At 42.5% G+C, this 62,008-nt stretch overlaps 1 protein-coding gene across 1 annotated transcript; it reads left to right on the forward strand.

Moving 5' to 3' along the window:
- Positions 1-1,348: 1,348 nt before the first annotated feature.
- Positions 1,349-54,628, forward strand: LOC115142785 (puratrophin-1-like). The gene is made up of 26 exons (XM_065001632.1): positions 1,349-1,670; positions 24,307-24,504; positions 25,293-26,788; positions 28,064-28,224; positions 28,383-28,506; position 28,578; positions 31,567-31,659; positions 32,296-32,382; positions 32,708-32,824; positions 33,002-33,100; positions 33,187-33,335; positions 33,828-33,966; positions 34,185-34,307; positions 35,166-35,258; positions 35,787-36,145; positions 36,424-36,659; positions 39,205-39,455; positions 40,084-40,173; positions 42,146-42,370; positions 45,841-46,011; positions 46,582-46,759; positions 47,948-48,064; positions 48,196-48,468; positions 51,900-52,135; positions 52,526-52,576; positions 52,780-54,628. Exons 1-25 carry the CDS (start codon positions 1,668-1,670, stop codon positions 52,562-52,564), a joined length of 5,058 nt encoding a protein of 1,685 aa, XP_064857704.1. The 5' UTR covers positions 1,349-1,667; the 3' UTR covers positions 52,565-52,576; positions 52,780-54,628.
- Positions 54,629-62,008: the final 7,380 nt, after the last annotated feature.

Raw genomic sequence — 62,008 nt, forward strand, 5'->3', positions numbered from 1 at the left:
ACAGTAGCCTCCATCATTCTTAAATGGAAGAAATTTGGAACCACCAAGAATCTCCCTAGAGTTGGCCACCTGGCCAAACTGAGGAATTGGGGCACCATCCCTACTGTGAAGCATGGTGGTGGCAGCATCATGCTGTGAAGCATGGTGGTGGCAGCATCATGCTGTGAGGATTTTTTCAGTGCCAGGGACTTGGAGACTAGTCATGATTGAGGGAAAGATGGACGGAACAAAGTACAGAGAGATCCTTGGTTAAAACCTGCTCCAGAGCGATCAGGACCTCAGACAACGCAGGAGTGGCTTCGGGACAAGTCTCTGAATGTCCTTGAGTGGCCCAGCCAGAGCCCAGACTTGAACCCGATCAAACATCTCTGGAGAGACCTGAAAATAGTTGCGCAGCAATGCCTCCCATCCAACTTGACAGAGCTTGAGTGGATCTGCAGAGAAGAATGGGAGAATCTCCCTAAATACTGGTGTGCTAAGCTTGTAGCGTCATACCCAAGAAGCATCGAGGATGTAATCGTTGCCCAAGGTGCTTCAACAAAGTACTGAAAATGGTCTGAATACTTATGTAAATGTGATATTTAATTTTTTAAATGTTTAATTCACAAACATTTCTAAAAACCTGTTTTGCTTTGTCATTAAAATGTATTGTGTGTAGATTGATGAGGGGAAAAAATTATGTAATACATTTTAGAATAAGGCTGTAACGTAACAAAATGTGGAAAAAGTCAAAGGGTCTGAATACTTTCCCGAATGGACTCTATAATGCACTACTTTTGTCCAGAGCCCTATGGGCCCTGGTCAAAAGTAGTGCACTACGTAGGGGATAGGGTGCCATTTGGGGTGCAAATATAGCCTGCAGCAGCCACTGGATGTCTTTGGTGAAGAGAGTAAAGAGAAGAGACTCTAAAGGGGACTAAGCTATGAAGCTATACCCTACCCAAGCCCTAATGATTCAAATAGAGAGAAGGGGTCCACTAGAAGGAGGGGTTGGATTTTTTTGTTCTCTCTGATGCTGGCTGTGTGGGGATAGAGTGTGTCTTGTAATTGTGTTGTGTCTGTGTGTGCCGACATTTGAATATTGATTTCATTTTAGATCTTAATACAGTATTCAAATGAATGTGTGTGGTGTCCCAGACACTCATTTAAATAATGTATTGAGATACAAATTTAAATAAAGTTTTCAAGTGTGTATGTGTGTATGTGTGAGCTTGTGTGAATCCCACACTGGTCTGAAGCTGCTGCTGCCTCTGGGGGAAAAAAAACCTGAAAAGCCTAGAGGGGATTTTCCTTCTGAAAGGCAAAGCTTTTCTCCTCCCCCTTCTCCAGCAGTCTTTCCCTCTCTCACGCTCCCACTTGCTCCAAAAAACACAGTGCTGCCAGAGAAGCTCAAGACTGGAGCCAGCGAAGCAACAGGAAGCAAGACACTTCATCGCTTGGAGCTCAACTTACTCAAACTTGCAGAAAGTCACTAAGGGATGGGAACTTTCCTACTTACTCGCAGACCACTAACTGTCATGTGGACCTACCTTCATCAATGGCATTATCTTGGCGATTAAGAAACATGAGAAGAAGACCGCTCTCACTAGAGTCAATTATCTGGACGGAATTATCAGGAGAAAATGTGAAGAAACATTCTGCAGGATAGAAGAGATACTGTCGGAAAGATGGTAACTAAATGATACTTTTTCTATTGAGCTGTCATGTGCTTTTGTCTCCGTTGTCTCATGTTACCTCTTCCAGGCCTGTGAGTCGCGGTGCTCCACTGACCTACTGAGTGAATAACTTACGGGTTTGTCTTTCTCAGTGGCTTCTCCCGTAATGCATAAATGGAGAGTATCTTGTATGGATTTCGTATTCAAAGCACACTGTCTGCAAACTTTGAGACACAAAGTACATTGCGGATTTGATAGATGAATAGCAAAGCAAGTTACCTATTGACTTTAAAATATATATATAATTTAAATCATTGTAGCTAGCAGTTCTACTGTAGCAAGTACTGCATTTTGATATAGCCTTGATAATGTTGATTAAACACATATTTATTTCAGATTAACGTTAACAGTCACTACAAGTATTGACCATTTTGCTCTCCTAAAAAAGTGACACATATTCAATATATTGTCCCTAAAGCACGGTTTATGTTGTTAGAGACACAGCGAACTGAACACAGCATCTCAAACCCTTCAAGTGTCCCTCCACTCGAGAGAAAAGAAGCTGCAGCAAAGAGTGTTCGTTTTGTTTGCAATGGCAATATGTCACTTTTTGGGCAACCCGAATTCAAAAAGAAATGTATGTCATTCTCATTGAAAGTATGTCTAAGAGGCGGTAGATCTGTTCTATGTGCGCTATTTCTATGCTCCCCGTTCTAAAGTTGAGTTTTTGAGTCTTTTACTTTCGGTTTTGTACACCAGCTTCAAACATCTAAAAATACAATATTTTTTGGGTATGATAAAGATATTTTCAAAGCGGTTTAGATTTGACAATGATTCTCTACACTATACTTGCTTATTTTGCCACATAAACTGAAATTAAGCAAACTTTTATGGAGCAATTTCTGCATAGTGCATCTTTAATCATCGTTGATGTGTCAATAATCATCTACAAGTTAATAGCAGGCTGCATTTCACACACCAAGTAGGATAGTGGGAAGACAGGCAGCACTTAATAAAATACATGGCCCTAGCTAGCAAAAAGACAGTGTTAGACAACAACAGAAAAATACACAAATCATACTAATCACTCCTGGAGATATCAGTTGTCCTCTAGCTATAGAATGAAGCACTCTTCCCTGTGTCTGATCACACTGCTCGGATCTGGGGAAAGGTACAAAAAAATGTCTGCAGCATTGAAGGTCTCCAAGAACACAGTAGCCTCCATAATTCTTAAGTGGAAAAAATCTGGAACCACCAAGACCCTTCCTAGAGCTGGCCCCCGTCCAAATTGAGCAATCGGAGGAGAAGGGCCTTGGTCAGGGAGGTGAACAAAAACCCGATGATCACTCTGACAGAGCTGAAGCGTTCCTCTGTGAAGATGGGAAAACCTTCCAGAAGGACAACCATATCTACTCTACTCCACCAATCAGGCGTTTATGGTAGAGTGGCCAGACAGAAGCCAAGTCTCAGTAAAAGGCAGACGACAGCCCGCTTGGAGTTTGCCAAATGGCACCTAAAGACTCTTAGACCATTAGAAACAAGAATCTATGGTCTGATGAATCCAAGATTGAACTCGTCGGCCTGACTGCCAAGCGTCATGTCTGGAGGAGACCTGGCACCATCCCTACGGTGGAGCATGGTGGTGGCAGCATCATGCTGTGGAGATGTTTTTCAGCGGCAGGGACTGGAAGTAGTCAGGATCAAGGGAAAGATGAATGGAGCAAAGTACAGAGAGATCCTTGATGAACACCTGCTCCAGAACACTCAGGACCTCAGACTGGGGTTAAGGTTCACCTTCCAACAGGACAATGACCATAAGCACACAGCCAAGACAACGCAGGAGTGGCTTAGGGGCAAATCTCTGAATGTCCTTGAGTGGCCCAGCCAGAGCCCGGACTTGAACCCGATCAAAAATTTCTGGAGAGACCTGAAAATAGTTGTGCAGCAACGCTCCCCATCCAACTTGACAGCGCTTGAAAGGATCTGCAGAGAAGAATGGGAGAAACTCCCCAAAAACTGTTGTGTCAATCTTGTAGCATACCCAAGAAGACTCAAGGCTGTAATTGCTGACAAAGATGCTTCAACAAAGTACTGAGTAAAGGGTATGAATACTTATGTAAATGTATTATTTAAGTTTTTATTCTTAAGACATTTGCAAAAAAAATCTAAAACCCTACTTTTTCTTCATCATTATGGGGTAATGTGCGTAGATTGATTAGGGGGGAATAAATTAAGGGGAAAAAAACAATTTAATGTAATGTAACAAAATGTGGAAAAAGTCAAGGGGTCTGAATACTTTCCGAATGCACTATATAAACGGGTTACCAACGTAATTAGAATAGTACAAATCAATGTTTTGTCATACCCTTGGTATACGGTCTGATATTACGGATTTCAGACAATCAGCATTCAGGGCCAGTTTATATTTAATGGGTTCTAACTTAAAATTCTTTATTAGTTTACAATTGTGAAATGTATGCTCCCTGCATATAAAAACCACAAAGACTGGATCGTAATTTCTATGACTCACATGGTGGATGAACACATTGCCTGTAGCCTACTGTACATGGTATATTTTTGTATGGAAAATGGATGTGAGGACTCTTTCTACAATATTCAAAACATATTGACACAATTGCAATCTTTAATTTGATGAAACACTGAATTTGGTCTTACTGCCATTAGCCGATAGAAATGAATTGAATAACAGATTCATACATGGAAAAACATCTTTCCATAGAGTGGTCAAACCGCTCAGACACCACAGACGTTTTCATGAGAAGACCGACTTTCGGGATGTCTCATGGTCTGACAAACACAGGTGTAGCTAGACCACCTTCCACCACAGAGGCAGATGTGGTGGATTGAAACGTAGCCCACGCAATGGGATTTTCTTATTATGCCAATTCGATTTTCCCTTGGGCACGGTATCGGCTCTAGGGGGATAATAGGCTATATATGGGTATTATGACATCTATTAAATAGCTGTTTAATATAATTAAACAATGTCAGTCATTACTTTATTCTTTAGACTTGAATTGTATTAATTGCAAACATTGTTCTTTCTAAAGTATGTCATTTTGAGAATCTATTTTTTTTACATCTCAAAATAAGACGCCACACTTTTCAGACAATTGGGTTCCAAAAGAGATATCAACCTGGCTAATAGACAAAAGATCATCTCTATTTTTTTGTAGCTTTCTTTATGCAGACCATCAACAGTAGCCAGCATATTGCTAGTATGGTCTCTACAATGAAGATGAACATTTGTAAATCACTTTCTCTTTAATAAATCATCTCAACGAGAAGATTGGTGGGCACTTCTTTTTGCTCGGGGCAGCTTTTGTGTGCTGTGTGAACGTAGCTATCAACTTCTGTACTGCTCAAGAAGTTGTGGTGTTTGAATGAACTGCCAATCGTATTGCTGAAATACGAAATGGCACAACGTTTCTGCATGTAGTCTCCAATGGTTTTCAAAGGCAGACTGCGACAGAGCAGCTAAATGTTTTAATGGTATGCAAAAATATGCGAAGAAGTTACTGGCACGGTCGGTGCTGCTGCTTTGAAACTGGGGAAAATGCTGTCTCGCCACACGTTTTCCGACGGCTCTGCGTAGTATGCCATTTTCGGGGACCACTTTTGGCTTGTGAACACTACTTTCACAACTACTGGCTAAAAAAGTATGCAAAAGTACTGGAGGATCTCTTAAAAACTCTAAATTCTGTTACCAAATCTGTAACAGAATTTCTAAAAATCTGTAACGGAATTACTGCAATTAGTAATGTATAGTCACAAACCACAGTTGGGTCACCTGCTTACAGTCCTCCCTTCCACTGGCATACTGGTATTAGGAAGATCAAACATGGTATGACAGCAAGATAATGAAACAAAAATTCAAGGAAGAAGAACATCTATCTCATCGTTGCAGTTACATCATAGGGGTCATTCATATTGGCACAGAAGACGTTAAACAGTTTTTTAACTTTATTTTTGAAACTGGCCAGAGAGGACGTTGTTTATATGGGCAGAGGCAACTCATTTCACTCTGAGGCTCCAGTATACAAGAAAGTACCTTTCCCAGCATTACTCCTGAACCTGTATAAGCACACATTAGCAACACCTGATCTGGTGCTGTGATTGTGTGCATCCCTAACACAGGTAAAGTAATCAGATAGATATCTTGACGCAGAACTTAGATACTAGATAGATATAGATACTCCTGTAAACCAAACCCAGTCTAATCTGAGACACCCTAGCCTCAACAGGCAGCCAGTTGAGTTCCTGAAAGCAGCTCCTGCCTATGTGAGTATGTGGACTCACCTTCAATACTACCCTGATCAGCTTATTCTTGGCTATCTGGAGCATTCTAGACAAAAATGTAGTCCTGGCATTAACCTTCCCTAGGACTTTAGTGGCCATGCTCACACCTCCCAAGCTTCCATTATGGATGCATCCCAGGTAAATAACAGAGGTTTTAGTAGTCAGCACCTCACCCCCTAACTCCACTGTGATATCAGAGGACCTACTCAATTTAAGTCTGAATCCAAAAAGAATTGCCTCAGTTTTACCTCAGTGCAGAGATAGCATATCTCCAAGCCATTTACTAATGTTAGTAAGCTCTGTGCTCAGTATGCTCTCCAACATAGTTTTACTTTTGTGAGACACCAGAAGTGTGGAGTCATCCGCATAAAGGAAAAGATGACAAGAACAGCATCTTTCATATCGTTAATATACAGTAAAAACAGTAGAGGCCCAAGCACGCTCCCCTGCGGAAAGCCACAACTCATTGGTTTTGCCTGAGACAGTGAACCATTAACCTCTACTACTTGCGCCCTACCTAATAAATATAACTTTACCCAGCCCAGAGGGATATTGCTTAACCCTAGCGCCTTCAGCTTGGAGATTAGGGGACAGTGCTTAACTGTATCAAAGGCCTTTTGTAGGTCAAGTAGTACCATTCCACAGAGATCTCCTTCATCAATCTGTTTCCTGATCTGTCAAGTGAAGTAGACATGACTCAGTGAAGTACGTTTTTCCAAAACCCGAAAATCATACATTAGACTTTGTTTGTTGACATATTCATAAATGCTTGTATAGATTCTAGAATCTCATGATTAAACCAAGGGCAAGATAGTCTAGACAACCCTCCCTTTCTCTCACCCTCCCTCCCTCTCTCTCTCCCTGCCTCTCTCTCCAGTTAATGTCACCTCTCCCGGCTCTTACTGACACTTACACATGAGCCACCTCTCTTTCCATTTACTGAAACCAGCATCCTTACCCACTGAGCAGCAACACCGGACATCCGTGGACGTTGAAAAGTAGTTGAAATTTGGTCAATCCAATTCAAAGTCCACAGACATCGTTTTTTGGTACGGTCCAGACTGGCTTAAATTTCAACGTCCACAGACATCGTTTTTTGGTACGGTCCAGACTGGCTTAAATTTCAACGTCCACAGACATCGTTTTTTGGTACGGTCCAGACTGGCTTAAATTTCAACGTCCACAGACTTTGATTTTTGGTACGGTCCAGACCATCCTTGATTTGGCACAAGCATAGACATCCATGATTGGTTTAGATTTAGTCCAGTCTATGTTTCACAAGTTTGGACAGCACAGTTCCATACAGTAGAGCACAGTAGAGTACATAAGAATACAGTACAGTCCTGTAGAATATAGATCAGTAGAACACGCTAGTATAATGTACTGTACTGAACTATACTCTACTTTCCTCTACTCTACTCTGCTGTGCTGTACTGTACTCTACTAATCTCTATTGTGCTGTACTTTATTGTCCAAACTTGTGAAACATGGACGTCTATGGTTGGTTCAGCTTTGTTAGGGTCCGGACCAACCAAATATGATATTTGGGGGAGGGGGGTGTGTGTGTGTGTAGAATAATAACCACATATTCAAAAGATATTCATAGCTGACACTGGTCACATAAACACATTTTTTTAACTGATTTTTAAAAATTAAAATGTCAGTTTAAATTGAACGGTTTGTTAAACTTTGAAATTAAGGGTTTTTGTTTGACATACATTTTTAAGTAAAAAATCAGAGTCTCGGCAAAATGCCATTACTGTGGAATTGCCCGTAAACATACATTTAGGAACTCTTTCTTCTGCATGTGCATTAAGTTCTCTGTAGATGACAACACAATATTTGATTTACTGAACCAAGCCTACTGGAGATACAGTATGTGATAACTACTTTATCCATGAAGGATGTTCCACAATATCATGGCACACTACCACAACAGGACACTCATACAGTACACACTAGTAGACTGTTATTGTAAGTAAGAATGTGTTCTTAATTGACTTGCCTAGTTAAATAAAGGTTAAATAAAATAAAATAAATGTTTTAAATACTGTACATTCCATTATGAATGGAGTCAATGTAAGTTTCCAAGATTCTCTACATAATGGCAAATGTGGCAATGATCCATATTTACAAATGCCACATTTCAGTACAGTAACACATGATAGGCTACATACAGTAGATCACATAATAGAAACAGACACACTGTGTGTGTGTGTGTGTGTGTGTGTGTGTGTGTGTTTCTGGATGCTGATTGGTCAGCAGACGTTTGAAGTGGTCATGGCATGTAAACAGCCACGCCTGAGCCATCTAAGCCTACAACTCCCTCCCCAGCCATTTGACAACTCATCGCATCTCAACAATGAGGCTGTTTGTGTTCACTTTGGCAGCCAAGAGTTCAGACTACTTCACTTCAGACCACAGGATGTATTCTATGTGTTGGCAGGGCTATGTGAAAAAATTACTAGCTGTGAAATCCTTCCCCGTCCTGGTTTCCTCAAAGCACACTTAAGGAGGTCTGAGGGAGGAAGGGAGCTTGGATCCTTTCTCCCAATGAGCTTTCAGAGGAGTTGAGGAAACAAGTATGGAGGAAGCAAGGACTTGACGGCTAGTTTTCCGATTCAGTCGAATAATCCCATCTCAGCAGCTACAGATAAAAGTGTACAGGATGGGCATTTAGTGTGTTATTGTAAAATTTGACTTTGAGATTTCTTTCTGTTTAGCCCGTTCAGATAACTGACATAGGGTAGGGCAGAGCACTGGTGTTAATGTAGTGGATGGCTAAGTAAGTGAGCATCACTTCTGCCTTCCTGAAAACTGAAGAACCGTTGCCCCAGACCCAGAAATACCCTGGCCGGGGTTGAAATCTCGATAGACCATGTTATATTCCAGATGTATATACTGTATTCTACTGTATTTTGGTCAATGCCACTGCGACATTGCTCATCCTAATATTTACAGTATATATTTCTTCATTCCATTCTTTTACTTTTAGATTTGTGTGTATGGATTAGATGCTAATGCACTGTTGGAGTTAGGAACACAAGCATTTAGCTACACCCGTAATAACATCGGCTAAATATGTGTATGTGACCAATACCATTTGATTTGATTAATACTCCACCACTGGTGCAGTGTATTAAGGGAAAGGGGGTTACCTAATCAGTTGTACAACTGAATGCATTCAACTGAAATGTGTCTTCTGCATTTAACCCATCCCCTCTGAATCGGGTTTACTGTCTCTAGTTCACTGTGGGTCAGGCCAGAGGAAGTCTAGACCGTTGTGATCTAGATTTACTGGCATCTATTCCGAGAAAGTATTAGTATGTGGCAATAACTTTTCTAAGAGTGAGTTTCTCGTGTGAAGTCCTTCCAGGGACCAAGTGAGAGTGTAACGAAGTGATTTCCTGCCTAGACTGAGCATCAAAGGTGTTATAGCAGTCTGTCTTTTCAGGAAGAGAATGATTGTAGGTCATTGTTGTCTTCTAAGCATACTGTGGTTTTTGCAATGGTGGGTCTTCTCCTTACTTTAGGTTAAAGTGATAGCTCATCCAAATTAGAATTTGACCTCAACTTATGAAAATGTAAGAAGTCATAAACAGAAGAAAAAAATCCATGCAACTTAGTAGTATACTTTATAGGGCCAGGACGATACCAGTATTGTGATAGTCGTTAGTATCGTGGTGAGGAAACAAAACACGAAGCTGATTTAACTTCTTTAAGAAAACAGCCCTAATGGAAACATACATCATTATGTTGTCATCCAGAGTCACATGTATTTATTTTCCAAGCTACAGCAGACAATATTTTACATCTAGGTTTTTTAAAGGACTCTGGTCTGCTTCGTGTTTACATTTTTGCCATAGAAAAAAACATTGTGATACTACTATTGTCCCGTGCCTAATACATTCAGAGATGATCAAATCAAATACATTTTTATTTGTCACATGCGCCGAATATAATCGGTGTAGACCTTACCGTGAAATGCTTACGTACAAGCTCTTAACCAACAATGCAGATCAAGAAATAGAGATAAGAAAATATTTACTAAATATGCAAACGTTTTCATTTTTTAAATAAAAAGTAACACTATAAAATAACAAGACTATATATATATATATATTTTATATTTCACCTTTATTTAACCAGGTAGGCCAATTGAGAACAAGTTCTCATTTACAACTGTGACCTGGCCAAGATAAAGCAAAGCAGTGCAACAAAAACAACAACACAGAGTTACACATAAACAAATGTACAGTCAATAACACAATAGAAACATCTATGTACAGTGTGTGCAAAGAGTAGGGAGGTAAAGGCAATAAATAGGCCATAGAGGCGATATAATTACAATTTAACACTGAAGTGATAGATGTGCAGATGATGGTGTGCAGTAGAGATACTGGGGTGCAAAAGTGCAGGAAGATCAATAACAATATGGAGATGAGGTAGTTGGGTGGGCTATTACAGATTGGCTGTGTAGAGGTACAGTGATCGGTAAACTGCTCTGGCAGCTGATGCTTAAAGTTAGAGAGCGAGATATACATATACATGTAAGACTCTAGCTTCAGTGATTTTTGCAATTAGTTCCAGTCATTGGCAGCAGAGAACTGGAAGGAAAGGCGGCCAAAGGAAGTGTTGGCTTTGGGGATGACCAGTGAAATATACCTGCTGGGGTGCGTGCTACGGGTGGGTGTTGCTATGGTGACCAATGAGCTGAGATAAGGTAGGGCTTTACCTAGCATAAAGATATACACAGGGTACCGATACAGAGTCAATGTACAGGTTAGTCGAGGTAATTTGTACATGTAGGTAGGAGTAAAGTGACTATGCATAGTTAATGAACAGGGAGTAGAGGCAGTTTAAAAAAGGGGGGGGGATCAATGCAAATATTCCAGGTAGTCATTTGATTAGCTGTTCAGCAGTCTTATATCTTGGGGATCTGAGGACCCATGCCAAATATTTTCAGTCTCCCGAGGGGGAAAAGGTGTTTTCGTGCCCTCTTCACGACTCTCTTGGTGTGTTTGGGCCATGAAAGTTTGTTGGTGATGTGGACACCAAGGAACTCTGAACCCGCTCCACTACATCAGTCATAAGTTAGCATGGTGTTATGGATCCCTATGTTTCTTGTGCTCCATGTCTTGCGATACTCCAGCTGTTGGAGCAACTCCATAGCTCGCCCACTGTTAGGAACTGTTGCTCTGGGAACTTTTTGTCCTCAGAGAGAACTTGGCATGAGAGCAGAGAGTCAGAAAAACACAGCAACTGTCAGTGCCATTCAAATCAAATCAAATCACATGTATTTATAAAGCCCTTTTTACATCAGCAGATGTCACAAAGTACTTAGACATTCGCTCACACAAACACACACACACACACACACACACACACACTACACCCCAGTGTCTTCACAACAACATTTACACACAGTAAATCATTCACTGTGATATCTGGAGTGCCTAGGGTAAATGGGACCACCCCTATTGGAGCTGCGTCCACTGCATTGGCCTACTGAACCTGGTGAACGGTAGTACTTTTACTGATGTTTTTCCCGAAAATCAAGCTCTGGGAATACTCGGAAGATGAGGAAATTGTATTGTTTTGTCATGCTAAGTGGGTCATCAGAGTTCAGCTGTAAGAAAAGTGCCAGAAAAAAATAGTTAAACATCTTAAAAGCTGCCAGCTGTTGCTCTCACACTAGGGACTTTTTCTTTGGGCCAAATTGCCCCATTTGAGGGTGAGGGTTGATTGTTTGCATGCCAAACCTGTGGTGAGCCCAGTGCAAATCCTGCCCCACTTCCTGGCAACCCTGCGTCCCATTTTACCCAGTTCCACAGGTGTGCATCTATGTCGGGCATTGGTGATGGTGTTGAGATGTAAGGAGCTCACTTGGAATGTTTTTTTTATCCTTACTTTCTTCCATGCAAACATAAAACAGACATGATTGAATAGATGAAAGCCAGGTTGAACGTTATATTACTTGCACCTACTGTACCATAGCATGACACTAAATTCAAGGACAGGAGAAAGGAAGGATGCCATTTCCACTATTCAGGATTCTGCATTTAAATCATAACCACTGCTGCTTTTGGCCAAAATATAACAGGGAATGCTCACCCAGAGGTGGCGCTCCTAGTGGCCGGTGACTTTAATGCAGGAAATCAAATCCGTTTTACATCATTTCTACCAGCATGTCACCTGTGCAACTGGAGGCAAAAAAAACTCTAGATACGTTTATTCCACAAACAGAGACACATAATACAAAGCTCTCCCTCACACTCAATTTGGCAAATCTGACCATAACTATACCCTCCTGATTCCTACTTACAAGCAGAAACTCTAACAGGAAGTACCAGTGATGCACTCAATACAGAAGTGGTCCGATGAAGCAGATGCTAGCTACAGGACTGTTTCGCTAGCACAGACTGGAATAAATTCCTGGATTCAGTGACCATACAGTGACTATACGTATATATCCCAACCAGAAGACATGGATTACAGGCAACATCCACACTGATGATTATAAAAAATAATGCTACGCCCTCCGACGAACCATTAAACATGTAAAGCATCAATACAGGACCAAGATCGAATCCTACTACACCGGCTCTGACGCTCGTAGGATTGCAAACTATCATGGATTACAACGAGAAACCCAACCGCGAGCAGTCCAGTGACGTGAGCCTACCAGATGAGCTAAATACCTTCAATCTTCACTTCGAGGCTAGCAACACTGAACCATGCATGAGAGCTCCAGCTGTTCCGAACGACTGTGTGATCACAGATGGCTCACTTCAACACCATCCTCCCAGACACCCTGGTCCCACTCTAATTTGCTTACTGCCCCAACAGAGCCACAGATGATGCCATCTTTATTGCACTCCACACTGCCCTTTCCCATTGTGAAAAAAGGAACGCCTACGTGAGAATGCTTTTCATTGACTACAACTCACCGTACAAGACTATATTGCACTCCAAGCTCACCACTAAGCTAAGGAACCTGTGCTGAGGAATATTTCTGTCTGTAATAAAGCCCTTCTGTAGGGAAAAACGAATGTGTGTGCCTGGCTCCCAAGTCTGTGCCCCTTCCCATTCATGTGAAATCCATAGATTAGGGCCTAATTATAATTTTTTTTTTTTTTTTTAAATGTAATCTTTATTTTACCAGGCAAGTCAGTTAAGAACAAATTCTTATTTACAATGGCCTACCCCGGCTAAACTGACGCTGGGCCAATTGTGCGCCACCCTATGGGACTCCCAATCATGGCTGGATGTGATACAGCCTAATTGACTGATTTACTTTTTGAACTGTAACTCAGTGAAATTGTTGAATGTTGCATTTAAATTTTTGTTCAGTTGTTAACCAGTAGCCACCCGGACTATCGGCATTGAACTTTTTGTTACTGCTGGTACTGTTTATTATCTATCCTGTTGCGAAGTCACTTTATCCCTACCTATATGTAAATATCTACCTCAATTACCTCGTAACCCTGCACATCAACTCGGTACTGGAACCCCATGTACAGTTGAAGTTGGAAGTTTACATACACCTTAGCCAAATACATTTAAACTCAGTTTTTCACAATTCCTGACATTTAATCCTAGTAAACATTCCCTGTCTTAGGTCAGTTAGGAACACCACTTTATTTTAAGAATGTGAAATGTCAGAATAATAGTAGAGAGAATGATTTATTTCAGCTTTCATTTCTTTCATCACATTCCCAGTGGGTCAGAAGTTTACATGCACTCAATTAGTATTTGGTAGCATAGCCTTTAAATTGTTTAACTTGGGTCAAACTTTTCAGGTAGCTTTCCACAAGCTTCCCACAATAAGTTGGGTGAATTTTGGCCCATTCCTCCTGACAGAGCTGGTGTAACTGAATCAGGTAACTGTAGGCCTCCTTGCTTGGACACGCTTTTTCAGTTCTGCCCATAAATGTTCTACAGTATGAGGTCAGGGCTTTGTGATGGCCACTCAAATACCTTGACTTTTTTTGTCCTTAAGCCATTTTTCCACAACTTTGAAAGTATGCTTGGGGTCATTGTCCTTTTGGAAGACCCATTTGCGACCAAGCTTTAACTTCCTGGCTGATGTCTTGAGATGTTGCTTCAATATATCCACATAATTTTCATCCCTCATGATGCCATCTATTTTGGGAAGTACACCAGTCCTTCCTGCAGCAAAGCACTCCCACAACATGATGCTGCCACCCCCGTGCTTCACGGTTGGGATGATGGTCTTCGGCTTGCAAGCCTCCCCCCTTTTCATCCACAGGTACACCTCCAATTGACTTAAATGATCTCAATTAGCTTATCAGAAGCTTCCAAAGCCATGACATAATTTTCTGGAATTTTCCAAGCTGTTTAAAAGCACAGTCAACTTAGTGTATGTACATTTCTGACCCACTGGAATTATGATACAGTGAGTTATAAGTGAAATAATCTGTCTGTAAACAATTGTTGGAAAAAATTACTTATGTCATGCACAAAGTAGATGTCCTAACCGACTTGCCAAAACTATAGTTTGTTAACAAAAACATTTGTGGAGTGGTTGAAAAATGAGTTGAACTTCTTAGTGATCCCTTCACGCGTCAATCCCGTTAACGGGATTTAACGCCAAATTAAAAAAACAGAAATACTCATAATAATAATTCATAAATCATACAAGTGTATTACATGGGTTTAAAGATGAACTTCTTGTTAATCCAGCCACAGTGTCAGATTTCAAAAAGGCTTTACGGTGAAAGCAAACCATGCTATTATCTGAGGACAGCACTCCATCAAACTTACACATGAAAATCATAATTCAACCCGCCAGGCACAACACAAAAGTCCGAAATAACATATAATTCATGCCTTACCTTTGAAGATCTCTTCTGTGGTCGTTATATATCCAAAATGTCCATTTATTTGACACGTATGATTCAGAAAATACACCGGTTCCAACTCGCGCAACATGAATAAACATTATCTAATTAGTTACCTGTAAATTTGATCCAAACATTTCAAACAACTTTCCTAATCCAACTTTAGGTATTTTTAAACTTAAGTAATCGATAAAATTTAAGATGGAATAAACTGTGTTCAATACCAGAGGAAGTAAGCATAGTAAGTAAGCAGAGAGCAGAATTTTTCTCTCTCTGCTAGTAAGTAAGCATTTCACTGTTAGTCACCACTGCTGTTTACGAAGCATGTAATATATAAAATATGATTTGATTAAAATTTCATACGAAGCAATCATCATGGTTTATGGTGCCATTTAATTACTCTAAGCCCATGGTCCTCATAGCCATGGCACACTACTCGCATATTTTCTGCATGACTAATGTTTACAGTACAGTAAAGGCCTATATATTTTTTTTCATCTGTAACTCAAGATTCAAATCATTTGTTTTTGAGTTGGAATCCCAGCACACCCACAGGGACCTTTTTAATGCTGGCCCTTCCGAGGACAAGGACAAACAAAACATCAGACACCCAATACACTGTTTATGTGGCCTCTTAATTTCCCTAACACAGCCTGAGAGTCTTACAGGCCTGTTAAAACTAGTATTATATAGGCCCTGCCAAATCCAATTGTAGGCACCACACAAGACTTCGCAAAACAAGATAGATAGATAGATGAATGGGTGGAAACATGCAGGGGGTCTTGTCTTGTTGGGGGACTTTTTTATTAGGTCGGTTCAGCATTAAAGGCTTTCAAATGGCTTGGTTCAATTGTGTGCCCCTTTGCCAAAGCCCTGAGCTGAGGTTTACAAGAGGGTCTCAGACAAAGACATGACTGTCCCACCAACCAACAGGAGTAACCCTCTCCTGAAGAAAGGAGGAGGGGATGAGATGCTGAAAACAGGGAAAGGGGTTGTTGCACGTCGGAAGCTGGAAATACAGGCCTTCTTATACCTTAAGGCAGTTTACATTTGTATATATTTTTTTATAAATGTACTGCACATTTATTATACATGTCTTCACTAAAACAAGTATCTTGCCCTACAGTATATAGAGCCCATTTATGTTGTGCGGTGGTTGAAAGTAGCTCTACTTGCTGACACGATGCGTGAGGTATACGGTACAATTTACACTATTAATCAATCAATCAACCAATCAATCAAATGTATTTATGAAGCCCTTTTTACATCAGCAGTTGTCACAATGTGCTTATACAGAAACACAGCCTAAAACAAAGCAACAAAAAATGTATCCTCACCTCCCCCTACACAAAAGTATGGGGTTATTGTGGGCAGTAGGGTTTGCATTCTGGTTTCCAATTTTAGGTGATTTGCTATTGTTACCGAGTTGCTCATACCATCACATTCCATTTAATCACAACTAATTTGATTTTAGAGTGCAGGTAGCATAGCAGTTAAGAGCGATAGGCCAGTAACCGACAGGTCGCTGGTTTGAATCCCTGAGGCACCTAGGTAAAACAAAAAAAATCGGTCAATGTACCCTTCAGCAAGGCACTTAACCCTAATTGCTCATGTATGTCGCTCTGGTTAAGAGTGTCTGCTAAATGACGAAAATGTAAAGCTGATCAAAGCCTGGTCCAAAGCTGGTCTAATTCAATGCTTCGCGTGTGGTCGGAGGCCAAATAGGCTGCTATCAGAGCCCCATCAGAGAGATGGCTCCTTTATGCAAATACCTGACCCATCTGCCAACAAACACAACGTGTTTTCCCTGGGAAGTGTATGTAAATGACCCCGGCCTCTTTAGCATGTGGCACTGGCAGTTTGTCAAAGTTAACAGGATACAAAATAACTCATAACACCACCTCATCCTCACTCCACTTGGCTTAGGGGCAGTCTGAACTAGGTCCAGCTGCGGAGCTACACTATCTATACACAAAAGTATGTGGACACCTGTTCAAATTGGTGGATTCTGCTATTTCAGCCACACCCGTTGCTACCAGGTGTGTACAATTGAGCACACTGCCATTAAATCTCCATAGACAAACATTGGCAGTAGAATGATCTTACTGAAGAGTTCAGTGACTTTCAACGTGGCATGCCACCTTTCCAACAAGTCAGTACATCAAATGTCTGCCCTACCAGAGCTGCCCCAGGTCAACTCTAAGTGCTGTTATTGTGAAGTGGAAACGTCTAGGAGCAACAACAGCATAATGCGCAGTGGTAGGCCACACAAGCTCACAGAACAGGACCGCCGAGTACTGAAGTGCATAGAGCATAAAAATCATCTGTCCTCGGTTGTAACACTCACTACGGAGTTCCAAACTGCCTCTGGAAGCAACGTCAGCACAATAATTGTTCGCCGCGAGCTTCATGAAATGGGTTTCCATGGTCGAGCAGCCGCACACAAGCCTAAGATTACCATGCGCAATGCCAAGCGTCGGCTAGAGTGGTGTGAAGCTCGCTGTCATTGGACTCTGAAGCAGTGGAAACGCATTCTCTGCAGTGATGAATCACGCTTCACCATCTGGTAGTCCAACAGACCAATCTGGGTTTGGCGGATGCCAGGAGAACGCTACTTGCCCAGATGCATAGTGCCAACTAGGTTCCCGAGTGGCGCAGCGGTCTAAGGCACCGCATCTCAGTGCTAGAGGCATCACTACAGACCCTGGTTTGATTCCAGGCTGTATCACAACTAGCTGTGATTGGGAGTCCCATAGGGCGGCGCACAATTGGCCCAGCGTCGTCCGGGTTAGAGTTTGGCCGGGGTAGACCGTCATTGCAAATAAGAATTTGTTCTTAATTGACTCGCCTAGTTAAATAAAGGTAAAAATAAATAAATATGTAAAGTTTGGTGGAGGAATAATGGTCTGGGGCTATTTTCCATGGTTCGGGCCAGGCCCCTCAGTTCCAGTGAAGGGACATCTTAACGCTACAGCATACAAACACATTCTAGACGATTTTGGGCTTCCAACTTTGTGGCAACAGTTTGGGGAGGCCGTTTCCTGTTTCAGCATGACAATGCCCCCATGCACAAAACCAGGGCCATACAAAAATGGTTTGTCGATTGGTGTAGAAGAACTTGAGTGACCTGCACAAAGCCCTGACCTCAACCCCATTGAACACCTTTGGGATGAATTGGAATGCCGACAGCGAGTCAGGCCTAATCGCCCTACATCAGTGCCCGACCTCACTAATGCTCCTGTGGCTGAATGGAATCAAGTCCCCTCAGCAATGTTCCAACATCAAGTGGAAAGCCTTCCCAGAAGAGTGGAGGCTGTTATAGCAGGAAAGGGGCGACCAACTCCATATTAATGCCCATAATTTTGGAATGAGATGTTCAAGATACTTTTGGTCATTTAGTGTATGTTTACTGTATCTCAAGTGGGTCCCACTCACCAGAATATATCACCAGCCAAGCCACCCATGAGGTGGAGTGAGTGAAGTTTGGAGCTGAAATGTCCAATGAGTTTAGCCTGTCTGGATTCAAATTGACCTTTGCAGTTTTTTTGTGTGTTTGCCATTTTAGCTAGGTGCCCTTGTACCTAGCTAAAATGAAAAGGGTGTGTTTTATGAGCATATCAAATTGGGTGTCAAATGAAAGCTAACTTTCAACCATTGACGTTCTAAAACATCTGGCACAAGTAAAGGCTTTGATTTCTGGATAAACAGATGGAAAAAGGGTCTTAGAAAAAGTCTTAAAAGATAATAGAAATATACTGAACAAAAATACATATGAAATATGAAATAAATAAGGATCTTCAGCAAATGCCTTTGTTCAAGGCACCATTATAACTAGGGCTTTAGAATGGGGAAAACTTGGATTAATGTTGGGGTGAAGTGAGCTTAAATCTTGCTGTAAGTCAGAGGGTGCATGGATGGACATGTCGAAAATGCACATTAGCAAGTCTTTATTCATAGAAAAAATATATTGAATACTCCATGTGGTCTATATTAAACGGCACTTCATTGAATATAACAGGCTTTTAAAATGTAAAATTGGTGCACAATTTCTACATAAAATGTCAAAGGGACGCAGAGGGCACTCGTTTCATGGAACGACCCGTTGGACTTTTGATTTTGCGTGTAACATCCTTTTCAACCTTTTCCCAAATTGCTTCCGTGTGTTTTGTTTCCACTATTCTCCACAGCTGGTCGAAAGTAACAGAAACCGGGGCATAACCACAGATGTGGCCTTGTTTTTAGTTCTTATTGCCATGACTATCTGAAACAGACATGTGTAGCCTAGCATATACGTTGTAAACACTGCCATCATGCATGACTTAAGCGCACAATGGTGTCCTTTTATACAGCCTTCTTTCCACAGGGACCTCTGATGGAGACCGTACATTTCTTCTTTCTCTCGCTCATACTTGTCCGCTTGAATCTGATCAGAACCTCACCCTTCCCCAGCTTGAAGTATACCAACTCAAATGAGGTGTATCTTGGAAGCACATGAAACACTCACAGAGGACAGAGCTCTAAGCATATCCAGAGCATGGCAAAGGCTTTCTGATGAGTTTATTTCACTACTCAAACAGAAACCTTGATATTTCCAAATGTCTGTTTTTTATTTCCCTCTTGAACTAAGAATGAAGATGTAGACTGAAATGTTTACATTTCAGAGGAATGTTTTGGTTTTGGGGACATTGTTCCTCCTTTGCAGCATTCAAATCACTTTTGTATGATGTGGATGTCTATGCCGAACATGAAGACACAACTAAAGGCTACAAAGCCCCCCAAATTAAAAATGTACTGTTTACTGCGCAGCAGTGGAGGCTGGTGACTTGTAAAAATGAGGAGGATGGTAGACTCTAACTTTAAATAATATTTATCTCAAAACTGTGACTCCTAAAAAAATTTGGGCAAACTCCGTCAGATTTGTCTAAAATCCTGAATTAATCAGGAATGAGCAGGGGCAGCTATACCATAGTGACTCCTTCTTAGTGCAACAAGACCACTCATGGTCTGTAAATTTCTCTACTTTTGATAGATTTAAACAAACAATATTGAAATCACCAAGGTCACAATCATAAACGGTCAACTCCATCTCCCTGATAGATTAAGAAAGGATGTTCATTTTGGTTCAAATAGGTTTCTTTTAAATAGGCTTTAGAGTCATAAAGCAACTGAGGGAAAAACTAAATTGCTACTTTGTAGCTCCGTAAAACATCAACTCCGTCAGATTTTTGTCTAACGTCAACTCCGTCAGGGTGCTGAAAGATCTGATAGAATGATTATTTATGTATATATTTATTACTATTATGAATAATTTTCTCTATTTTACAAATGTTAGTATTGAACTTTTCTTTTTAGAGGCAAAAATATGTCTGTTTTGAGTATTTGTTGTCAACTCCATCAGTGGCATGTCAACTCCGTCATTGATGGCTAACCCCCATAAGATCGATTTACTTGTAAATATTAAAAAATATATACTTTAATCACTGTTCTGCAACATTATATATCCTTAAACTATTGAGGTATTTTCTGTGCTGGTCAAAGGGATAATCTTTGCTTTATAAATGTTGTTTAATGTTCTGAATCTAGAAAAACATGCCAAAATGCTAACGGAATTAGCCCTGGAGCATAATATAACGCTATAAAATAAAAAATAAAAAAGTTTGGATATTATTATATATTTGAATAATCCCATTTTAGAATCAAACAATCAAGGCCTTTACACTTGTTGGACAATAGATTTAAGAATTTAATCCCTTTTATTATGTCTGACGGATTGGACATGAATCCAGTAAGTTGCGTTTTATGGAAAAAACAAAAACATTTGGAGGTTGTTCCTTTACGTGGTTTGATAGCTGATACTTTTGTCTATCAAAATACAGTTTATACTTCAAATGTTGTTATTATTAAGAAAAAATATTTGTGGAAAAAGCTGAGATTGTCCCATCTTTCAAGATCTTTTCAAGTTACTGGTCGACTATGGTATTTATCCAAACATGAGAGGGCTACTTACGCAGTGATTGAATGACATATGAGACATGAGTTGAGGTGTTCAGAGGCTTGACTTCAGTGCTGGACAGTGGTTGGGGTGTTCAGAGACTTGGCTTCAGTGCTGGACAGTGGTTGGGATGTTCAGAGGCTTGGCTTCAGTGCTGGACAGTGGTTGGGATGTTCAGAGGCTTGGCTTCAGTGCTGGACAGTGGTTGGAGTGTTCAGAGGCTTGGCTTCAGTGCTGGACAGTGGTTGGGGTGTTCAGAGGCTTGGCTTCAGTGCTGGACAGTGGTTGGGGTGTTCAGAGACTTGACTTCAGTGCTGGACAGTGGTTGGGGTGTTCAGAGGCTTGGCTTCAGTGCTGGACAGTGGTTGGGGTGTTCAGAGACTTGGCTTCAGTGCTGGACAGTGCTCATCACGGATGGATGGCGTTTGAGAAGAGCTCAACTCTTCCACTGAAGGCGGACAGGATTTGACTGGGAAGACAAAAAAACAATGACACAACACAGTTAGACAAAATAGCTAAGAATGAGTTAGTCCAAGCATGAAGTAAAATTAACTTGGTGTAATAATGTGATTGTGTTTGTGTATGTGTATGTGATTGACTTTACATGCACCATGTAGAGCCAGTGGATGAGAGGGCACATGTGACATGGCTTAAGTTCATGTCAGGAGAGAATTGACACTGGGAGTAGAGCGGTCAAATACAAATAGCAGATGCATTGAGTTACACATGTAGGAGGGCAGAGGACCAGGGACTTCAGTTCTTCAGAGGGCCTTGGGTAGGCCAGGAGGGCAGAGGACCAGGGGCTTCAGTTCTTCAGAGGGCCTTGGGTAGGCCAGGAGGGCAGAGGACCAGGTGCTTCAGTTCTTCAGAGGGCCTTGGGTAGGCCAGGAGGGCAGAGGACCAGGTGCTTCAGTTCTTCAGAGGGCCTTGGGTAGGCCAGGAGGGCAGAGAACCAGGGGCTTCAGTTCTTCAGAGGGCCTTGGGTAGGCCAGGAGGGTAGAGGACCAGGGGCTTCAGTTCTTCAGAGGGCCTTGGGTAGGCCAGGAGGGCAGAGGACCAGGGGCTTCAGTTCTTCAGAGGGCCTTGGGTAGGCCAGGAGGGCAGAGGACCAGGGGCTTCAGTTCTTCAGAGGGCCTTTGGTAGGCTAGGAGGGCAGAGGACCTGGGGCTTGAATCTCCCCATCACCATAAAACACTTGCAGCTCTGTTTTCAGACATGAAAAAAAATGTCAAAAGGTCTGCGATAGGCTTGTCAAAGCGTCATCTGGGAACTCTCTCTTGAATTAATCTAATACTACCATCTTACAACTCCAGGAATCACGTGGTGTCCAAGCTTTTGTACCCCTGTGCTATCTGAGACTTGATGTTATCGTGAATTGAGTCATGCAGTACATTGTAGGTGTACCTGCCGATGCTTTTCCTCTGTTCATGATCTCTGGAACCTCTGTCATGCTTGCTGCCTTCTCATATATGTCGCTGAAAAAAATATTTCATCAAAAGTGAAAATACAAATATCTTCCAGCTTTGCCTTGAACTCATCTGCACATGACACAGTATCATCATCCATGGTAGGGTGCTCTGTAATAGGGTGACGGTGTCCTTCCGTTGCTCACAATTATTCGCAACAGGGTTGACAATTCTAGAAGTGAAACTCCAATACGTTTGTGCATTTTTCGTCAAGCATGCACATCCAGCCTATTCAAGCAACATCACCCTCTTGGTTGACCCCCCCCCCCCCCCCCCAAAAAAAAAAGTGGTGAAGCCTCCAAGTGTCACAAGGAAAACCTTATCTTTGAGAATGCCTAGCAATGCACAAAGGTGGCCATTTAAGTCGGGAGCCATTACAGAAGCACCATCATAGGTTTGGGCAACAGGTTTCTCCCCATGAACTTAAACTCTGACATCTCATATTTCACTAAATCAAACACAGACTGCACATCTCGCCCACTTGACACATCAAAGTAGCCCAAAAAAAACAAAACATTCCTGAATAAAGAACCGATCGTCCACATACCTGATGATAATTGACCACTGCTAGTGACTGCTGATGTCTGTGGTTTCTCCATTTGCCGTGTGAGAAAAGGCACTGCGTCAACCTCTTTTTATCTCCCTTTTAATGGATGATGCGATGGAAGCTATCAAGTGATTCTGAATTGACTTTGACATCCCAGAGAAGACAGTAGAAAGGTCTATATGCTCAGTAATTAAAGCATCATAATATGCAACTCTGCAAGCTCCTTGTAGTTGCCCTGGTTAGCGGAACTTTCCCTCTCATCGTGCCCCCTAAAAGACAACTCTTGCATGCCCAAAAATGCAGTAGCGTCGATAAGACAACACCCATTTCTTACCTTTTCGCTGTGTTGCACAGATGGAATACGCAGACCTTTGTCCATTACATGATCAATGCAGCTTTTTTCCAGAAGCTTGAATCTGATGTGGGCATCTCTTTCTGTGTACTCCAGAGAATGAAAAGGGTTCTTCAACAACAACAATTCACTGTACTATTCACTATCTCAATCTATCCAACTCACCACACTTCTAAATCACACATGCGTAGTATTAGGTTCCTTCTCTGATCCTTTGATTGGATGTTAGTTCCTACTGCAAAAGCTTTGATTGGTTGGAGGACATCCTCCGGAAGTTGTCATAATTGAGGGGGTGAGGAGCACGAGCATCCTAGGTTTTGTATTGAAGTCAATGTAGCCAGAGGAGGACAGAAAATAGCTGTCCTCCGGCTACACCATGGTGCTGGCCTAGAGTGTGTTGTTGAGACTACTGTAGACCTTCATTGCAAAACAATGTGTTTTAATCAGGTATTTGGTGACGTGAATATATTTAGTATAGTTTTATCTAAAGAGGATACATTTGTATATTTTTTGGGAAAAATACATATAAAATCGGTCCTCCCTTTCCTCCTCTGAGGAACCTCCACTACCGTACAGTACTTCAAAGTTCAACATTTGTTGGTTGCAGATGCTAAAGTGATTTGCTTAGAGTCATTCCAAAGGGCCCAGTATAGGGGTAAAGGCCAAGAAGAATAGCTGTCCTGTGGCTTGACATTTACAGTGTTGATATTTTTGGACGTTCTGCGGTTATGTCTACTTTCTTCAAACAAAGTGGTGCTGTCAACACCAGTGGAAGTGAAAATTGACACGGACCTCTGAAGCTTCTCTCTCTCTCTCACACACACACACACACTCACACACTCACACACACACACACACACACACACACACACACACACACACACACACACACACACACTCATATTTGGGGATTTGCACTCTGGCAAACATACTTGCATTCCAATTTCTGCAATGAAAAAAAGGGTCAGGGTACAATGACATTATCATTCACTCTTTGTTCTCTTATCTTATATGAGAGTGAAATGAAATAAAAAGGGACTTGTGTGAACATGTTTGTTGATGTGGGAGGTGACTTGAAACAAAAAACACCTCCTCTGCCCCGTCCCTCAGAACCCAGAATCCCTGGACTCGTCCATCCAGAGTGCCCTGTCGGCTCTGTTCCCACCCTTTGAGGTCACAGCGCCCACCGTCCTCAGTCAGCTGTTTAGGACCATCGAGGAGCGTTTCCACGGTGACGCACTCCACTGCTTGCTGGACTTCCTCATCCCGTCCAAACACCTCTTGGAGAGTGTGCAGCAGGCGGCGTGTGTGAGTACACAGAAGCACTCACGCATGCGCACACACACACACGCACACACAGAATAGATGGAGCAACTTGAGTTCAGTAACAGTAAAACCGCATGGGGTTCACATTATGGTTCTAACTGTATTGAGAGAAAAAAAGACATCAACAAAAGGTTTACTTGTCTGTCGCGGGATATATCCAAGCTGTTGTTTATGCTTTATGAATTCTGTGGATCCTAGCCAGACATGCAACTGAGCTGACATCGCTCAGCAAAGGATCACATTTGATTGTTTCTCCTCAAAGTGTTTAATAGAAAAGAGAAAACACAGTCTAGGATTCCATTTGTCTTTGTTTGAGGCTGAAGAAAAGTTGGGGTTAGGCCAGAATCTGGGGTTCAGTTTTTCATAACCACAGCTCAGCAGTGCACATATGAAGATGAATTTGAGTTATTCATCCTTCCCTCATTGCATTCCAGTCTGTAAAATGCAATTTAAAGTAGAAGTAAGCCTGATTTGTTTTGGATTATAGTCTTCTCATGTCATATAATACATAGCTGAAGAACACCCCTAGTGGGAACCACAGGAATTTAAATGTTGGATAATTTAGCATTTTTTTCATCTAGTCCAGCATTAACCCACCTGATTAAATTCATCAAGGGAGTTGATGATTGGTTGAGATCATTTGAGCTGGTGCTGGGCTGGAACAAAAAAGTGCCATCCTTCTGCAGTACTGACGATGAGAAACTCTGACATAAGGGATCATAAATCCATGCAACTCACCCCCTCTCCAATCCCTCCCTCCCTCTCCCCAGGCTGCATACTCAGATGTGCTGTTCCGTTGTGAGGGCTGGCCCCTGTGCCTCCGTGACAGGACCGTGATCCAGCTGGCCCCCCTCAACCCTCTCCTGCTGCGCCCCGGAGACTTCTACCTGCAGGTGGAGCCCTTTGGCGAACAGGCAGCCCGCATTGTCCTCAAGAGTCTCCTGGAGGAGGGCTGCCACGAGGTGGAGGAGACCCCCATCCCCGACACCACTTACCCCTATATCTTTACCCTTGATTGGCTGAGGGAGGTGAACGACGGCCGCCATGGCACCCCGCTCTCCCACTGCCTGCTTTCCACCGACCAGGGAGTGATGAAGGTGCCCTGGGCGCAAGTGGCAATCCCCGAGTTTCTGGTCAAGCACAAGACCATGACTACATCAAGTGTTATCCGGGACGGTCCGTTTGAGTCACGAAAGTTGCAGATTCCATCCTCTTCCGACTCTACCGCTTCCGCCCTTTCTCTGGAGACCATGATCCTTCCTGCCAGGGACGGGATATCTGTGTCCTTGCGACTCATGGACGGTACCTCGAAACTAATCAAGGGTGACCATGAAAAATCTGTCACCAAACCGCATGCCAAACCACTAGTCAAGCCTGTGGGCTGGGTGTCGCCCAACACCTGGGACACCAGCTGGAACTACTGCGAGATTGAAGGTGACTATGTGGATTTAGTGGAGTTCTCCAAGGAGAAAGAGTCTCCTGCCGGATGCAGTAGGACTCCCAAACCTTCTAATCCTCCCCCTTTGTTCAAACCGGTCAGGCCCCCTCCTCCTATACCACTTGGGAGCAGCACACCCTGTGGGTGCACCCTCAGGTTTTCGGAGGAGCCTTGCACACCATGCAGCCAGAGGAGGCTAGGGCAGGAGCCTAGTGGGCATGAACTAAAGTGCAGGTATAGGGACTCTTACCTAGCAGCACTGCGCAACCCAGTTCCCTTTGAGAGGGGGAGCTTAGGACTGCTAGCTGCTCTGGAGGAGTCCGGCCCCTGCGGAGGGGAGGAGTCGGGCTTCAAGGGTCACGCCAGAGGTCTGGGTCAGGATCACTGGGAGTGCTGTAACCACTATAAGGAGCCTAGTGTAAGTCACGAGCCACACCAACATGGGCACTTTGCTAAGGAATCCCCAAACCTAAATCACATACCACACAAATTAAACAAACCTTCCTTAACTCACAAACCAGGAAAACATACTAAAGAACCTCAAGTCATTCATAAACTCTGCCAAGTGGAACCTCATTACCAGGAACTTCAAACAAACCACAAAGCCCATCAAACAGGACCTGACTCAATGCTAATGTTACCTCCGGGGGGCCATCACCAGGGCGTGGTTGATGCCTTTGACTGTGACTTCACCTCCAAGCCAGTTTGGAACCCGGAGGCAGTGAAAACCATTGGTAAACACAAGGCCAAGCCCAGGGCACTCTCCACTGTGTCCGAGACTGCCAGAGGAAGTCCTCTGGTCCACAAACTGAACAACAGGAGCCACAGTGACATCTGTCCAGAGATGACCCCCGTTTGTGTCCAGGAGGTGCAGTGTAAGAAAATCAATGCCTTCGGCCTGGTGTCCCCCAAGCTGGAGAGACGTCGGTCTGCAAAGAATGGTAAGAGGGACTACTGTTCCCTTTACACACTTTTGTGCTGACCTGAACCATACAGTGATGTCTTTGGTATTGCGACAACATTGCAACATAGACTAGTATTGTTGTACCCCATCCAGCTTACTGTCTTGTTTCATAAATAGTGCATGTTTCAAAGGGACACTGACACCATCTCTGTGTACACCAATTAATTTAAACTCAACCTCGGCCCCCTTTTTGCTGAAGGGAGTGTGCTGTGTCGAAGGGGGCACTTAGGCCAGTGGCTATTAGCTATGGTAGTAAACAAGACATTCATTTTATGGAGAGAGAGAGAATGGTGGTGAGGGAGGAGAAGGCACTGTTCCCTTTCCCTACACCCTCACACGAGGACTCATAAGGGCACTCAGAGGTCTAGCAGGGGGCTAGGGAAGAAAGAGAGGGGACTGTCCCCATTCCCTATTAAACCCTTCCTCCCTACACCCTCACAAGGGCCCTCCGAGGACTCAAGACTAATGGACTGGTGAGGGAGAGGGGGCACAGACGAGCCTTTGTTGGCTCTAGAAGAAGCCAATTAGGATGCTCGAAATCAAAGCCATGCTTAACAGCCTGGCAGTGTTTGGTTACATGGAGAGAGCATGTGCAATGTTTAAAGGCTTTACATAGTGCAACTGTGGCACGTAAGGTTAAGATTCGTATGAAAGACAGCCATTGAGATCTATGTCCCCCAAATAAATGCTCCCAATGCTAAAAGGTCAAATCTTGACCAGGAAGACTTTACAGTAGAGCGTTGTTCTTCAACCCTGGTTAGTGAGACATCTATTAATGCGTCACTGATGTCTCCTTCTGTGTTTATCATTTTAATCAACTTAATCAGTATTGTTCAAGACTGTGTGCAGGCTTTTGTTTTATCCCAGCACTAAAATACAGTATGTGATGATTAGTTGTTTGGTTGGATGTGATGTGTTGGGGTTAGGCTAGAACAGAAGTCTAAGCACAGTCTTGAACAACACAGATTAAGTTGATTAAAATGATACAAACACAGACGTAATCAGATACCTATTAGAGAAGAAGCAATAAATGACGTGAACACGTTCACTTTCTGGTTGGACAAATGTATCTGTCGTTTTTTTTTAGTTCAAGATCCCTCGCCTGGCAAAGTTGAAACGCAGGCTACTGCACCCTCCATCGGACCTGACACCAAACTCCAGAGTCCAAAGACCAAGCCCTCAGCGCCCCCAATCCTACCCCCCTCCCCCATACACAGAGCTCCTCCATATCCTCCCTCCCAAGAATCCATCTTCAGAAGTATCAGTGGCCTACTTCACCTGGGCTTCGTCAGTCTACCAGGTATTGTGTTTGTTCTGCATGACATCCAGTGTTACCCAGTGTTGTCCAATAAGAAACACAAATGTAGCTACGTTGTTCCCTTATGAATACGCCCCTGGTCCACACTTTTCTTTATCTAACCTCTCCATGACACCCTCTACTGTCCCCTCCACCCCCAGGTAGCAGAGACAGGGTGGGCAGGGCCGTGCTGGAGGTCCATGGGACCAGGCAGGCCTGGATGTCTCCTCTGCTGTCTGCCCAGGAGGTGTGTAAAGTGCTACTTTACCTCCACTCCATCCCCAGGTAATACCAATCGATCCCTAAACATCTTTGGTGGTAGTTCAAGGGAGTTTATTGTCTGTGATTTTGTATAGGGTGTAGGTGATCAACTGGTTTGGGCCCAGTTTCCCAAAAGCAATGTTTCTGAAGTTGACTATCAATACAAAGTTGCCAATGTCTTTGCAACTGTTTCAAACAAGCAAAGGATTTTTTTTTTTAAATGAATGAAAACTGAAATGACTGCATGAGTTCTGTTTTGCAAATTGTAGGCTGCACTGTCTGTTATTTTTGACTCGATACACACTGATCAAAAATATAAACACAACATTCAACAATTTCAAAGATTTGACTGAGTTACAGTTCACTGTTCCCCGGACGCCGAAGACGTGGAAGTCGATTAAGGCACCCCTTCACACCTCCTTGATTCAGAAGCGTTGGGTTAAATGCGGAAGACACATTTCAGTTGAATGCATTCAGTTTCCATATAAGGAAATCAGTCTTCTGAAATAAATGAATTATGCCCAACTCTATGGATTTCACATGACGGGGAACACAGATATGCATCTGTTGGTCACAAATACCTTTAATAAAAAAAGGTAGGGGCGTGGATATGAAAACCAGTCAGTATCTGGTGTGACAACCATTTGCCTCATGCAGCGTGACATCTCCTTCGCATAGAGTTGATCAGGCTGTTGATTGTGGCCGGTGGAATGTTGTCCCACTTGCTTCCCACACCCTGTCGTACACATTGATCCAGAGCATCCCAAACATGCTCAATAGGTTATATATCTATTGAGTATTCAGGCAATGGAAGAACTGGGACATTTTCAGCTTTCAGAAATTGTGTACAGATCCTTGCAACATGGGGCCATGCATTATCATGCTGAAACATGAGGTGATGGCGGCAGATGAATGGCACAACAATGGGCCTCAGGATCTCGTCACGGTTTCTCTGCGCATTCAAATTGCCATTGATAAAGTGCAATTGTGTTCGCTGTCCGTAGCTTATGCCTGCCCATACCATAATTCCACCATCACCATGGGGCGCTCTGTCACAACTTTGACATCAGCAAACCAATCGCCCCTACAACGCCGTACATGCTGTCTGTCATCTGCCTGGTACAGTTGAAACTGGGATTCATCTGATGAAGAGCACACTTCTCCAGCGTGCCAGTGTCCATCGAAGACGGTGGAGAATGGTATTGAAATGAACATTAAGTTCTCTGGCAACAGCTCTGGCGGACATTCCTGCAGTCGTCATGGCAATTGCACGCTGCCTCAAAACTTGAGACATCTGTGGCACTGTGTTTTGTGACAAAACTGCACATTTTAGAGTTGCCATTTATTGTACCCAGCACAAGGTGCACCTGTGTAATGATCATGCTGTTTAATCATTTTTTAAATATTATCTTGGAAAAGGAGAAATGCTCAATAACAAGGACCTAAATAAGCTTTTTGTGCGTATGGATAATTCTGGGATCTTTTATTTCAGCTCATGAAACTTGGGAACAACATTTTACATGCGTTCACATTTTGTTTCAGTATATTTCATAATGTGTAACAACATGTCTGCAATGATGTGCCAAATCTGTGATTTAATGCATTATTATTGGTTTAGCTTTAGAATAAGCTTCCACAATAGTTGCAGCGATATAAGCCTGGGCGATAATATCTCTCTAGGAGCTGATCCGTCGTCGGTATTGTGTAATAATTCTAATGTTAAGGTAAGATTTGATTGGAGAAAGCTGATCCGAGATCAGCAATGCTGTTGTTTTGATGATATCAGTATCAGCAACACATTTAGCCAAACATTCTTTCATTGTGGTGTTATGGGGAAACACGTTACATATTCAGACATTGTAGGGATGATGCATCGTTAAAACTCTCATAAGCCTAAATTCCATCGCTATCGGGAAACCGGGCCCTGTTCTGTCCACTCTTACCTTACTATAATTGTGAGTCGTGCATTTGTTTTGTGTGTCCTTGTAATACGTATTGTGAACACACTATGAAATGGAAGTAAATATTCTACATGGTTTGGAAGACATTTAGGTAACCCTCTCATCACTTTTTAATGCATGCCGTCAAAACATTTGACATGGATTTGTGGCTATATCTTTTCACCACAGGAGGGCAGTGAAATACCACCAATCTTATGTCTCATGCAACCCTACTATGCCCGTTTCGAATACATTGATCATGTATCCTTCCTTCCACCCTTCCTTGAACTTATCAGCAAAACTGACATGGTTTGTTGTGAAATTGTTCAATCATATCAGTGATTACTCCAATGGCAGAAGGAAGGAAGGAAGGAAGGAAGGAAGGAAGGAAGGAAGGAAGGAAGGAAGGAAGGAAGGAAGGAAGGAAGGAAGGAAGGAAGGAAGGAAGGAAGGAAGGAGGGAGGAAGGAAGGAAGGAAGGAAGCAGTTGTAAAGTATTTGAACAGGGCCATAGTCTCCCACTTCTTAAACTGATGAAGAAATAAAGACATGTCATCCACTGTGTTCTCAGTTAACCCTATAGCTTTACCCCCAGCTGACACTTGTCTCGCAGCCGGAGGTGTTTAAAAGCCAAACGTCCTCATAATACACATTTTACAATCTAATCTCTTTACACAGCTTCAATGGACACACATTGAATTTCAAGGTGACGGCTGTCTCGTTAAAACAGATTGTCCCTTTAACGTCGTTCCCGGAATGTTCCTCATTTAACTTTTTAAGAGGCATCCCGTCCTGACAAACCACAATAACTACACTATTGCCCGCAGGCCATAGGCTGACTGCCAACTATCTAGTATGCATGTCTTCTAAAGAACAGACAGAACCAACTGGTACCAACCTAAGATGGAGCAATTACAGTGAGGCATGTGTGTGTGGGGGGGAGGAGGGGGGGGGGGGGGCGACACTGTGTGTGCATGTAGTGCATGTGCGTGCATGAGACGGACAGACACAGTCAGTGGGAGAGGAGAGGTGAAACCACTAAAACCGCTCAAATAACACTTCGATCTGATGAGTGAGAATTCCAGGACAGTATGAACAACTTTTAAAATGTGCCACAACACGCTTCCCTGTTTTTTCTTTTCTAGAAAGAGGTCCGGGACCTGGGAATGACAGTGGTGATCAATGCCAGGAAGATGCACCCTCCCTCCCTCTTCTACAAAGCCCTAATGATGGTTCAGGTTAGGAAAATATGAGTCATCACATCTAAAGTCAACTATAAGTCAACTATTAAACCGCAATCCACCCATTTAGATTTGGAGATAGAGAGCGGATTGTGGTGTATCTAGTTACTCACCGTTCAAATGCAATATGGTGGCATGTCAAGCAGTTCATCAGTTCAGATCAGTTTAGTTCACATTATTGGCTTTTGCCAGATTTTTCTTGCATTCTCAAGCACTGAGGTAAAAAAGACTATCAACAAAGACAACATGGCATAGATGACAACAACAGGTCACACAACAGAGCCATACAACACAAGCTATTGCTCTGAGTAAAGTAAAGCATCGTTGCTGCAGTTTAATGATAGTTTGGGGATTGCTGTGTCCTGGGAAGTCCACAAGGAGATTTTGGTTGCTGCACGTGACTGACTTCACCAAATGTATCCTATAAGAATTCATAGGGATTTCTGTCCACTGCACAGTAGTCAATTATGTCATTGAGAAAACGATAGATCATTATATCATAGATATTTACCGACCATTTAAACACATATTGGGGACACATACACATGTGAATCCCGAGAGTGAAGAACACATTATGATGACCTTGCATGATGCCTTTGTCCTGACATGTTTCCTTATTGGTCGGCCCCAAAGGAACAAGCCCTGAATGCAGTCCATAGTGTGCTGATACTGGTGGATAAAGACACAAGCCCTCGCCCTGAAAGACACCCTGGGCTACAGGTCAGAAAGCACATACAGTACCAGTCAAAAGTTTGGACACAACTACTCATTCCAAGGTTTTTCTTTATTTTTACTATTTTCTACATTGTAGAATAATAGTGAAGACATCAAATATTTGAAATTACACATATGGCATTGTGTAGTAATGAAAAAACTGTTAAACAAATCAAAATATATTTTATATTTGAGATTCTTCAAAGTAGCCACCCTTTGCCTTGATGACAGCTTTGCACACTCTTGGCATTCTGTCAACCAGGTTCACGAGGTAGTTAAAGGTGCCTAGTTAAATAAAGGGAAAATAATAAAAATGCCTCCTGTCAATCAGATGGAAGTGTTGACCTCTCTGAAGGCCCTGCACAAGATGGTGGAGGGACAACAGCTGACCTCTGACCTAGGCGGGAACTTTCCCTACAGCCACACTGATTGGCTGCAGTTTCACCAGGTACAGTATAATATTTATAAATGGCTTTAGTGGGCAAGAAATCAGTTTGGAAGTGAACTTGGTCGCACTCGTGTAGCTGTTGTCTTTGCTATTCTGAAGCATCAATCAACAAAATCTATTGTATCGGCGTTGTTTTGGGATGAGTTGGGATCCTAAAATATTTTTCCTTTGTTTCAGAAACTGGTTTCCTTTGTGTCGGACTTGCAAGGGGCAGCCCATTTACTACATAGAGCAATCAAGAAAATTGATGGTAATCCAAAAACGGACACCGCCCAGGTAGCTCATTACAATTATAAATTAAAAGTCTATAGCATAATTTTTTCGGGGCTGATTTTTTTTACATTACGTTGTTTTTGGTTCAGGATGTTCAGCTATCTATTCAAGATCAGAAGACCTCAATGAAAGAGGTTCTGCAGGATGCCCGATTGGTCCCTTTACAGAGAGAAGGTGGGGCCATTCTGACCAGAATGAGGAGGGAGGAGTTTCGATTTACCAAGTCCGACGACTACAGGTACTGTTATTTATCTGATTCATAAATGGTTGTGATTAACTGTGTGTAGCACCCTTAGAGATGGAAAGAGAGCACACCTATCTTTGATCGCTTCTATGTCCCACCTACCCAGTCGACTACTTGCATTGCCCATTCTAAAACAGGCTTCTTGGCAAGTGAGCCCTCTATCCATCTCTATGGTAGCAACCATCTATGTCAGGGGTACTCAATTCTTACCCCTACGAGGTCCGGAGCCTGCTGGTTTTCTGTTGTACCTGATAATTAATTGCACACACCTGGTGTCACAGGTCTAAATCAGGTCCCTGAGTAGAGGGGAACAATTTTTAAAAAATGCAGTGGAACTGGCCCCGAGGTCCAGAGTCGAGTTTGAGGGATCTAGGTAATACCAAGGCAGCCTTTTTCTGCCAGAACACCACTGACCACACATAATCTATCAAGTTGGAGAGGTAAGGACTGGAGTGAATGTTTGACAACGTCCAACTCTCATTACAGGGATGCCTTGGACTCGGTGACGGTCCTATATAACCAGGTGGAGGAGAATGTTCACACCCTGGTGATGAAGTCCAATGAATCACTACAGTATCTGGACTTCCTGCTCAAACTCAGGGAGGCGGAGTCAAATCTTAACACGGTAGGTCAGGAGGTTCTAACCTTATAGAACATTCAGCTAGAAGTACTGTATGTTATGTAGTACATACTTTCTTCCTTGTCACTAAGGAACTGTGCCTGCTTGCTCTTGCTGAATCAAGCACACCTAACATTATTGAAAGAAAACGAATACTCTTTTCACCCCGGTCTGTTCGTATGCCTTATGATGTATGATTGCATATCTGAATTTGTACCTTGTAGGCCAAGGCATGGTTTGATACAGAAGGAGAGCAATGGCTGAAGTTCTCCAACTCCACTGAGGACACACTGGAGAGTGTGAACCAAGCCCTTCAGCGCTTTGACACCGTCCTCACTCAGGCCAAGGTACAGTTGGGTTGGGGGTTAGACTATAACATAAATAATACAAATACTGAGCTATATTGTATGTATATATTGTATTATTTTATAATACAATTGCTCAGATTAAGAGATTTTGTTCAACAAGTAATAATTTTCAAAAAAAAATGGGGTGATTGGCACCCCTGTTTTCAATGCCTTTCAATACCTCACATTGTGAGGATAAAGGCACTGAGCCTTTTTGTAAATGGTTTTATAATATTGGAGAACACATTAAGGATATTAGACCCTTCTTCCATACAAAAACCTTCCCGATCCTCGATATCTTTGATCTGCACTTTTCAATTCAAACCACAGGTTTTCAATGGGTTTCAAGTCCGGAGACATGCAAAATGTTGATTTTTGTGTTAAATTAACCATTTCTTTGGTGATTTTTATGTGTGCTTGGGGTTGCTGGAAGTTTCACTTGCAGCCAAGTTTCAGCCTCCTGACAGAGGCAACCAGGTTCTTGGCTAAAATGTCCTGGTACTGGGTAAAGTTCATGATGTCGTTGACCTTAACAAGGCCCAAGGACCAATGGAAGCAAAAGAGCCCAATTACATTAAAAAAATCTGGTATGAGGTTCTTTCCTGTTTATGCATCCTTATTTCGACACCAAACCCATCACTGGTGTGTGTAGCCATAGAGCTCTATTTTCATGTCATTTGACCATAGCACCGATTACACTCCAGGCATCTACATTTGTAGGATGACATGAAAATAGAGTTGTTTTGCCATGCACACCAGTGGTGGGTTTAGCGTTGAAATAAGGGTTCATGGGCAGAAAATAACCCTACTGTAAAATATGGTGGTGGAAATGTTGACATATTTTGTTGTTCATCATAGGAGAAGAAACAGGAGACCTTGACCCTGGTGATGGAGGTGGAGAAGATTCTGGGTTCCACCAACTCCAACCCCGAGACGGAGGTTTTTAGGACTGTGATGAACACGTTCAAATCTAATATGGCCGACTTTATGTTGCGCGCTGAGCAACGGCGTACCGAGCTTGACAACATGGTGCATGTCTACCGCTTCTGTGAAGAGGTTAGTTGAGGAAGACCCTGGTCCTGTCAAAATACTCAGAAAAATAGTCCATTACCTTCTTAATTCCATTTAAATTCCTCCCAATTGCCAGATATGTATCTGACTTTTATGGAGGAATGTCAACTAATTCGAATTGATATGAAATTGACTCTAACTCTGCTTCATTTCTCCAACCATACTTTGACCACCACTACCATGTTGTCTGTTATATCACGTATGAACTGAGGAACTGAAGGAAGGATTGATACATTTTTTAAATATACGGACAGGCCACTCCTTTAACCCCTAGCCACAACAGTCATCAATATTCCCATCAATCTTTTCAGAACCCTGACACCCCATCCAAGATACACACAAATAAAAACACTTCTAACTTCTCCAACACTTCTGAAATAACACTGATCTCTGTATTGTTTCCTCTAGGCTGCTGCCCTTGCCAAGGAATGCAAGCAATATCTTGAGCAACTAGAGACAGGGTGCTATCCTGCCAAAGCCTGTCTAAGCATGCTTAAGACCTACGAGGAGCGATTGGGTGACTGCTTCTCGTCCCGACACTTCCAGAAGATCAAAGCCTGCAGCGTGAAGAGCTCCAGGGGGATGAATTTGTGGAATGCGACCTGGGTCCAGTGCCAGGAAGTCAGCCAGTGGCTGGGGGAGAGGCTGCAGCAGGGGAATGCAGCCAACAAATACCAGCAGCAGCTCACAGCTGGTGGAGCTCAAGTGAAAGACAGGGTGTTGGAGACTTGGAAGGAGAGGAGAAAGAGGAGGAAGACAAGGAGGAGGTGGTTGTGGCCCCTTGCTCCCTAACCCAAGCCTCAAACTCCCCTCCAGGGGTGGCCGATATGGCCAATAACTCAGGGGGGGCCTCCGTGGAACAGATGGAGAGCAGAGACAGCCGTGCTAGGCACAGCGCTAACATTGCGTGCTTTAACATCCCTTTCAAAGATGACTTGAAAAGGAGCAAAGGAGCCAAAGAAGCATCCCAGTTGGCCAAATCCCCTGGCATAGAGGGGAAACTGACACCAGCGGTGCCCCAAGATGGAGATGGTGGACCAGGAAGGCACCACAGCGAGACGGACCTCAGAACGGGGGATCTGGTTGCTGGGTGTGAGGCCTTTCCATGGAAACATGGCACTTTGGGGGGATCCCTGAGTGAGGGTTCCTGTATCAGCTCTCCCCTGTCCTCAAAGTATGGCTCCTCCCCCTTGTCGGCAAGACACTCCCATAGTCAGCCCTCAGTAGTGGCCCTGCAGTCCCCCCAAAACCCTTATGATATCTCCCATAATGGAAGCTTCTGCTCTTGCAACTCCTGCTGTAGGACAAATGGGGAAAGGGACGATGACAGAGAAGATGGTGACCCCATAGAGTTGTCTTCAGTGTCCTTCCTTGACCCCTGTGAGCCGACTGGTGACAGGACCCAGAATGTCTCGTCATTGGCCGACACTCAAGCTGAAGATAATGGCAACAATGTTCTGTGAGTGATGCACCTCCCCCTTCTCAACAGCTATGAGAAAAGCAAATCCCAAAATAACATGCAAACGTTTCCCCAGAAATTCCAATAAAACCAACATGCCAACAGTCACCCAATATTTATTCACAATCTGCAATTCAGACAAACAAAATAGCATTGTTATTGAAATGGTTCTGGGAAACAAGTCTTGATATCATGCTTACTGGCAGTTTAAATAAGCAACTGAGTGACAAATGACATTTACAGCATGCAGTGTTAGTAGAAGGGCAGCATAGAGATGGTTTTTCTTTGGGTCTTTGTTAGATTTCAGATGAAGATTATTTGCCTGAAACCTTGACAATAACTACACTAAGTATACCATTCACACTTTATTAGGATATACCTACATTAAAAAAATACTATAGTGTAAACAATATAGTATTCACTGTAGTTTTTTTGCGGGCTAAAATCTCCAAAGACACTACAGTGAACACTAGTATGTACTGTATTATACTGTAATATACAGTAAACTATAATATACAGTGCATTCTGAAAGTATTCAGACCCCTTGACTTTTTCCACATTATGTTAGATTAGACTTATTAAAAAAAAAAAACTCAATTTACACACAATACCCCTTAATGACAAAGCAAAAACAGTTTTTTTTTTTAAATGTTTGAAAATGTATTAAAAATGGTAAAAAAGTAAATTACATTTACATAAGTATTCAGACCCTTTACTCAGTACTTTGAAGCAACTTTTTGCAGCAATTACAGCCTCTAGTCATCTTGGGTATGACGCTACAAGCTTGGCACCTGTATTTGAGAAGTTTCTCCCATTCTTCTCTGCAGATCCTCTCAAGCTCTTACAGGTTGGATGGGGAGCATCGCTGCACAGCTATTTTCAGGTCTCTCCAGAGATGTTCTGGCTGGGCCACTCAAGGACATTCCGAGACTTGTCCCGAAGCCACTCCTGCGTTGCCTTTGTTGTGTACTTAGGATTGTTGTCCTGTTGGAAGGTGAACCTTCGCCCCAGTCTGAGGTCCTGATTGCTCTGGAGCAGGTTTTCATCAAGGATCTCTCTACTTTGCTCCAGTCATCTTTCCCTCGATTCTGACTTGTCTCCCAGTCCCTGACACTGAAATACATACCCACAGCATGATGCTGCTACCACCATGCTTCACTGTAGGGATGGTGCCAGATTTACTCCAGATGTGACGCATGGCATTCAGGCCAAAGAGTTCAATCTTGTTTTCTTGGCTTACGCCAAGCGGACTGTCATGTGCCTTTATCTGAGGAGTGGTTCAGTTTGGCCAATCTACCATAAAGGCCTGATTGGTAGAGTGCTGCAGAAATTGTTGTCCTTCTGGAAGGTTCTCCCATCTCCACAGAGGAACTCTGGAGCTCTGTCAGAGTGACCATCGGGTTCTTGGTCACCTCCCTGACCAATGCCCTTCTCCCCCAATTACTCAGTTTGGCCAGGCGGCCAATTCTAGAAAGAGTCTTTGTGGTTCCAAACTTCTTCCATTTAAGAATGGAGGCCACTGTGTTCTTGGGGACCTTCAATGCTGCAGAAATGTTTTGGTACCCTTCCCTAGATGTGTGTCTCAACACAATCCTGTCTTGGAGTTTTACGGACCATTCCTTCGACCTCATGTCTTGTTCTTTGCTCTGACATGCACTGTCAACTGTGGGACCTTATATAGACATGTGTGGGCCTTTCCAAATCCAATCAATTGAATTTATCACAGGTGAACGCCAATGAAGTTGTAGAAACATCTCAAGGATGATCAATGGAAAGAGGATGCACCTGAGCTCAATTTCAGGTCTCGTAGCAAAGGGTCTGAATAGTTACTTAAATAAGGTATTTTTTTATTTTAAATTTTATAAATTAGCAAAAATGTCTAAAAACAGTTTTAATTTTGTCATGATGGGGAATTGTGTGTAGATTGATGAGGAACATTTTTAATTTAATACATTTTAGAATAAGGCTGTAATGTAACAAAATGTGGAAAAAGGGGTCTGAAGTAGTAAAAAAACTGTAGTATATACTGTAATAAATGTAGTGTTTTTGCTGATTGAGGTATAATGTAGTATTACTGTAGTGTTTTTGCAGATGTTACTGTCGTATTTAATGTAGTGTTTTTGTTTTATTATCTTTGGCTGAGAAGTGGAAGCGTTCTCCTTGAGAGAACCTACTGGTGAAAAACTAAAAGAGCACATTTTCCATAACCTGTAGGTAGGCAGGACTGAACGGAAAGCTTCTTTTCTTTTCTATAACCTGTAGGGAACACAATTTATGGTCTATATTTGGCATGTATGTTTCTTAATGTTGCGAATGCTTTGTATAAATCTTTAAAAAAATCCCTATTCCATGTTTCTTGTGTGGACAGGAAGTTGCAGAGGATCATGGAGGAGCTCTTGTTGACTGAGAGGGAGTATGTACGATCTCTAGGTTATGTCCGAGAGCACTACTTCCCCGAGCTGGAGAGGCCTGACGTGCCTCAGGACCTAAGGGGCCAGAGGGGGAGCATTTTCGGCAACCTGGAGAAGCTGCATGACTTCCATCGACACCACTTCCTGAAAGAGCTGGAGGGCTGCCTCCGAGAGCCCTTCAGGGTGGGACGCAGCTTCCTACGACATGTGGGTTCCCATAGTTACGTGCCTTAACCGTTTGATAACTAACCTTAAAGGGATATTTCACTCAAAACAATCTTTCATTATGTTATTCATAAGTCATCAATAAAACATCAATTGTTTTATAGTTTTCAAGATCAAAAACTGTGATGATGATGATGATGATGATGATAGGTTTAAGTGAAGGACGGCACCCTTTCCAGGGTAGTGTCCCCATCACTTCACAGGGAAGTTAAAAGGAAAGTAACACTGGTATTACAGTATCTTGTAATCCAACTGCTCTTATACAAACAATCAATAACAATTTATTGGGGTGAGAGACGTTTCAGACTTTTTTTGTATCTTATCTGTGATCTGCAGTCCCCGACAAGTGATGTGGACCGTATGCCACAAGTCAGTTCAACTAAAATCTTGTTGAATCAACAAGCAGGCAGTGTCTACCATTGTCTAAAATATTCCAGATGTACACACTGGAGATTAGACAGAGTTCCTGGGAATTTCCTAAGATTTTTTAATCCCATTTCCTGTTTTCCCAACAATATGAAAAACAGGGATATTTTCTGTTGTATTTCATTGGAAATTGAAAACGAGGCAGAAAAGACCCATTTTCATCCAATGTTTTTCCTCTATCCAGAGAGAGTGCTTTGGTCTGTACGCCCTCTACAGCAAGAACAAACCCAAGTCAGACAGCTTACTCCTCAACCACGGCCATGACTTCTTCAAGGTGAGGACTTCAACCATCCCTCACAGTACATTAATATTAGATCAATTCATTTGTTGTGGAACACTGGAACAACCGGTTTTGCGAAGAATTATGGGGCCTTTAATAGTATATTTTAACACAAACTTCCCAATACTCCTGCATTTTCATAATCTTTTCCTATTTTACGACATTCCTACTAAGACACTATTGAAGGAATAACTTGCATGGGCAAAGGCCTAACAAATCAATGCTAAAGTAGGGCCCTGATGTATTGTATCTACTCTAAATCTATTGTAACCTATAAAGTGCATTCGGAAAGTTTCAGACCCCTTGACTTTTTTCATATGTTGTTACGTTACCGCCTTTACTAAAAATGTATTAAATAAATGTCAATCTACACACAATACCCCACAATGACAAATCCAAAACAGGTTTTTAGATTAAGAAAAAATTGTATTAGAAACAGAAATACTTTGTTTACATAACTATTCAGACCCTTTTCTATGAGACTCAAAATTGAGCTCAGGTGCGTCCTGTTTCCATTGATCATCCTTGAGATGTTTCTACAACTTCATTGGAGTCCACCTGTGGTAAATTCAATTGATCGGACATGATTTGGAAAGGCACACACCTGTCTATATAAGGTCTCACAGTTGACAGTGCATGTCAGAGCAAAAACCAAGCCATGAGGTCGAAGGAATTATCCGTAGAGCTCTGAAACAGGATTGTGTCGAGGCACAGATCTGGGGAAGGGTATCAAAACATTCCTGAAGTATTGAAGGTCCCCAAGAACACAGTGACCTCCATCATTCTTAAATGGAAGAAGTTTGTAACCACCAAGACCCTTCCTAGAGCTGGGTGCCTGACCAGACTGAGCAATTGGGGGAGAAGGACCTTGGTCAGGGAGGTGACCATGAACCCTATGGTCAATCTGACAGAGCTCCAGAGTTTCTCTCATCTCCACAGAGGACCTTCCAGAAGGATAACCATCTCTGCAGCACTCCACCAAACAGGCTTTTATGGTAGAGTGTCCAGACGGAAGCCACTCCACAGTAAAAGGCACATGACAGCTGTGGTGGAATATTCTAATCAAGTGAGAGAGACTTTGTCATTTCTTCAGACAATCATCTTTATTCAATATGGATTAATTACTGCAATAATGAGACTGGTCCACCCAACAGTCTTGACTATCGATTGCCAGCTTGTGTTTTTATCACCAAGTCATTGTCAGCTCAAGCTTTCTCTAGTAAAACCCATTTCCTTGACCCTCCATCACGTCTGGAGGAAACCTGGCACTATCCCTACGGTGAAGCCTGGTGGTGGCAGCATCATGCTGTGGGGATGTTTTCCAGCGGCAGGGACTGGGAAACAAGTCAGGATCGAGGGGAAAGATGAACGGAGCAAAGTACAGAGAGCTCCTTGATGAAAACCTGCTCCAGAGCGCTCAGGACCTTAGACTCGGGCGAAGGTTCACCATCCAACAGAACAACGACCCTAAGCACATACCCAAGACAATGCAAGAGTGCCTTTGGGGACAAATCTCTGAATGTCCTTGAGTGGCCCAGCCAGAACCCGGACTTGAACCCTATCAAACATCTCTGGAGAGACCTAAAAATAACTGTGCAGCAAATTCCCCATCCAACCTGACAGAGCTTGACAGGATCTGCAGAGAACAATGTGAGAAACTGCCCAAATACAGGTGTGCCAAGCTTGTACCATCATACCCAAGAAGACTCAAGGCTGTATTCACTGCCAAAGGTGCTTCAACAAAGTACTGGGTAAAGGGTCTGAATACTTATATATATATATGTGATATTTCATTGTTTTCTAAAAACCTGTTATCTTTGTCAGTATGGTTATTGGGTGTAGATTCATGAGGGGGAAAAAATATTTGATCAATTTTCGAATGAGGCTGTAACGTAACAAAATGTGTAAAAAGTCAAAAGGGTCTGAATACTTTACGAATGCACTGTATATCTTCCCAACACTTTAGCAAAAACAGATAGAGCTGGGCGACAAGATGGACCTGTCATCATATCTGCTGAAGCCGGTGCAGCGGATCAGCAAGTACAGCCTGCTGCTGCAGGACATGGTGAGGGATTGTGGGCCCCACCGGGGCCGCGAGGAGGCCGAAGTCAGGCGTGCCCTTGAAGTCATCCAGTTCCAGTTGCGCCATGGCAACAACCTGCTGGCCATGGACGACATACAGGACTGTGACGTGAGTGTTAGGGGGTGAAGCCAATCAATCACATGTATTCATGAATCCCTTTTTTAGTGGGGGTTATCGTGTGCTTTTACAGTAACCTGGGCTAGACCCTAGACCCTAAAGAGCAAGCAGAGGCAGAAACTCCATCTTTATTCCATATATACTACCGGTCCAAATTTTAGTACACCTACTAATACCAGGGCTTTTCTTTATTTTTACTATTTTCTACACTGTAGAATAATAGTGAAGACATCAAAGCTCTGAAATAACACATATGGAATCATGTAGTAACCAGAAAAGTGTTAAACATTTCAAAATATATTTTGTATTTGTCACGGGTTCCCCCGGTACTGCTGCTCATTCCGTTCAGATCTACATCACCGGCCTTCCAGGCGTCACTGAACTCTATCATTACCACCAACCCCGGACTGTCTTGTCTCATTACGCACACCTGGTTCCCATTCCCACTGATTAGCATGTGTATATATGTGCCCTCTGTTCCCCATTGCTCTTGTTGATTATTGTTCCATGTCTGTTGGTCTTGTGAGTACCTGTGGTCTGTTGTATAGGCTTGCGTGTTACCGTGTTAGTGTGCACTTGTTATTACGGGTTTCGTCCTGTGTATTTATTACAGGTTTATACCTAGCTCTTTGTTTGGATTACAGTCCTGTATTGTATGTATATATATATATATATATATATATATAAGTGTTTGGTTTGAGCTTCGTCCCCGTCATGTTCACGATGTACTCTATTTTGAATAGAGGATTAAAAAAAACTATTTCCTGCTCCTGTCTCATACAACGTGACAATATTTGAGATTCTTCAAATAGCCACCTTTGCCTTGATGACAGCTTTGCACACTCTTGGCATTCTCTCAACCAGCTTCACCTGGAATGCTTTTCCAACAATATTGAAGAGTTCCCATATATGCTGAGCACTTGCTGTTCTCTTTTCCTTCACTCTGCGGTCCGACTCATCCCAAACCATCTCACTTTGGTTGAGGTTGGGGGATTGTGGAGGCCAGGTCATCTGATGCAGAAATCCATCACTCTCCTTCTTCGTAAAATAGCCCTCACACAGCCTGAAGGTGTTTTGGGTCATTGTCCTGTTGAAAAACAAATGATAGTCCCACTAAGCGCAAACCAGATGGGATGGCATAGCGCTGCAGAATGCTGTGGTAGCCATGCTGGTTAAGTGTGCCTTTAATTCTAAATAAATCACCGACCGTGTCACCAGCAAAGCACCCCCACACTATAACAATTCCTCCTCCATGCTTTACGGTGGGAAATACACATGCAGAGATCAACCGTTCACCCACACCACGTCTCACAAAGATATGGAGGTTGGAACCAAAATCTCCAATTTGGACACCAGACCAAAGAACAAATTTCCACCGGTCTGATGTCTGTTGCTCATGTTTCTTGGCCCAAGCAAGTCTCTTCTTATTATTGGTGTCCTTTAGTACTGGTTTCTTTGCAGAAATTTGACCATGAAGGCCTGATTCACAGTTGAACAGTTGATGTTAAGATGTGTCTGTTACTTGAACTCTGAAGCATTTATTTTGGCTGCAATTTCTGAGAGTGGTAACTCTAATGAACTTATCCTCAGCAGAGGTAACTCTGGGTCTTTCTTTCCTGTGGCAGTCCTCATGAGAGCCAGTTTCATCATAGCGCTCGATGGTTTTTGGGACTGCTCTTGAAGAAACTTTTATACTTCTTGAAATATTCCATATTGACTGACCTTCATGTCTTAAAGTAATGATGGGCTGTCGTTTCTTATTTGAGCTGTTCTTGCAATAATATGGACTTGGTCTTTTACCAAATACGCCTATATTCTGTATACCCCACCCACCCCCCTCCAATCTTGTCACAACACAACCAACTGATTGGCTCAAATGCATTAAGAAGGAAAGAAATTCCACAAACTAACTTTTAACAAGGCACATCTGTTAATTGAAATTCATTCCAGGTGACTACCTCATGAAGCTGGTTGAGAGAATGCCAAGAGTGTGCAAAGCTGTCATCAAGGCAAAGGGTGGCTACTTTGAAGAAAAATATATTTGGATTTGTTTAAGTTTTTTTGGTTACTACATGATTCCATATGTGTTATTTCATAGTTTTGATGTCTTCACTATTATTCTACACTGTAGAAAATAGTAAATATAAAGAAAACCCCTTGAATGAGTCGGTGTTCTAAAACTTTTGACCGGTAGTATATGTCCCTATCTAAACATTACGTTCTTACACATCCTCTTATTTCTGGGTGTACCGTAGTAGACATGTGGGGTTGGGTGGGGGATGAGGTCATCTGAGAGTAGAGGAGAGGACTGGGCAAGACAGGACAGGACTAGACTGGATTGTTGGTTTTTCACTGTTGTAGTGTTGCATAGGACATACTACTTCCGAGGCAACTTTATCCTTGGAACAACTGTGTGGGATGCTAGTTGTCTGTCTCATATCAGTTCCAGTATGTAAGAACATAAACTGTAGAATAGATAGGGAAGAATAGGAAATTACGATGGATTGGGGTACGGGGGAGTGGACAGGAGTAATAGGTTTAAAAAACCGAAGAGTTTAAAAAACCGAAGTGCTCAAAGTTGTTTTCATTGTGGCCCCGGGAACTCACTTCATCCACGACCAATGTTCTAGCACCTATCCTGGTTTTATTGTGACAAGACATACAAAAGCAACATTTGTATCCAATATCTCATCTCAATATCTCAACTGAGACTGCTCTTCTCTGTGTCAGAGGCTCTCCGAAAGCGCTTGAAACCCTGGTCATCGTCAGCCATTTGCTAATCTGATCTAGGGCCTTGTATCCTCAGCCAGGAGAGTCATGACAGATGATATGAGAGAGTGTGCAGAGCCTGAGATGCCCAGCCCTGAGAGGGTGGAGAGGAGGATCTGATGGTTCGCGGTGAATTGAGCTTGGCGGATGAGAACAGAGGAGAGAGACAGTCAGCTTTGGCAGTGCGGAGAGCCTCTCTGACACAGAGAAGAGCAGTCTCAGTTGAGTGACCTGCCTTGAAGCCTGACTGGTTAGGGCCAAGAAGATCGTTCTGAGAGAGATAACGAGTTTGTAAGATAACAAGCTTGTTTAAATCACTCCTTTTAGACCTGTATACTGCCCATGCAGTTGACCGCACCTGTTATCTCTGAACTTCAACGCACCACTTGGCTCTGGTCTACTGTGCATTGGCAACTGACCTTGCGGTCATACAGTATAGTGCAGGGATCATCAACCTTTTTTTCAGGTGAAACTCACTTTGGCATAATGATTTACCCACCCAACCCAGATAACCATCTACCATCTATTTGTGAGGTTGTTCGGGAACCTAAAAAACATGCTAGTTTGTTCCTATCAGGGGGGTGAATACAGTATAATGTCAAATGTCAAGGTACTAAAAATGGTTTATCTTACCTTAGAAATATCCTGGCAGAATGCATCCTGCCCTCAATGTCATCTTTCTTTGCCTCTAGGTCAACCTGAAGGAGCAGGGGCAGCTGATTCGTCAGGACGAGTTCCTGGTGTCCTTCAGGAAGAAGAAATGTTTCCGCCACATCTTCCTCTTCCAGGACCTCGTCCTCTTCAGCAAGACCAAGTGGACTGATGTGGGCAATGACACTTATGTCTACAAACAGTCATTTAAGGTGTGCAGACAGTCCATATACAACACAGCACAATATACCCCAATATGAATCTTTTGCTAAAGCCACTTCCCTTGGCTTTCATTGAAACACATGTTAAAGTTATAAAAAGGCCTTGTGTGACACGAAAGAGCATTATATGGAATGTCCCATTATCTACACTCCTAACATTTAACTTCCTCTATTGCTTAGCAGAACTGTATATGATACATTAACACATACCCCTACTTTAAAATGGAGAAGGGAACCGTGCACTGCAGATGACCTCGTCTGTCTAGGGCAGGGGTTTCATACTCATTCCATGGAGGGCCTAGTGTCCGCGAGTTTTGGGTTTTTCCTTTCAATTAAGACCTAGACAACCAGGTGAGGGGAGTTCTTTACTAATTAGTGACCTTAATTCATCAATCAAGTACAGACATTCGCCCTCCGTGGAATGAGTTTGACACGTGGTCTAGGGTGATTAATTTCTAAACAGAAATTAAGACAAAGTTGTACACAGTAATATCCGTAAAGTGTAGGCCTTATAGTCTTCATAACGTTGTATTTAAGTAAAAGCCATGTCTATTTTGACAGACCTCTGATATTGGGATGACCCATAACTCTGGGGACAGCGGGCTGTGCTTTGAGATCTGGTTCCGAAGGAGGAAGTCCCAGGACACGTACACGCTGCAGGCCGGGAACAGTGAGGTGAAGGATGCCTGGACCAAAGACCTTGAGCGCATCCTCTGGGAGCAGGCTGTACACAATAGAGGTCAGAGGTCACCCAGCCAATCAGGTCTCTCAGAATTACCAGAAAGAGTCCTCAGGTGATCTGGTCTGTGACGGAAAACATTACTAAACGTCAATTGGGAATTGAGGAGCAAGGATTTGAAAGCTACATATGTAGGATCTTAATTGGATCAGAGAATTTTCCTGTACCGAAGAAATGTAGATTCATATAAATGCACTGAAATAAATAGAACACACGGTTATATGAACAGTATTCCCCTTTTCATGTAGCCTAATTTTGGCCAGCTAATAGCCTTACCACTGATCAAGCAACATTATGGACTAAATGATAAAATCCTGTTTGCTGCTACAATACTGGTCACAATAAGATCCTACACCTGTAGTGACATTTTCAGAACTGTCATACATTTATGTGCCAGAAGTGAAGTATGTAGTAGTAGTAAAGATGTTGGATCTTAATTTGACCTGTTTTGTCACTGCAAAATGATCCTGCAGCAACATGATTTTAACATTTAGTCCATAATGTTGCTTGATTGTTGGTTAGACTATTAACTGGTCAAAATTAGTTTACATGAAAAGTCCAATGGGGTTAATATAACCGTGTGTTAATGCATGTTTTCAGTGAATATATGTACATCTTGAAGCTCAATCATGTGGTGCAGGAACATTTTAACCAACAATAGAGTGATCAAATTAAGATCCAACACCTGTAGGTTTTATTGGTTTCTCGCAGTCATTCCCGCATTCCCACTGATGTGAATGGAATTGATGGGTGAGTGCAATATGATGTACACCAATCCAACACTTTCAACTGTGATCATTTGGTCAGGTGGTCATGAAGGAATTAGAGGCAATAAAAATGTCAGGCTTCTGGCATGCAGTTCGCCTTGCCAGTACTATTAACCTGGATTTGAAGTAGAAGCAGTGAGGGTCATGACGGGAAGCTCTACACATCTTGGAATGAGACTAGTGCACAGCCATAGTATTTCATGGGTCAATGTTTGAGTTTTGTTGTTGTGTCCCTACCCTTAGATGTCAATTAAATCCTTTTCATTCCCTTGTCACCATATGTAAGGCCAAAATTAGATCCTTCCACTTCCCTCTGTCCATGGTAACATGTTGTGCCTTGCTCCAATAGAAATGTATCTCTGCCAGCTCATTTCTCAAAATAGGTCAATGTTTAAACGGTATTTTGTTTGCTATATTCTAGAGATTCGTATGCAGGAGAGGGTGTTCATGGGTATCGGGAACAGGCCCTTCATGGACATCCAGCCTAGCGATGCGGCCATCAACGACAGGGCAGTCAACTGTGCTCTGATGGGAAGAGGTACACACCCGTAATAGAATATTTCAATTAGACTATAATTCCGAGGTCCTGGTTGATCCTCCTTCGGAATTTCTATTTTTGTCTCATTCATGTCCCGTCTTATACAATTTGATTTCATCTGGCCCTCCCAGAATCCAAGGTGTTGGCCTCCTCGGGGACGTCTAGCTCGCAGGGCGGTTGTCCTGTGCTGCGGCCTAACTCCATTGGCTCGGGGAGCTGTTCGTCGTCTTCCGGCAGCCACTCCTCTTCGTCCTCTGGGAGAGGGTCCCTGTCGTCCGCCGTGGAGGGGTACCTGTGTGGCCCGAAGCGGAGGGGGGCAGGGGGTCACGGGGGGTACTCCCCACCCCCTGGGGTCCAGGAGGAGGATGACATGGACCAGGAGAGCGGAAGTCAGAATCTACTGAGTGAGTGGATATAATGAGAAGGGTAGCTCATTTGGGGAATATACATTAAAACATGCTAATTTGGGGAGAAGTTTGCATTTGGTTTTGACAGTAGCCAGTTAAACAAATCTAAAGCATGAATTGCTGTCTCCTTGTCCAAATACTGTTTACAGGGTCCGACTATCTTCCTATGATTCCTATTTGTTGTAAGACACAGCTACTGTTGAGAGAGGCTAGGTGGTTCTCAGAAATGTTTGTGCTATGAGTGACCCAGCTACCAAAAATGGTGGGGATTTTTCTGTGACCCCAAAAATGAAGAGAGAGTGATCTATTTCTAGAGAGGACCTAATCTCATACCACAGACCAAAATTATGCAGCCATGATCAAATCAAATTTTACTGGTCACATACAAGTGTTTAGCAGATGTTATTGCGGGTGTAGCGAAATGCTTGTGTTTCTAGCTCCAACAGTACAGTAATATCTAACAGGTAATATCTAACAATTTCACAACAATACACACAAATCTAAGTAAAGGAATGGAATCAAGAATATATAAATATATGGACGAGCAATGTTCTGCATGGACAAAGATACAGTATATACATACTGTATGAGATGGATAATGCAAAATATGTAAACATTATTAAAGTGACTAGTGTTCCATTGTTAAAGTGGCCAGTTATTTCAAGTCTATGTATATAGGCAGCAGCCTCTAATGTGTTAGTGATGGCTATTTAACAGTCTGATTGCCTTGAGATAGAAGCAATTTTTCAGTCTCTCGGTCCAAGCTTTGATGCACCTGCACTGACCTCGCCTTCTGGATGATAGCGGGGTGTACAGGCAGTGGCTCGTATGGTTGATGTCCTTGATGATCTTTTTGGCCTTCCTGTGATATCAGGTGATGTAGGTGTCCTGAAGGGCAGGTAGTTTGCCCCCTTTGATGCGTTGGGCAGCCTGCACCACCCTCTGGAGAGCCCTGCGGTTATGGGAGGTGCAGTTGCCGTACCAGGCGGTGATACAGCCAGACAGGGTGCTCTCAATTGTGCATCTATAAAAGTTTGAGGGTTTTTGGTGCCAAGTCAAATTTCTGCAACATCCTAAGGTTCAAGAGGTGCTGTTGTGCCTTCTTCACCTCCCCTGTCTGTGTGGGTGAACCATTTCAGATGGTCAGTGATGTGTACACCGTGGAACTTGAAGCTTTTCACCTACTCCACTGCTGTTCTATCGATGTGGATAGGGGGCTGCTCCCTCTGCTGTTCACCTTTCACCTTCTCCACTGCTGTTCTATCGATGTGGATAGGGGGCTGCTCCCTCAGCTGTTCACCTTTCACCTTCTCCACTGCTGTTCTATCGATGTGGATAGGGGGCTGCTCCCTCTGCTGTTCACCTTTCACCTTCTCCACTGCTGTTCTATCGATGTGGATAGGGGGCTGCTCCCTCTGCTGTTCACCTTTCACCTTCTCCACTGCTGTTCTATCGATGTGGATAGGGGGCTGCTCCCTCTGCTGTTCACCTTTCACCTTCTCCACTGCTGTTCTATCGATGTGGATAGGGGGCTGCTCCCTCTGCTGTTCACCTTTCACCTTCTCCACTGCTGTTCTGTCGATGTGGATAGGGGGCTGCTCCCTCTGCTGTTTCCTGAAGTCCACGATCAGCTCCTATGTTTTGTTGATGTTGAGTGAGAGGATATTATCCTGGCACCACACTTCCAGAGCCCTCACCACCTCCCTGTAGGCTGTCTCGTCATTGTTGGTAATCAAGCCTTCTACTGTTGTATCGTCTGCAAACTTGATGATTGAGTTGGAGGCGTGCATGGTCACGCAGTCATGATGGCCCACCACTTGGTCCCAAACCCAACCCACCATTTGGGAATCAAAAACTGACATGGGATCATTTACTTCATAGAATAAATCATGCACACAACCCACTGGGCAAAGTAATATCTGGTGATTCAATATCTGATTCAATATCATTGATTCATAGCTGATGACATTGAATCAATGTGAAAAACTGATAGGATTTGCTGAAACTCAACATAAATAAATGTAGTATTTTACTTAAATCCACAGGACCAGATTAAGAAATCACAGATCCCCAATCTCCTGTCACACCATAATTCTCTGTAAACAAATAAATACAATTCCAATCAGCAGATGCCATGAAGTGCCTATACAGAAACCCAGCCTAAAACCCAAAGAGCAAGCGATGAATAGTGGCTAGACAACTCCCTAGAAAGGCAGGAACCTAGGTGGCCAGTCCTCTTCTGGCTGTGCCGGTGGAGATTATAAGAGCACATGACGAGATCATTCTTCAAGATGTTCAAGCCGGGGCGGCAGGGTAACCTAGTGGTTAGAGCGTTGGACTAGTAACTGAAAGGTTGCAAGTTCAAATCCCCGAGCTGACAAGGTACAAATATGTCGTTCTGCCCCTGAACAGGCAGTTAACCCACTGTTCCTAGGCCGTCATTGAAAATAAGAATTTGTTCTTAACAGACTTGGGTCAAATAATAGTGCAACAGGTCACCACCTCAGGAGTAAATGTCTGTTGGCTTCTCATAGCTGAGCATTCAGAGGTCGAGACAGTAGGTGAGAGTGAGAGCCCCCCCCCCCCCCCAACGGGCCTGGGACCAGGTTCCTCAGCCGGGGTAAGCCAATGCATTAATCTGGCCCTGTAAATCCAATAACATGGTGACCTGTTTATTTGTTGATTTCATGTTGAATTCAATCCACAAAAGAAAATGAGCCAGGCTATTTTGCACCCTTCCAAATGGTAGCTATAAAGGCAGAAGAACAATCTACTGTCTCCAGTCATGTAAATAGTATGAAATGTGTTTATAAAAGGACACTTTTTTTTCATGCAAAGAAAGGAAAGAAGCGTACAGTATCTGTTATAGCCTAGCCTAGGCCCACTCCACTACTCGCTGCGGTCTTTTCTGCAAATAGGGATTGAGTTATGTTGTTATCTTAAATTATGACCTTCCAATTTACTCATCACATTAGCAATAGTAGCCTATCTTACATAAGTCTGCAAACGCAACGATGAATGGAATGCTTTATTATAAAGGGGAATTTTTATGGTGCTTTCCCAAACTTGAGTCTCACTGCCAGGCAGATAACTAATTACATTTGGGAATGCTTTAATAATATGACAGAGGATCTATTTCATCTCATTTATGATTGAACTAAAGACAATGTATAAAGGATCAGTCATTTAAAAGCCCTGAGCCCATATTTACTAAGCGTCTAGTAATGTAGGAGTGCTGATCTTGGATTAGTTTGGACCTTTTGAGTCACAATGAATAAGAGGTTGGACCTGATCCTAAATCAACAGTCCTCTGAGCACTCCTTTCTCTGAGCACTCCTTTCTCTGAGCACTCCTTTCTCTGAGCACTCCGTTCTCTGAGCACTCCTTAGAATGTGGACAAGTCTTACGGGTTCCCCTTCCTATTCCAGTGAACAGCTCCGAGTCTTCAGGAGAGAGCGTGAGCGGCTTCAGCAGCTCCAGCCACAGCTGTCACTCCGCAATTGGTAGAGAGGCGGAGGACTCCGTCGTCGGCCTGAAGGAGGTGCTAACCCGCAGACCCGAAGCCAACCTCCACAAGGCCAAGAGTCCCACCCGGTCCACAGAGAGAACCACCACGCCCTTGCTCCCACACAGACCACCAGCCATGACTAAGGATCCACCTAAGGTGTGGGTTGAGCCTAACCATGAGTTGTATAACTTCGCAAGGATTATAATACTATTAGGGTGAATTCTAAATCAACCTAGTCATGCATTGGGGTGGTGTAGAGCCCGTGGTATAGTGGAAACACGGCTGGCGCTATCGCAGGTATGCCTGCCCACCGAAGACCAGGCCCAGCCTTACCGCCTGCGTCTCCCTTCTTAACCTCCTGCATCACCATCTACTTCTGCACTGTTTGAATAAAGCATAAAAATTACAAAAAATATCAATAGTAAAAAAAAAAAAAGTCATACACTGATGTCAATGGGAGCCTAAGTGAAAATACACCTCTTTGTGATCTGGTAAGCTATACAACAGGAAGTGATGTTTGTTTTTTTTGTTTTTTTTCCACCACAGGTTCAAACTGTGGCCATTGGAAAGTCAACTGAGGTTTGAGCTCTGAGTTTGGTAAGTTTGTCTGTAATAATGAGGTCACGATTCACCATCTATAGTTTGCCTGTATTTATGTCTGGGGAGTTTAAAAAAAATATTTCCACATGTTTGTTTTGTATGTAACTGTATTTACTGTATGTAATGTATTTTACACATGGATGTTTCAAGTTTTCAGTCATTTTCCCTCAAATACAATCCTATATTGTCTCTCCTCACAGAATTGGACCTATCGACAACAGAAGGACACCATGAACTGTCACTGTATAAAGGGGACTATTATATCACAGTTACTGTACTCTACTTTTTCTATTATTTTTTTATCTGACCACTAAAATGTACTGTATTTCACATATGTTCTTATATTGTTTTGCAATGTAAACATCTGCGTCTGAATTGTGTTTGTGTTGTGTAAGACAAGTACATTCAACATGTAATTAACCTTAGTGTTATCTCAGATTCAACAGGTTATAGTGAATTGCAAAATGTCAAAGAAATTGTTGCACGTGATGCAAACATCATACCTGTCCTTGAGCGGTGCTCTGATCTGGAGCGGCAGGTGTGAATGTCACGCCAGGCTAGAGCATGTTTTCTGCCAAGCTAAACCAATAACACATGATCTCAGTAAACTGTGCAGGTAACATTTTCATAAATACAGTGGTGAATCAATCAATAAATCAACTTCAACTGTCTTTTTATGAATACTGAAAAAAAAATATGAACGCAATATGTGAAGTGTTGGTCCCATGTTTCGTCAGCTGAAGTAAAAAGATCACAGAGATTTCCATACACACAAAAAGTTTATTTCTCTCATATTTTGTGCACAAATGTGTTTACATCCCTGTTAGTGAGCATTTATCATTTTCCAAGATAATCCATCCACCTGACAGGTGTGTGTGATATCCTGAAGCTGATTAAACAGAAGTATCATTACACAGGTGCACCTTGTGCTGGGGACAATAAAATGCCACTCTAAAATGTGCTGTTTTGTCACACACCACAATGCCACCGATGTCTCAAGTTTTGAGGGAGCGTCCAATTGGCATGCTGACTGCAGGAAAGTCCACCAGAGCTGATGCCAGAGAATTTCCCTACCATAAGCCGCCTCCAAAATCGTTTTAGAGTATTTGGCAGGAGGTCCAACTGGCATCACAACCGCAGACCACGTGTAACCACTTACAGCCCAGGACCTCCACATCCGGCTTCTTCACCTGCGGTATCGTCTGAGACCAGTCACCCGGACAGCTGAGGAGTATTTCTGTGTGTAATAAAGCCCTTTTGTGGGGAAAAACCCATTCTGATTGGCTGGGCCAGCTCCCCAGTGGATTGGGCCTGGCTCCCATGTGGATGGGCTTATGCCCTCCCAGGCACACCCAAGGCTAGGCCCTTGCTCAGTCAGGTGAAATCCATAGATTAGGGCCGAATCAATTTATTTTAATTGACTGATTTCTTTATATGAACTGTAACTCGTTGAAAATGTTGCATGTTGCGTTTATATTTTTGTTCAGTATAGATATCTTTATTTTATTGTTTTACTTTTGCATGAAATATGCAGTTCTGGCATGACATTACATTTACACCTGCCATGCTTTAGACCAGACCACCCTAGGTATGGTGCGTCACGTGCAATAACAATATTACAATAGCCCAAACTTGCAAACTAGTTTAAGCTATTTGATCGACAAACATTGTTGTATCAAATGTGCAAGACCAAACATCTTTTAACAGCAGAACCATAAATTGGTTCCATGCCTTCCATTCAGTAGGAGAGCCATGACAAGATCTGTCCATGATTTTTAAATCTCATGTTGAATAGGGCTTCTCAGCTCAATTAAATGAACGTTAACTGGTGCTTGCTTGTAATGTGTTTTATTGGATTTTATTAGTACAGGTATAAGCACAGTATTGGACTGTTATGACAATATGGCTAGTCTCGTAACAAGTTCATAACGGTGTCCGAGACTAATGAACATTTCTCACTTTGATTCCTCAACATTAACATCTTTTTACTCTTATTTCCATCTTGTTAGCTCAATTTTTATGTATTAAATTATGAAACTGGTCAAAATATTTAGCCTTTGTGCGTTTGTATTTTTCTTTACCTTGATAAAATAAAAAATATTTTATTTAATTCCAAACGGAAATTGATTTGTGATATGATGCCCAACATTTTAAAGGAATTATCCATCAAATAGGTAGTTTATGAAGAAAAATGTGATGTCATACAAATTACAGTGCCTTTGGAAAGTATTCATACCCCTTGACTTTTTCCACATTTTGTTACGTTACAGCCTTATTCTAAAATTGATTCAATTGTTATTTTCCCCTCGTCAATCAACACACAATACCCCATAATGACAAAGCAAAAATACGTTTTTAGCATTTTTTGCAAATGTATAAATAAATATAAACTGAAATATTTAATTTACATAAGTACTCAGACCCTTTATCCAGTACTTTGTTGAAGCATCTTTGCCACTCTTGCGTTGTCTTGGTTGTGTGCTTAGGGTCGTTGTCCTGTTGGAAGATGAACCTTCACCCCAGTCTGAGGTCCTGAGTGCTCTGGAGAAGGTTTTCATCAAGGATCTCTCTGGACTTTGCTCAGTTCATCTTTCCCTCGATCCTGACTAGTCTCCCAGTCCATACTGCTGAAAAACATCCCCACAGCATGATACTGCCACCACCATGCTTCACCGTAGGAATGGTGCCAGGTTTTGTTCAGATGTGACTCTTGGCTTTCAGGACAAAGAGTTCAATCTTGGTTTCAACAGACCAGAGAATCTGGTTTCTCATGGTCTGAGAGTCTTTTGGGGCCTTTTGGCAAAGTTCAAGTGGGCTGTCATGTGCCTTTTACTGAGGAGTGACTTCTGTCTGACCACTACAATAAAGTCCTGATTGGTGGAGTGCTGCAGAGATGGTTGTCCTCATGGAAGGTTCTCCCATCTCCACAGAGGAACTCTGGAACTCTGTCATAGTGACCATCGAGTTCTTGGTCACCTCCCTGACCAAGGCCCTTCTTCCCTGATTGCGCCATTTGGCCAGGTGGCCAGGTCTAGGAAGGTTCCAAACCTGTTGGTTCCAAACTACTTCCATTTAAGAATCATGGAGGCCACTGTGTTTTTGGGGACCTTTAATGCTGCAGACATGTTTTGGTACCCTTGCCCAGATCTGTGCCTTGACACAATCCTGTCTCGGGAGCTCTACGTAGAATTCCTTCAACCTCATGGTTTGGTTTTTGCTCTGACATGCACTGTCAACTGTGGGACCTTATATAGACAGGTGTGTGCCTTTCCAAATCATGTCCAATCAATTGAATTTACCACAGGTTGACACCAATCAAGTTGTAGAAACATCTCAAGGATGATCAATGGAAACAGGATGTACCTGAGCTCAAAGCAAAGGGTCTGAATACTTATGTAAATAAGGTATTTCTGATTTTATCTGTAATAAATTTGCAAACATTTCTAAAAACCTTTTTTTGCTTTGTTGTTACGGGGTATTGTGTATAGATTGATGAGGACATTTGTTTACTGAATCCGTTCTAGAATAAGGCTGTAACATAACAAAATGTGGAAAAAGTCAAGGGGTCTGAATACTTTCCGAATGCACTGTACATAACATTCTATTGGTTGCAATAACTTTGTACAATCATTTAAACTGAAAAACTGAGTTTTGAATCTGGTGTTGATTTGTATATCAGTTCATCAACCTGAAAATAGCTGTGCAGCGATGCTCCCCCGTCCAACCTGACAGCTCTTGAGAGGATCTGCAGAAACTCCCCAAATACAGGCATTATGGTGTATTGTGTGTAGATTGATGAGGGGAAAAAAACAATAATACATTTTTAGAATAAAGCTATAACGTAACAATGTCAAGGGGTCTGAATACTTTCCAAATGCACTGTATATGGGGGATACAACCATCCCAGCTTTGCAGACTTTACTACGAAGAGACAGAATCGATAGATCATTTGTTTTGGTCGCCATTCAGGAATGGCTGAAGAATTGCAACATTTACCTGGAACTGACTCTGCAAATGGCACTGCTGGGTGACTTGAAAACCCATAGTCAATCGATCAATAATATACTAATACTCAGTAAAAAAATTAATCTTTAATTTACAATCTGTAGAACTATGAGAATATAAAGGTTCAGAACTTTTGTAAAACATTGCAGCACAGTAGAAAACAATATATGGCAATTCGAATTCAAAACTGGATGGTTTTCAGAGATAGATGGGAGGGGTTTAGGGAGGGGTTTAGGGTAGCTGAATGTTGGGAATAAAAACAAATAAAAAATAACTAATGTAAAATATACTGTGTCTGTAAAATGTATATAGTATTTTTAACAGTGGCGGTTGGTGCTGTTTAAGATTAGGGAGGACGCACATTTTTTTTTTAATGAGCATGGCCTTATTTCTATTACAGCATATTGGATGACTGTCAATCATTTTCCATGTACCATTGATAGGTGTAGGCGTCTACATGATACAAACAATTTCCTTTTACCCATTTCATGAGGTTGCTACAACCTGGCCTATATGAATGAAAGTTTACATTGTAGGTGCACAGGTTGAGAGAAATGTAAGTAATCAAGGTGAAAGAAAGTAACACATGCCTGCATCTAGCTGATCTATGTTGTAATCATTAGTCCAACAGTTGCAAACAAATTCAAGTATGTTTATCTCAGTTTCTTTCAATTTGCCTCCGTTTAATATATTTCAATAGAATCGGTGGAATGAATACACCACTGACAACACTATCCCAACTCAGGATAAGACCCAGATGTAGACCGTTCGAATAACAGACGTGTATTTTACGGGGCAGACCAACGACAGGTCAAGGGTAGGCAGAGGACGGTAGTCCAGGGCAGAGCGGCAGGCAGGCTCAGGGTAGGCAGAGGACGGTAGTCCAGGGCAGAGCGGCAGGCAGGCTCAGGGTAGGCAGAGGACGGTTGTCCAGGGCAGAGCGGCAGGCAGGCTCAGGGTAGGCAGAGGACGGTAGTCCAGGGCAGAGGGGCAGGCAGGCTCCAGGGCAGAGGGCAGAGCGGCAGGCAGGCTCAGGGTAGGCAGAGGACGGTAGTCCAGGGCAGAGCGGCAGGCAGGCTCAGGGTAGGCAGAGGACGGTAGTCCAGGGCAGAGCGGCAGGCAGGCTCAGGGTAGGCAGAGGACGGTAGTCCAGGGCAGAGCGGCAGGCAGGCTCAGGGTAGGCAGAGGACGGTAGTCCAGGGCAGAGCGGCAGGCAGGCTCAGGGTAGGCAGAGGACGGTAGTCCAGGGCAGAGCGGCAGGCAGGCTCAGGGTAGGCAGAGGACGGTAGTCCAGGGCAGAGCGGCAGGCAGGCTCAGGGTAGGCAGAGGTCAGTAATCCAGGGCAGTGTCAAAAGGTTCAGAATGGCAGGGTAAGGGGGCAGAATGATAACTGGGATAACTAGAAAACAGGGCTCAAGAAAACAGGAGTATGAAAAACATGCTGGTAGGCTTGACGAAACAAGATGAACTGGCAACAGACAAACATAAAACACAGGTATAAATGCACAGGAGATAATGGGGAAGATGGGCGACACCTGGAGGGGGGTGGAGACAAGCACAAGGACAGGTGAAACAATTGTGACACACAATTGACAGTTGTGACACACACGAACAGTTCACTTTCAAAGCAGCCACATACAAACAATATGATCACTTTGATTAGTCTAGCTATTTCCTTCTCACATCTACGCACTCCTTGTTCTTCCCTATCATTGACCGACTGGTGAATGAAATGACCAGACACTTTTCCGCAGAAGCAGGTGCAGTTCTCATGGGAACGTCAGCCCTCAACCCCAAGCAAATTAAATCAAATGTATTTGTCACATACACATGGTTAGCAGATGTTAATGCGAGTGTAGCGAAATGCTTGTGCTTCTAGTTCCGACAACGCAGTAATAACCAACGAGTACTCTAACCTAACAATTCCAAAATGACTACCTTATACACACAAGTGTAAAGGAATAAAGAATATGTACATAAAGATATATGAATGAGTGACGGTACAGAACGGCATAGACAAGATGCAGTAGATGGTATCGAGTACAGTATATACATATGAGATGAGTAATGTAGGGTATGTAAACAAAGTGGCATAGTTTAAAGTGACTAGTGATACATGTATTACATAAAGATGCAGTAGATGATACAGAGTACAGTATATACATATATGTCTCACTGTCACATTTATTCAAAAAGAAAGCCTTGTGCCCATGGCACAGCACTATGGAATCAGAGGACAATCTGCTGACCGAAGTGCAACAAGTTCTTGGAAAGAAAAACATAACAGGGTGAAACAGTTAGCAGCACACTGGACTTCCTGTCCATGCTTAAAACTTCTTAGGGCTAGGCGTCCCGTCAGCAGGACACCTGTTGAAAACATCTGGTGAAATTGGAGGGTGCGCAATTCAAATAAATAATCGTAATATTAAACATTTACGAACATACAAGTATCTTATATCAGTTAAAAGCTTAAATTATTGTTAATCTAACTGCATTGGCCGATTTTCAATAGGCTTTACAGCAAAAGCATACCATGCAATTGTTTGAGGACGGCGCCCCACATCAACATATTTTTCAACCAGCACAGGGTTCATAAAATCACAAGTAGCGATTAAAAAAAATCACTTACTTTTAAAAATGTTACTCTTTTTGCAATCCAAAGGGTCCCAGCTACAGCATACATGGTCGTTTTGTTAGATAAAATCGCTCTTTATATCCCAAAAAGTCAGTTTAGTTGGCGCCATCGATTTCAGTAATCCACTTTCAACCTGCAGAAAAAGGAATCCAAAAAGCTACCGCTAAACTTTGATAAAACAAGTCAAACTACGTTTCTATTTAACCCTCAGGTACCCTAAAATGTAAGCAAACTATAATATTTCATACGGAAAGAAGTATGTTCAATAGAAAAGTAAAATTAGCAAGTGTGTGTCCTCGTCCTCACGCACCCACAGACTGATTTCCAACTGTGACTCCTGGTACCAAAACTCAAAATTCTCATAAATAAGCCTGAAACCCTGAATAAAGACTGTTGACATCTAGTGGAAGCCATAGGAATTGCAATCTGGGAGCTGGAATTGCATAGGACCCATAGCTTTCCATTAAAAAATTTAAAAATTATTTGGATTTTCAGCTACCATATCAACTGTGTTATATTCTCATGCATTATTTTAAAATGTCTACAAACTTCAAAGTGTTTTCTATCAAATGATACCAATTATATGCATGTTCTGGCTTCTGAGCCTGAGTCCAGCAAGTTTACTTTGGGCATGTCAATCAGGTGGAAATGCTGAAAAAAGGACCCTAGCCCAAAGACTCCTTCGTGGGCATCTATAAACTTTTTCGCATATCTGTCACACTGCCAGTAACCTCTGCGTCATGTGAGCACAGTTTTTCCTGCAAGCGGCATGTTAAAACCTACCTGAGAAACAGCCTGCCTGTCCATACACACATGATCATTGATGCCCCACAGGGTGAGATCTTGCATGGAGCCCCAGACCGAGGGTGATTGACCGTCAACTTGAACTTCTTCTTGTTGCCTTCTCACCAAGCTGCTTGCCTATTGTCCTGTAGCCCATCCCAGCCTTGTGCAGGTCTACAATTTTATCCCTGATGTCCTTACACCCTCTCTAGTCTTGGCCATTGTGGAAAGGTTGGAGTCTGTTTGATTGAGTGTGTGGACAGGTGTCTTGTATACAGGTAACGAGTTCAAACAGGTGCAGTTAATACAGGTAATGAGTGGAGAACAGGAGGCCTTCTTAAAGAAAAACTAACAGGTCTGTGAGAGCCGGAATTCTTACTGGTTGGTAGGTGATCAAATACTTATGTCATGCAATAAAATGCAAATGAATTACTTAAAAATCATACAATGTGATTTTCTGGATTTTTCTGGACCTCTACATGCTTTGTAAGTAGGAAAACCTGCAAAATCGGCAGTGTATCAAATACTTGTTCTCCCCACTGTATATCTCTTTTTTCTTGGTCCATTACTGTACACTCTCTAAATAAACAATATCGGTGATGAGATAAGAAAGTGTCAAATTAATTTATATGCTGATGACACTGTCATGTAATGTATCGCTTCAACGGCTGACCAAAGAATTATCACTATTGGAGACAGATTTTACGATATGACAAAGGGTATTTTGTACAGCTGAAACTTGTTTTAAATGCAAAGAAAACACATTTTATGATTTTTAATCAGGTTCAAAAAGTTGGATGAAAATACACTTGCATTTATGAGCTTAGATGGTTCTCGAATTAATCAGGCCTCTGCATATAAATATTTAGGGATATGGTTGGATGGTAAACTGTCTTTTAAAATACATATTGATGAACTTTGTAAACGGCTAAAAATGAAGCTAGGCTTCCTCTATAGAAACAGGACAAATAGAAGACAAATTGTGCAAGCTACTTTTATGTCTGTTATAGATTATGGCGATATTATTTACATGCATGCTACGGCATCAACACTTAAATCGCTGGATGCTACTTATCATTACGCACTTAGGTTTATTATGGGTGCTAGCTACAGAACTCACCACTGTGTTTTATATCAAAATGTGGGTTGGACTTCGGAGTCCGTGAGACGAGAACAACATGCTGTCGTGTTTGTCTATAAAGCACTTCTGAATAAACTACCTTCTTATTTATCATCACTCATCAATATTAGAATTAGAATTCCTAAAACCAGGTCTGAAGCATGGATTATACTTGAGGCCCATGCGATCTCCACAGATTTGGGTCTGGCTGCCTTTTCCTGTTACGCTCCTTGCTTATGGAATAGCCTGCAGACTAAACTTAAACTTGAGACTCTTGTCCCCCTTGCCCATTTTAAACATTTATTGGAGGATTTTTATTTTTGTATTGCTTGTAACTGTTTCGGGTAAATCAAGTTCTTGTGCTGTTAGGGGAATAACCTGTTAGGGGAATAACCTGTGTGTAAATGTAACAATCTGCTGCCGTATTTTCTTGTGTTATCTGTGATCCTTTTGTTTGTCTTGTGTAGTTTCTTAATCATTGTACCTAAACTGTATGTGTAAACATGTATACGCAGGGCCCTGATGTAAAAAAGACCTTGGTCTCAGTCTGTGTTCCTTGTTGAAATAAAGTTATACTATATATATATATATATATTATCCCCGTCACTACAGGAGGCCTTTTGCCTTTTGGTCATCATTGTAAATAAGAATTTGTTCTTAACTGACTTGCCTAGTCAAATAAAGGTTAAATAATAAATAAATAAACAAATGCAAATGCAGCTACTTTGCTGTTATTCTGGCTCCACTTTTTTGACACAAGTTAACAATAGTTGGCTTGCAAGCAAGCAAAGGATAAGAACGTTGCCAGCCAGTATGCCAATGGAACATTTAGAATGAACACCTCGGTTGTGTCCATAGATACAAAACAGAAATACTTAAAGACTGG

This window comes from Oncorhynchus nerka, linkage group LG15 (assembly GCF_034236695.1).
Source record: "Oncorhynchus nerka isolate Pitt River linkage group LG15, Oner_Uvic_2.0, whole genome shotgun sequence".
In the NCBI taxonomy this organism is placed as follows: domain Eukaryota; kingdom Metazoa; phylum Chordata; class Actinopteri; order Salmoniformes; family Salmonidae; genus Oncorhynchus; species Oncorhynchus nerka.

Bases quoted from the DNA above. Each gene is read 5' to 3' on its own strand.
- LOC115142785 (XM_065001632.1), top strand. The intron at 33,336-33,827 runs GTACTGTTATTT...CTCTCATTACAG, and splicing joins ACCAAGTCCGACGACTACAG to GGATGCCTTGGACTCGGTGA. The intron at 42,371-45,840 runs GTGAGTGTTAGG...CTTTGCCTCTAG, and splicing joins ACGACATACAGGACTGTGAC to GTCAACCTGAAGGAGCAGGG.